The sequence below is a fragment of the Pan paniscus genome, chromosome 2, assembly GCF_029289425.2.
Source record: "Pan paniscus chromosome 2, NHGRI_mPanPan1-v2.0_pri, whole genome shotgun sequence".
Lineage (NCBI taxonomy): Eukaryota > Metazoa > Chordata > Mammalia > Primates > Hominidae > Pan > Pan paniscus.
In genome coordinates this window covers 39,539,604-39,593,700 of record NC_085926.1, presented here as the reverse complement: position 1 = coordinate 39,593,700, position 54,097 = coordinate 39,539,604, and the positions used below count along the sequence as shown (strand labels likewise).

Genomic DNA, 54,097 nt, shown 5'->3' with positions numbered 1-54,097 from the left:
GGTCATGTGGTAATTCTATTTTCAGTTTTTTTGAGGACTTCTGTCATGACTGCTCTTACTCTACAAAATCAGCTTCGTTATTTTGGGCATGCTACTTAACTTTCTGAGCCTCTGTCCTCCCTGTGCATTATTTACTTTACAGGGTTTAGATAACAATTAACCAAATAGCATATGTAAAATGTGATTATAAAGACACACTGGAAAGTCTGGGCACGGTGACTCATGCCTGTAATCCCAGCACTTTGGGAGGCCGAGGTGGGTGGATCACCCGAAGCCAGGAGTTCGAGACCAGCCAAACTGACCAACATGGTGAAACCCCGTCTTTACTAAAAGTACAAAAAATTAGCCGGGCATGGTGGCGGGCACCTGTAATCTCAGCTACTCTGGAGGCTGAGACAGGAGAATCGCTTAAACCTGGGAGGTGGAGGTTGAAGTGAGCCGAGATCGTGCCACTGCACTCCAGCCTGGGCAACAAGAGCAAGACTCTGTCGAAAGAAAGGAAGAAAGAAAGAAAGAGAGAAGGAGAGAGAGAGAGGAGAGAGAGGAGGAGAGAGAGAGAGAAAGAGGGAGGAAGGAAGGAAGAAGGGAAGGAGGGAAGGAGAGAAGGAGGGAGGAAAGAGAAAGACACACTGGAAGCTTTCAATAACTAAACATTTCCTCCCCTCTTCATTACCCATTCTTTCCCCCTTTTCTACACCTGTTCTCCTATTAACTGGGCATGTGTTCTTCCTCACCTGCCAAGTTGGGAAAATGACATTTTCTCCTAGAAGCAATGAGAACCTGCTTGGTGCAGGAAGGAAGACAGCAAGGCAGAAAGGAAGGCCCAGGGCTTTTCTCAGTTGCCACCATATAAAAAAGAGGCTGTCAGCAAGGAAAGACCAGCAGAGAGTCTCTTCACAAGATGCCTTGCTTTTCCGTGTGTTATACCATTCCTTACCTCCCCTCTTCTATCTCAGGTAGTTGGAGAACTTCCATTCTGGCCTTCCCAGGGGCTACTGACCAGAGGCTCTGGGAAATAACTCGCTCAGGGTATGAGGTCACTAGAGGGTGGCCTCTTTCTTTCCATCACTCCCACTGGGGCATTATTTAATGGGCATATGTTTCTAGAAAACATGCAGAGGGAAATATCAGGCCAGACCCCCAGGGTCGTTCCTTACAATATGTCATTGCTGGGCTGTGTTGCCACCTTCTGCACATCTGGACTCTGGTGAGGCTACAAGCACTAAAGGTAGAATTCCACATCTGGCCTCCTAAGCATTGTTTTAGCAAGAGCTGGAAACAGCCACCTTCCCTCCCAGCCAGGGTAAGTGTGGGAAATACAACGCATGTCTGAAGGGCAAAGACAAATGAACCAGAGCCCTGGAATTTTATCTATCTTCCTTTCTCGAACATAAAAAAGACAGTCTATAAATCTCTGCAAGGCCTAATCCCAGGTCCATTCCAACTGCCCCTAACTTGCACAATTCTGATTTACACACATTGGCCAAGCATGGACAGGTACTCTGCAGAGATACTGCGGCATTCTTGAGTTGATTTCCTCCCAAACGAAGGCATAAAGAGCTAACGCAGTGCACTTGCATTTGAAGAGAGCTTGAAAGAGGCAGAGCGAGTGCTTTGCTCTGTCAACAGAGCCTGGAGGATTTTGCTGGTAAAGACAAGGAAAAATCAATATGGCTATTTAAAAATGTAATGGTGGCTGCTAAGCAGTATCAGAAAGGGCATTCCAAGGAGGAACTTCAAGGCTTTAGAGGATGCTGTGTCCCAGCTGCTAGAGGAGGAGACAAGAAACAAGGAGGAGAAAGCAGATTTTCAGAAAAGGTGAGATGCTTTAACATTTGCCTTTTCTCTACTTCTAAATCACCTTTTACAGAAGCATTCTTCCCACTCTCATTCTACTCGCCATCAGCAATAGCTCCCAGATCTTGAGTATCTACTGTGTCAGATTTATTCAGCACTTACCCTGTCTCGGGAAATATGCTAAATACTCTACACAAAAACATAGATGCAAATAATATCACCATTTTACATTTCAGGAAACTCACACTCAGAGAGGTTAAGTAACTTATCCATCTTTGCACAACTGGTGAGGGGCAAGATTCAATTTAAACCCAGGTTTACCATGATTTCAAAGCACATACTTTTTACATCTTATCATATTGCTCCAGTGAGAATCACCCATGAGTAGGTTTAACCTGCTTCCAGGGGTTGGAGTTGATTAGTAATTTTGGGGCTTCTCATAAGGGTATCACATGGATATTCAACCTCTAAGCTACATATGAGTCAACTCACTGGTCATTTTGGCAAGGATAATGTGTGTATGGAGCCCAGGCTGCACAGTGGTGACATTTTTAAGGAGAAAGTCCACAGTTTTCATCCTTGGTGCCTCATCTGAGTTGCCTGTAGTCTTTGGTGCTGCAGATACTAGTCAGTTTTCCATTTAGGGGAGGGGCTGGTACACACTGAGAATTTCATGTTCAACTCAGAATTTGAAAGGAGATACATGAGTGCTTTCCAATGGACATTTTTTTGTAGTTTTTCCATATTTTTAAAGAAGTTCTAAGAATGAGGTTGTAAGTAGGGGTGAAGAAAAGATAGGAAACTGCAGCAGCAAAACTAATGTGCTTCCAGAGAGAAGAGGGAGAGAAGGAGAAGTAACAGGCAGGTCCGGGAGATGGTCAGGATCTGCTTTTATGGCTGTGGGATGGGGAAAGCAGAACAGTACTGAAAGCATTAATTTGAAGGTTGAAAGAAATGATGTGTGTGTCACAAGGAAATTTTTGTTGTGAAGCCTCTTGCATGAGTTAAACTAAAGAATTCCAGTGCTATGTTATTTTGATGACAATTTTAATCTGGATGAATCTCTGTAGTGATGAATTAACCATATGTGTGGAAGAGTAGAATCCACTAAACTCCACTTTAATGTAACAACTTCATTTAATTTATGTCATTATTATTATTTTATTTTATTTTATTTTATTTTTTTGAGATGGAGTCTCGCTGTATCGCCAGGCTGGAGTGCAATGGCCCCATCTTGGCTCACTGCAACCTCCGGCTCCTAGGTTCAAGCGATTCTCCTGTTGCAGCCTCCCGAGTAGCTGGGACTATAGGCACATGCCACCACGGCCAGCTAATTTTTGTATTTTTAGTAGAAACAGGGTTTCACCATGTTGGCCAGGATGGTCTCGATCTCTTGACCTCGTGATCTGCCCATCTCGGCGTCCCAAAGTGCTGGTATTACAGGCATGAACCACTGCCCTTGGCCTAATTAGTAACCATAACCCAGAATATGAAACAATGTTGTTGGGTGCCCCTTTCTATAAGATAGCTATTGTGAGATTTGGTTTCCAGGGGAAAGGATTTCACATAATACAGCTAGACTCACAAATTTTTTAAGGTATTTTTAATAAGTTTCCACTACCCTCCCGAATATAATTCCTGGTAGACTGACTAAATTGGTATTCTTCCTCACTGTTCATTTGCTAGGGTAAGGCTTCTTTTAAGAAAGGCTGGTCAGACTGGGTGGGGTGGCTTGTACCTGTAATCCCAGCACTGTGGGGGGCCGAGGCGAGTGGATCACGAGGTCAAGTGTCGAGACCAGCCTGGCCAAAATGGTGAAACCTTGTCTCTACTAAAAATACAGCTGGGCGCGGTGGCTGGTGCCTGTAATCCCAGCTACTTGGGAGACTGAGGCAGGAGAATCATTTGAACCCAGGAAGCGGAGGTTGCTGTGAGCCAAGATCACACCATTGCACTCCAGCCTGGGCAACAGCGTGAGACTCCATCTGAAAAATAAATAAATAAATAGATAAATAAATAAATAAATAAGAAAAGCAGGTCAGGGAGCACTCTGCAGGGCCTTCCCAGAGATAAGAAAGAGAGACAGGGAAGCATTTCCCTGGAAACCCAAGAAGGAATTTCCAGAGTGGGGCTGATCTTTGCCCAGAGGACCCTTCTTGGGTTCCCCTCTGGGCCCTAAGTGATCCTCTAAGCCACAGGCTTCCCATCAGGCATCAGGGAGGTAACTAAGCTTGTTGGCTCCCCAGCATTTGGTGAGAACCTGCACATGCTCTGTCTATCATCATCTCTCAAACTGCCAAGCACAGTGTGATGCCCAATTTGTGATTGTAGATTGGATGATTCCTTTTATGTGAATGAGAAACAGTGGGACTCTGTAAAGGAAAAATTTTTCTATTTGCAAAATTTAAGCTCCTTTTTCTTTAAAAATTTTTATTGATATATATTTGTACAGATTTATGGGGGTACATGTGATATTTTAATGCATATAATGTTTTATATAATGATCACATCGGAGTATTTGAGAGATCTATTACCTCGAGTATTTATTATTTCTATGTGTTGGGAATATTTCGAGTCTTTTCTTCTAGCTATTTTGAAATATATGATACACTGTTGTTAACTATAGTCACCCTACTCTGCTATCAAACGTTGGAACTTATTTCTTATCTAACTATATGTTTGTACGCATTAACCAACCTCTGTTCAACTGCCCCCACCCATACCCGTCCTTTCCTCTAGTATTCATCGTTCTACTCTCTATATCCATGAGGTCAACTTTTTTAGCTCCCACATATGAGTGAGAACATGTGACATTTGTCTTTCTGTGCCTGTTTTATTGCACATAACACAATATCCTCCAGTTCCATCCATGTTGTTGCAAATGACATGATTTCCTTCTTTTATATAGCTGAATAGTATTCCATTGTGTAATATACCACTGTTTTTATTTATTCACTTGTTGATGGACACTTAGGTTGATTCCTTATCTTTGCTATTGTAAATAGTGCTGCAATAAATATGGGGGTGCAGGTATCCCTTTGATATACTGATTTCTTTTGGATAAATGCCCAGTAGTGGGATTGCTGAATCATATAGAAGTTCTATTATTAGTTTTTGGAGAAATCTTTGTACTGTCTTCCATAGTGGCTATGCTGATTTACATATCACATTGTGCTTTTGCTTTGCATTTTCCTGGTGATCAGTGATGTTGAGATTTTTGCATATACCTGTTGGCCATTTGTATGTCTTTTGAGAAATGTCTATTCATGTCCTTTGCCCATTTTTTTATGGGAATATTTGTCATTGTACTATTGAGTTGTTTGAATTCCTTGTATATTCTGGATATTAATTCCTAATCAAAAGATTATCATTGTCAACTATCATTATCAATTATTATCAGTAATTGATCTATAATATATAATTGATATGATATATCAATTTTTATCAATTATCAATGATAATGATAGTTAATGAAATTATCATTATCTTTTTTTTTACTTAAACTCTGTTTTATCTGATATAAGTATAGCTTCTCCTGCTCACTTTTGGTTTCTGTTTCCTTAGAATATCCTTTTCCACTCATTTACAATCTATATGTCTTTATAGGTGAGGTGAGCTCTTACAGGCAGGAATAGTTTGATCATGTTTTTTAATCCATTCAGCTAGTCTATATCTTTTAAGTGGAAAGTTTAGACCATTTACATTCAAAGTTATTATTGATATGTGAGGGTTTTTTCCTGTCACTTTATTAACTAATTTCTAAATATTTAATATATTCTTTCTTTCTCTTTTATTGTTTGTCATTGGAGTTTGGTGGTTTTCTGTAGTGGTAACATTTGAATTCTTTCTCTTACTTATTTGTTTGTTTTCTCTACCAGTGTGTTTTATACTGTCATGTATTTTCATGATGGTAGATACCATTCATTCACTTCCAGGTGTAGGACTCCCTTAAACATTTCTTATAGAACTTGTCTAGTGGTGATGAATTCCTTCAGCTTTTGCTTGTCTGCCAAAGATGTTATTTTTCCTTTATTTATGAAAGAACTTTGCTGGGTATGGTATTCTTAGCTGCCAGGGTGTTTTTTTTCCTTTTAGCACTTTAAATATATCATTCTATTCATCTATTCTCTCCTGGCCTGTAAGGTTTCTGCTGAGAAATCTGCTATAAATCTGATAGGAGTTCACTTATATGTGAGTAAATGCTTTTCTCTTGTTTTTAGAATTCCCTCTTTGTGTTTGACTTTTGACAGTTTAGCTATAATACGCCATGGAGAGGAACTTCTTGAATTTTATCTGTTTGGAAATCTCTGAGCTTCCTGTATCTAGATGTATAAATCTCTTGCTAGAGTTGGAAAGTTTTCAGCAATTATGCATTAAATAGGTTTTCTATCTCTTTTGTTTTCTCTTTGCCTTCTGGAACACCAAAAATTTAAACACATTTGGTCACTCTATTGTGTTCTATATATTACATAGGCTTTGTTCGTTCTTTTATATTCTTATTTTTGTCTGACTGAATTATTTCCGAACACCTGTCTTTAAGTTCTAAAAGTCTTTCTCCTGCTTGATTTAGTCTATTATTGAAGCTTTCAAATGTATTTTGTTTTGTAGTAAGTGAATTCTTCAGCTCCAGAATTTCTGTTTGGTTCTTTTTTATGGTATCTACCTCTTTGGTAAATTTCTCTTTCATATCTTGAATTGTTTTCTGATTTTTTGGTATTATCTTTCTGTGTTATCATGTATTTCACTGAGCTTCTTGAATGTCAATATTCTGGATTTTTTATCCAGGAGTTCATAAATGTCTTTTTCATTGGACTCTATTGCTAGATTCCAATGAGCCTATTCTCCAGCAATAGAGAACGTTCCTTTAGAGGTGTTACATTTTCTTGCTTTTTTATGTTTCTTAAGTTTTTACACTGCTATCTATACCTGGTATAACAATCACTTCTTCCAGTTTTTTGGATTTGCTTTTGTAGGCAAGGACTTTTTCCTGAAGACCTATCTGTGATGTTGGTTGAGTAGGATACTTTGCCTTTGATTCTGATTGTGTGCAGTAGTGTAATCTTCATATACTTTCTTTGACTGTAAGTAGCATCAGTAGTGTTTGTGATTTCCTTTGTGTCTAAGAATGTGGTTGTTAGTGGAGGCTGTGTGAAATTTTGCTAGGGACTGGTACATTAGTGCTCCTAGGCTGAGGACTTCAGTCTTCAGGGTGATTGGCTGTGCTCCCTCCACAGCATCTGGAGCTTGGTGAGGGAAAGAATGAAATGCCAAGTGTGGATGGGCCCAGAAAGAGAAGCAACCACCCTCAGAACATTCCTTCTTGGAGGATAAGCAAGAGAGGGTATAATAGGAGGTGTGAATGGGGATGCCAGATAGGAAGAAGGTTGGGGCTGGATGCTCTGAGGTGGAAGGAGCCATTTAAAGTGTAGTTCATGAGCTGGCATGATCAGCACCACCTGGTAAAAATACAATATCCAGGGCTTCACCCTAGACCAATTTGAAGCAGAAGATATATTTGACAAAGGTCTCCAAGTAGTTTGAGTGAACACTAAAGTTTGAGCAGCACTGCCCTAGAGCTTGTGAAGGCATACTGACTTCACAAGGCTGGTGGGGTAGAGACCCAGCTACTTTCATTTTCTGTGTTTCCCAGGTGGAAGGGTGCTCTCCCTAGCAGAAAGATATTTTTTTCTGGAAGCCTCTCCAGGTCTCAGGGTGTGGCTTAAGGTCCAAGTGGGAGATTGATGAAGCAGCCAAGAGATTGTAAGAGGAAGAAGAGAAGGAGGAAAAGGATTGCATTTGTTGGGTAAAGATTCTACTGTGTCCAGTATATATTTTACAGAGTTATATTATTAATCTCACAGTAACCCTCTGAGTAGGTCACTATGTTTTCACTATTTTGTAGACAAAGAAAAGAGATTCAGAGAGGTAAAGTGCCTTGCCTGGGGTCACATAACTGACTAGTTCTCTCTGAAGATGCTCCCAAATGTAGCCTTTCGTGTTCTTGCCATCAAGTGTCGGGTTTGATGTTCAAGTCTCAGGCTCAAGTGCCCTGCCTCATGGTCTTAGGACACTCAGGCAGGGACTACACAGTCAGCTCTCACTCCAGGGCTGGAAGCAAAAGGTGTTTGAAGGAAGTAAAATGGTGACTAACAAGTATAGGGGAGCCTGGGTCTGTGTCCCCTGATGAGTGAGTTCTAGGCATGTGTGGGACACTCAGTGGACATGTGCTAAATGAATGAACAAAGAATAGATGACCAGCCATTCTCTTCCACTTAGCCCCTTGGAGACACTTGTGGGTCTGTTCCAACTTCCCCTGTATTCCTGGAGCTGATGCTGACAAGCAGGGGATGTCTCAGAGGCTAACGGTCCACTCCTTCCAACACTGTGGCAGCTCCCAGCTCTCTGAGAAATTGGCTGCCAGCTCAGAAACCATTGCTTGAGGATTAAAAAAAAAAAAAAAAAAGATTCTGAAAGTGGAAACATTTAAGAAAAGCTTTAGATACAGAGTCCAAAGAGTCAATCCGATGCAATCATATCCCCCTCTCATTTTTTGTCATTAGGAAGCAACAAATAAATTCAATGTCAATTATAGGTTTTATTTTTGACTAAGTTTGTGCTATGATTATTCTGTCTAACCAGTTTATATGCATTCCATACAGTTTCCATACTTCCATATTGCTATAGGGGGAAGTTTGTGTATTGTTTTTGCTTTGTTTTATTTTATTTTCACTTTATTTCCCAGTCCTCTGGTTAGAGAGATGGATGTTCTCTCAGGGAAGGACTTGAAATGGGAAGATTCCTTTTATTTACTTTTTTCTTTTATCTTTTTTTCTCACTGATTTGCTCAGAAGGCAACTCAGGTTGCATGGACCATGCCTTTCTGACCAGAGGTACTGGGAAAGGGGCCCCCTAGGAGCTGGAGAATATGAAGGAGATGTGGGGAAGGAGAGAGCATTTCTATGGGACATATATCTAGCAATGGAATTACTGGGTCATAGAGTTTGAGTTCTTGTGGTTTTAATTTGCATTTTTCCTGATGCTGAGCATATTTCATATGTCTTATATCCCCTTTTGTGAACTGCCCATTTTTCTATTGAATTGTCTATCTTTTTACAATGATATCTCAAAATTCATTATGTTGTTAATACATGCATTGCAAATATTTTCTTCCACTCTGGGGTATCTTTCACTTCCTTAATGGAATTTTCATAATGAAACAGTTCTTAATTTTAACAAATCTCAATTTATCAATCATTTCCTTAAGTATTCATGCTTTCTGTGTCCCATTCAAGAAACCTTTACCTATACTAAAGTCATGAAGATATTCTTCTATGCTATCTCCTAGAAACATTAAGGTTGGCCATTTAAGTTTAAATCAATAATCTAACTGGAATTGGGTTTTGTGAATAGTGTGAAGTAGGGGCTCAAGTATCATTTATTGAAAGGACCCTCCTCTCTCCATTCCACTGTGGTGTTACTTTTGTGACAATCAGGTGATGCTTATATATAGGTCTGTTTCAGACCTCTACATTCTGTTCCATGGATCTATTTGCTGAAACTTATATTGACTAATATAATTGTATAATAATCTCAATATCTCTCAACCTCATCTTCAACATTGGCTTGGCTATACTGGTCCTTTTGCATTTCCCTATAATACTTTAAATCAGACTATCAAATGTCCCCAAGACACAGCCTTATGTAATTTGACTTGAGTTGCATTGAATCTGTAGGTCAGTTTGGGGAGAAGTGACACCTTTGCAATATTGAGTGCTCTATTTAATAAACAGTATATATTTTCCCTATTTGTATGGGTACTCTTTGAAGTCTTCCTGTTGTGATTTTTAGTTTTCAACATAGAGGTCTTGCATATCTTTCATTATATATATTCCTAAATCTTTGATACATTTTATATAATTGTAAATTGCATTCATAAAATAAAATTTAAATTTTATTTTCCATATTGTTTTTTCCTAATATAAAGAAATATCATTGACATTTATATATTGACCATTTAGCTCAAGTACTTTTTAAATTTACTTATTAATTCTAAAAGTTCACTTATTCTAAGTCTGTCTATAGATGCTTTGGGCCAGCCAATAATGACAAATAATAACAATTTTTTTCTAATACTTCCACTTTTCTTCTTACATTGTTACAATGCCTAAAATCTTTAGTGCAATGTTGATTACAGGCAATGAGATCAAGCATCTTCGTCACACTGCAGGTCTCAAGGGCAGAATGTTCACTATTTCACTATTTAGGATGATTTGTACAAGTTTTGTGTAATATACTCTACTAGATTAAGTCTGTTTATATTCCTACTTTTCTAGGGTTTCATTATAAGTGAGTGTTTACTTTTATTAAGTTATTTTTCTACAATTATTAAAATAATGTATTGTTATTCCTTTTTCTGTTGATGTAGTTAAATTATGTTAATCGATTTTTGAATTTCAAACCAGTGCTGAATTTCTAGGAAACACTCAACTTCAGATTAACCTTTTTTATATATTGTTGAACATGATTTATCAGTATTTTTAATAGGATTTTTGCACCTATAGTATTAAGAGATACTGGCCTGTAATTTTCCTTTTTTGATGTTAGGTCTTAATATCAATATTAAGTTGAACAAATCAAGATTTGGAAAGTGAAGTATTCCTCCTTTTCTGTTCTCAGGAAGAATCTGTGAAAGATTTGTATTATTTCTTAAAAGTTTAAAAGAATTCAGCAGTGAAGCCATCTGTGCTTTCTTTTGGTTGGTATTTGCATGGTACAGCTTTCTTCCTGCCCCCATCCCCTCCCCCATATATTTACCTTCAACTTTTCTGTTTTTTTATACAAAGTAAAAATATATAGTTGTTTTTTTTTTCTTTTTGCCCAGTCTGAGAATCTAATTTTTATATTGAAATTACCTAGTCCCTTTGCATTAAATATAAACTGAGTTTAGATATACTTTTTGGGTTATTTTTATTTGAACTATTTGTTTCAGATTCTTTTTAATCATCTTTCTTGACTTCTTTTGGAGTGATGAAATATTTTCATTCCAATTTTAAACTCTATTAGCTTGTGCATTATAAATTTGGGCAGCCAATAATGGATATACTAGAGATTTTACCATGAATTCTTGACTTATTTCATTCTAAAATAAATACTTATACCATTTCCCTGATGATACTAAGAAATTTTAGCAGTTTACCTCCATTCTCATCTTTTGTATTATTGTTGTCATGCATTTTGAACTCCACATATATTTTTATTCTCAAAATAAATTGTTTTTGCACAGTCATTATTCCGTCATGTTAATGTACTTGTTTCCCCTTTCTGATGATTTTTATCTCTTCTTGTATTTTCATATTTCCTTCCCAGATCATCTTCTTTCTGTCATAAAACCTCCCTTTAGTATTTCTTTTACTATAGGCTTATGTGTGACAAATTTTCTACTTTTGTCAAAAAATGTTTTTATTTCATTTTTATTTTTGAGGAATATTATCACTAGGTATATAATTCTAGGCTGGCAGTTATTCTTTTCCAGAAGTTTAAAGATAACATCATGTCTTGTTGTGGCCTGTATTATTTCTATTGAAAAGTTAGATATCAGCCCGATTGTTGTTCTTTTGAATACAAGTGTCTTTCCTTTCTGGTTACTTTTATAGTTTTCTGCTCATATTTGATTTTTCAGCAGGCCTACTATGTGGGATGGACTCTGTTTTACCTCCTGAAATTCATATGCTGAAGTCCTAGGCCCCAATATGATCATATTTGGAGACAAAGCCCTTGGGAAATAATTAGGTTTAAATGAGTTCATGAGAATGGGGTCTTCATGATGGGATTAGTGCTCTTAGAAGAAAAGACTAGATAGCTTGCTCTTCCCATCCCCACTCCCACCGCCATCCCCACCTCCCATTCCACCAATCCCTGCACTTTCCTCACTTCCCTCCCCATCATGTGAGGACACAGCAGGAAGACAGTCATCTGCAAGCCAAGAAGCAGGCCCTAACCAGGAACCAAATAAACCCAGCACCTGGATCTTGAAATTTCCAGACTCCAGAACTATGAGATAAGTGTCTGTTGTTTAAGCCACCAGTCTACGGTATTTTGTTATAGTAGCCAAAACAGACTAATACACTATGGTACGCCTAGGTCTGGTTTTCTTTGTATTCATTCTGTTTGTGGTTACAGAACACTTGGATCAATGAATCATTAAAGCCTTTAATCAGTTTTGTCATATTTTTAGCCATATCTTTTCAAATATTTCTTCTATCATATTCTTTTTTTAAACAATTATTTCAATAGGGGTACAAGTGGTTTTTTGTTACATGGATGAATTTTATAGTGGAGAATTCTGAGATTTTAGTGCACTCATCATCCAAGTAGTGTACATTTACCTAACGTGTAGTTTTTTATCCCTACCCCTCCTCTCACCCTCCCATTTCTGGGTCTCTAAAGTCTATCATATCATTCTGTAAGCCTTTGAGTATTCATAGCTTAGATCCTACTTATAAATGAAAACATAGGGCATTTGGTTTTCCACTTGTGTGTTACTTTACTTAGAATAATGGCCTCCAGCAGTCCATTCCAAAATGGCCGAATAGGAACAGCTCTGGTCTGCAGCTCCTAGCATGATCAATGCAGAAGACAGGTGATTTCTGCATTTCCAACTGAGCCTCCCCTGGTGATACCCAAGCAAACAGGGTCTGGAGTGGACCTCCTGCAAACTCTAACAGACCTGCAGCTGAGGGACCTGACTGTTAGAAGGAAAACTAACAAAGAAAGTAATAGCATCAACATCAACAAAAAGGACATCTACACCAAAACCACATCTGTAGATCACCAACATCAAAGACCAAAGGTAGATAAAACCACAAAGATGGGGAGAAAACAGAAAAAGCTGAAAATTCTAAAAACCAGAGCGCCTCTTCTCCTCTAAAGGATCTCAGCTCCTTGCCAGCAACAAAACAAAGCTGGACGGAGAACGACTTTGATGAGTTGACAGAAGTAGGCTTTGGAAGGTTGTTAATAACAAACCTCTCTGAGCTAAAGGAGCATGTTCTAACCCACTGCAAGGAAGCTAAAAACCTTGAAAAAAGGTTAAATGAATGGCTAACTAGAATAAACAGTGTAGAGAAGAACTTAAATGATCAGATGGAGCTAAAAACCATGGCATGAGAACTTCATGACACATGCACAAGCTTCAATACCTGGTTCAACCAAGTGGAAGAAAGGGTATCAGTGATTGAAGATCAAATTAATGAAATAAAGCAAGAAGACAAGCTTAGAGAAAAAGGAGTAAAAAGAAATGAACAAAGCCTCCAATAAATATGGGACTATGTGAAAAGACCAAATCTATGTTTGATTGGTGTACCTGAAAGTGACAGGGAAAATGGAACCAAGTTGGAAAACACTCTTCAGGATATTATCCAGGAGAACTTCCCCAACAGGCCAACATTCAAATTCAGGAAATACAGAGAACACCATAAAGATACACCTCGAGAAGAGCAACCCCAAGACACATAATTGTCAGATTCACCAAGGTTGAAATGAAGGAAAAAAATGTCAAAGGCAGCCAGAGAGAAAAGTCAGGTTACCCACAAAGCGAAGCCCATCAGACTAACAGCAGATCTCTCTGCAGAAACCCTACAAGCCACAAGAGAGTGGGGACTAATATTGAACATTTTTAAAGAAAAGAATTTTCAACCCAGAATTTCATATCCAGCCAAACTAAGCTTCATAAGTGAAGGAGAAATAAAATCCTTTACAGACAAGCAAATGCTGAGAGAGTTTGTCACCACCAGGCCTGCCTTACCAGAGCATCTGAAGGAAGCACTAAACATGGAAAGGAACAACTGGTACCAGCCACTGCAAAAACATGCCAAATTGTAAAGACCATCGATGCTCTGAAAAACTGCATCAATTAACGGGCAAAATAACCAGCTAACATCACAATGACAGGATCAAATTCACACATAACAACATTAACCTTAAATGTAAATGGGCTAAATGCCCCAGTTAAAAGACACAGACTGGCAAATTAGATAAAGAGTCAAGACCCATCAGTGTGCTATATTCAGGAGACCCATCTCATGTGCAGAGACACACATAGGCTCAAAATAAAGGGATGGAGGAAGATCTACCAAGCAAATGGAAAACAAAAAAAAGCAGGGGTTGCAATCCTAGTCTCTGATAAAACAGACTTTAAACCAACAAAGATCAAAAGAGACAAAGAAGGCCATTACATAATGGTAAAGAGATCAATTCAACAAGAAGAGCTAACTATCCTAAATATATATGCACCCAATACAGGGGCACCCAGATTCATAAAACAAGACCTTAGAGACCTACAAACAGACTTAGACTCCCACACAATAATAATGGGAGACTTTAACACCCCACTGTCAATATTAGATAGACGAGACAGAAGATTAACAAGGATATCCAGGACTTGAACTCAGCTCTGCATCAAGCGGACCTAATAGACATCTACAGAACTCTCCACCCCAAATCAACAGAATATACATTCTTCTGAGCACCACATCACACTTATTCTGAAATTGACCACATAATTGGAAGTAAAGCACTCCTCATCAAATGTAAAAGAACAAAAACCACAACAAACTGTCTCTCAGACCACAGTGCAATCAAATTAGAACTCAGGATTAAGAAACTCACTCAAAATCGCACAACTACATGGAAACTGAACAACCTGCTCCTGAATGACTTGTCAGTAAATAAAGAAATGAAGGCAGAAATAAAGATGTTCTTTGAAACCAACGAGATCAAAGATACAACGTACCAGAATCTCTGGGACACATTTAAAGCAATGTATAGAGGGAAATTTATAGCATTAAATGCCCACAAGAGAAAGCAGGAAAAATCTAAAATCAACACCCTAACATCACAATGAAAAGAACTAGAGAAGCAAGAGCAAACAAATTCAAAAGCTAGCAGAAGGCAAGAAATAACTAAGAGCAGAGCAGAACTGAAAGACATAGAGACACAAAAAATCCTTCAAAAACTCAGTGAATCTAGGAGCTGGTTTTTTTTTGAAAAGATCAGCCAAATTGATAGACTGCTAGCAAGACTAATAAAGAAGAAAGAGAGAAGAATCAAATAGATGCAATAAAAAATGATAAAGAGGATATCACCACTGATCCCACAGAAATACAAACTACCATCAGAGAATACTATAAACACCTCTATGCAAATAAACTCAAAAATCTGGAAGACATGGATAAATTCCTAGACACATACACCCTCCCAAGACTAAACCAGGAAGAAGTTGAATTACTGAATAGATCAATAACAGGCTCTGAAATTAAGGCAATAATTAATACCCTACCAACCAAAAAAAAGTCCAGGACCAGACGGATTCACAGCCGAATTCTACCAGAGGTACAAAGAGGAGCTGGTACCATTCCTTCTGAAACTATTCCAATCAATAGAAAAAGAGGGAATCCTCCCTAACTCATTTTATGAGGCCAGCATCATCCTGATACAAAACCCTGGCAGAGACACAACAAAAAAAGATAATTTTAGACTAATATCCCTGATGAACATCGACGCAAAAATCCTCAATAAAATACTGGCAAACCGAATCCAGCAGCACATCCAAAAGCTTATCCACCATGATCAAGTGGGCTTCATCCCTGGGATGCAAGGCTAGTTCAACATACACAAATCAATAAACATAATTCATCACATAAACAGAACCAAAGACAAAACCCACATGATTATCTCAATAGATAGAGAAAAGGCCTTTGACAAAATTCAGCAGCCCTTCATGCTAAAAACTCTCAATAAACTAGGTATTGATGGAACGTATCTCAAAATAATAAGAGCTATTTATGACAAACCCACAGCAAGTATCATACTGAATGGGCAAAAACTGGAAGCATTCCCTTTGAAAACCGGAACAAGACAAGGATGCCCTCTCTCACCACTCCTATTCAACATAGTATTGGAAGTTCTGGCCAGGGCAATCAGGCAAGAGAAAGAAATAAAGGGTATTCAACTAGGAAAACAGGAAATCAAATTGTCCCTGTTGGCAGATGACATGATTGTATATTTAGGAAACCCCACCATCTCAGCTCAAAATCTCCTTGAGCTGATAAGCAACTTCAGCAAAGTCTCAGGTTACAAAATCAATGCACAAAAATCACAAGCATTCCTATAAACCAATAATAAACAGAGAGCCAAATCATGAGTGAACTCCCATTCACAATTGCTTCAAAGAGAAGAAAATACCTAGGAATCCAACTTACAAGGGATGTGAAGGACCTCTTCAAGGAGAACTACAAACCACTGCTCCATGAAATAAAAGAGGACACAAACAAATGGAAGAACATTCCATGCTCATGGATAGGAAGAATCAATATCATGAAAATGGCCATACTGACCAAGGTAATTTATAGATTCAATGTCAGCCCCATCAAGCTACCAATGACTTTCTTCACAGAATTGGAAAAATCTACTTTAAAGTTCATATGGAACCAAAAAAGAGCCCACATAGCCAAGACGATCCTAAGCAAAAAGAACAAAGCTGGAGGCATCATGCTACCTGACTTCAAACTATGCTACAAGTCTACAGTAACCAAAACAGCATGGTACTGGTACCAAAACAGATATACAGACCAATGGGACAGAACAGAGGCCTCAGAAATAACACCACAAATCTACAACCATCTGATCTTTGACAAACCTGACAAAATCAAGAAATGGGGAAAGGATTCCCTATTTAATAAATGGTGCTGGGAAAACTGGCTAGCCATATTTAGAAAGCTGAAACTGGATCCCTTCCTTACACCTTATACAAAATTAATTCAAGATGGATTAAAGACTTAAATGTAAGACCTAAAACCATAAAAACCCTAGAAGAAAACCTAGGCAATACCATTCAGGACATAGACATGGGCAAAGACTTCATGGCTAAAACACCAAAAGCAATAGCAACAAAAGCCAAAATAGACAAATGGGATCTAATTAAACTAAAGAGCTTCTGCACAGCAAAAAAACTACCATCAGAGTGAACAGGCAACCTAGAGAATGGGAGAAAATTTTTGCCATCTACCCATCTGACAAAGGGCTAATATCCAGAATCTACAAGGAACTTAAACAAATTTACAAGAAAAAAACAACCCCATCAAAAAGTGGGCAAGGGATATGAACAGACACTTCTCAAAAGAAGATATTTATGCAGCCAACAGACAGAGGAAAAAATGCTCATCATCACTGGTCATCACAGAAATGAAAATCAAAACCCCAATGAGATACCCTCTCACAACAATTAGAATGGTGATCACTAAAAAGTCAGGAAACAACAGATGCTGGAGAGGATGTGGAGAAATAAGGACGCTTTTTCACTGTTGGTGGGAGTGTAAATTAGTTCAACCATTGTGGAAGACAGTGTGGCGATTCCTCAAGGATCTAGAACTAGAAATACCATTTGACCCAGGGATCCCATTACTGGTTATATACCCAAAGGATTATAAATCATGTTACTATAAAGACACATGCACACGTGTGTTTATTGTGGCACTGTTCACAATAGCAAAGACTTGGAACCAACCAAAATGTTCATTAATGATAGACTGGATTAAGAAAATGTGGCACATATATGCCATGGAATACTAGGCAGCCATAAAAAAGGATGAGTTCATGTCCTTTGCAGGGACATGGATGAAGCTGGAAACCATCATTCTCAGCAAACTATCACAAGGATGGAAAACCAAACACTGCATGTTCTCAGTCACAGCTGGGAATTGAACAATGAGAACACTTGGACACAGGGTGGGGAACATCACACACTAGGGCCTGTTGGGGAGTGGGGGGCTGGGGGAGGGATAGCATTAGGAGAAATACCTCATGTAAATGACGAGTTGATGAGTGCAGCAAACCAACATGGCACACGTACACCTGTGTAACAAACCTGCACATTGTGCACGTGTACCCTAAAACTTAAAGTATAATTTCAAAAAAAAAAGAATAATGGCCTCCAGCTCCATCCAAGTTTCTGCAAAAGATATTATTTTGTTCCTTTTATGGCTGAGTAGCATTCCCCGTGGTATATATTCCAAATGTGTATATATACCACATTTTCTTTATCCACTCAGTCAATGGGCATTTAGGTTGGCTCTATATCTTTGCAATTGTAAATTGTGCTGCTATAAACATGCATGTGTAAGTGTCTTTTTCATATAATGACTTATTTTCCTTTGGGTAGTAAGATTGCTAGATCAAATGGTAGATCTACTTTCAGATCTTTAAGGAATCTCCGTACTGTTTTTCATAAAGATTGTACTAATTTACATTCCCACCAACGGTGTATAAGCGTTCCCTTTTCCCCACATCCACACCAACATCTGTTGTTTTTCTGACTTTTTAATAATGGCTATTCTTTATTTGTTTATTTTTATTTATTTATTTATTTATTTATTTATTTATTGAGACAGAGTCTAGCTCTGTCACCCAAGCTGGAGTGCAGTGGCGCAATCTCGGCTCACTGCAAGCTCCGCCTCCCGGGTTCACGCCATTCTCCTGCCTCAGCCTCCCCAGTAGCTGGGACTACAGGCGCCTGCCACCATGCTCGGCTAATTTTTTGCATTTTTAGTAGAGACGGGGTTTCACCATGTTAGCCAGGATGATCTTGATCTCCTGACCTCAAGATCCGCCTGCCTCGGCCTCCCAAAGTGCTGGGATCACAGGTGTGAGCCACGTGCCTGGCCTTTAATCGCCATTCTTGCAGAAGTAAGGTGGTATCTGATTGTGGTTTTAATTTTCATTTCTCTGATGATCAGTGATGTTGAACTTCTTTTCTTGTTTGTTAGCCATGTGTATATCTTCTTTTGAGAAATGTCAATTCATGTACTTTGCCCACTTTTTGATGGAATTATTTGGTTTTTTCTTGCTGATTTGTTTGAGTTCCTTATAGATTCTGAATACTTGTCCTTTGTTGGATATGTAGTTTGCAAATATTTTCTCCTATTCTGTGGTTTGTCTTTTTATGTTGATTATTATTTCTTTTTCTGTGCAGAAGCTTTTTAGTTTAATTGGGTTCCATTTATTTATTTTTGTTTTTGTTGCATTTGCTTTCGGGGTCGTAGTCATGAATTCTTTGCCTAGGCTAATGTCTAGAAGCATTTTCCCAACATTGTCTTCTAGGATTTTTATGGTTTCAGGTTTCCTGTTTAATTCTTTGGTCCATCTTGAATTGATTTTTGTATAAAGTGAGAGATAGGAGTCCAGTTTCATTCTTCTATGTGTGGCTTGCCAGTTTTCCCAGCACCATTTATTACACATTCTTCCATTATACTCTCCTCTTTCTTTCTGAAATTCCAAGTACTTATATATTAAAACTTTTCACTGTGTTCCATATGTACCTTACTCTCTTCTCAGTGTTTTGCATCTTTTTTCTCTTTGCTTCAGTCTAAATCTTTTCTACTGTTTTGTTTTCCAGTCACTCTTTATTCTTCTGCATCTAGTCTGATTAAAGTAATAATGATTTATGTTTTTCTCATAATTCTGTGGTTTAGCTAGGTAGATTTTTTTCTCCTGGGGCAGCTTTTCTGGGGCCTAGTGGTCTCCAATGGACTTACATATCTAGGGTCTTAGTTAGGCCCAAGTGGGATGGCTGGCATGGCTGAGGTCTTGCTATCTCTGTGTTCTCTCATCACTAAGAAGGCTGACTTAGAGTTTTTCTATAACAGGCTCAGGGTTCACAGAAGCAAGAGAGAGCAAGACTAATCTGCAAGTGCTTTCAATTGCTGTTTATATCACATTTGCTGATGTCCTATTGGCCAGAACATGTGACCCATCCAACACCAAATTCAAGGGGTAAAGAAATAGACTCCACTTTTTGATGGAAGGTGGTGCAAAGAATGTATGTCTGCCTTTGGCGATCTATCAACAAAATGAAGTGTTAATTGAAGAAAAGCCTCTAGGGATAAGAGGCTGTTTTCTCTAAAGGAAGACTCCTGGAAGCTGCCGTAAGACACTTTGCATCTCATTGGCCAGAACTTAATCACATGAGCATACCTAGTTGCAACATAGACAGAGAAAAATAGAAAACAAATGCCCAGCTAAAAGATCTAATACCTTTATAAGCAGAGAAGTGTGAATTTTGAAGGACAGCCAATGGTCTTTTCCACATCTATGTCCTTGCCTTGTCTTCCTTATCCCTTATCTCTGGCCAATATGGAGGCAATGCAAAAAAAAAAAAAAATGAAATAAAGTTCAACTTACCCTACATTCCCTGTTAAATCAAAAGATTAATGGATGTTGGGGCAAAACATAGTCTAAAATGAGTTGGGTATTTATAAACAAATTTAATTTGTCTATCATATCTTATTAGTATTCTAAATTATAAGTGAATTGAATTTATGGGGCTGCACTCTATAATGCTTCCTTATATTCTGAGTGATGTGACATGGGAGATATTTTGTGTGACAGTTATTACTCTTGGTCAAATTTTTTTTAGGATTTGATGAAGAATCTGAAATAGACACAGGAGCTTGATGCTGCCACAAATATCAAAGCAGGTAACCTTACCCTGTGTACTACAGACCAAGACAGAGACCATTTCTTTAAATTGGCTGCAGATTTCCAGCTTGCACTTGCTTCATTAGTAGAAGCAGCCGAAACTCACGCAAGCCTAACTCTCATCTATTCTGGTTTCTTAACAGCCTGTGACTCAAGCAAGAGATGCATTTCTATTTCCAATTAAGGCCTGATTAGCTCTTAGACAAGAAACCTGAGTGAAAAGCTGGTAATAGAGAAGCAAGAGGATTAAACCTGGTAGAGGAGAACTGAAAGCATCTACCAAACTCAGCCCTTTTTTTAATCTGAATTTGCCCTGTGTCTGTGGCTCTGTCTCATAATAGCAATAGAAAGAAACAGCAGATATAAATTATCCAGATTTCCAGGGAGACTCTGCATACCTCCTCCTGCCATGACCTAGAGGTGGTACATCCTCAGAGACAATATAGAGGAAAGGTCTTAGATTTAGAATTAGACCCTTTAGATTTTGGAATTAGACCCTTTGGAATCTGAGCTCTTTCACCTGCTGGGTGAGGTACCTTTAGCCCATTATCTACCCTCACTGAGCCCTGTTTCTTTACCTATAGAAAGATAACAATGATGGCTTGTTGACAACACTGGCCCCACTCTAGCATGGCATCAGTTGTGTGAACTGTGTTTCTGTGGGCTCTCTGGCCTCCTTCACTCATCTTCACTGACTACCTGGACACTTCCAGGATTTGAGTTTGCCAGCCCTGTCTTGGTTCAAGCATGAAGCCATGTACAATTCTGTGGGGAAACTGAGATCCTGGTGAGTAAGGAAGATGGCTGCAGCCATCTTTCTCTCAAGTTCCATCTTAAGTATCTCCATTATCTGTGTGCTCTGTATGTCCACCAGTGCAGAAACTGTTGGCAAGAAGAGGATCAGTAATAAAAGTATTCCTGAAGGATTATTCTAAGGGTGGTTACCAGACTAGCAGCAACAGCTCCACCTTATGTTTGTTAAAAATGCAGATTCTCGGGCCTATTTGAAACACTGGTAGAGCCAGCAATCTGTGTTTCAGCCAGCCCCTTGTGTTGTTCTAATACATGCTGACATTTGAGAACCATTGGTGTAAGTAAAGACTGGAGAGAACACAGATCCAAACTGATGGTCTCTTGACTGGGAAAGAGGGATGATGACTCTGTTATGCATGCCAAGGACCATGGGCAGCTTCTTACAAAGCTCACAGGTTTCTCGGGAGGAGGCCCATTAAGAACTATGAGGCAGGGCTTCCTCCTGTAAGTCCAGTTCCTTTGGCCTGGCATTCAAGGCTTTCCACAGCTAACATCTTCTCCCTTTATAAACTTATCTGCGAGACTGCTGTGCACCAGCTCCTTTTCTTCTCTGTTGTGTGGACACTCCCCGATTTGCTCATGTCTCCACTGACCTCTTATTGTGTGCTGCCACTTTGCACAGAAATGTCACACCTGTGACAATCCTTCCAAAGTATCAAGATCTGGATCAGCTTTTCTAAAATGTGTTCCTCTTCAGGTCAACAGGTGTTACTGAAAATCAGTTCTTTGGTCAAGTCAGTGTAGGAAATTGTGGCTTACATGGGTTACCTGCTACAGGATTCATGAACATTTTTAATTAATCACTAGCCATTGTAAATTCCCAAGGGAATGAATATAAAATACAGAACTTTCCAAATAGATTTAAACATAAAACTTCTTTTCATGAAGTATTCTCAGTGATCTTTTCTGTAGGTCACACTTTCAAAAAGGCAGCCCTAGGCACACATTATATTTTCATGTACTCCCTTGCGCAGTTATTTAGGTTTTATTCATGAATCCAGTCCTCCAATCTCTGTTGATTATACAGCTGTTCTCACTGAGCTAACACTTTCTGTATTTTAGGTGCTCAGTAAGAGTTTGCTGCTGTTCCTGCTGCTTTCCATTTGAAGAACATTTCAGAAGTAATCATTTAATCTTCACAACATCTCTCTTTAATTACCGTCTGATAATCTTTAAGGTGCTTTAAGATCCAAATGGGACAGTAGAGCCTCTCAAATGTTAAAAAGTGATGTTTGCAAGATGAGCTGGACCCGAATCTAGGTGCCCCAATTCCCAGCCCAGGTCTGTCGGAGTCTTATCTGGCTTTAGGAGGAGAAACAAGGTGGCTGGGCGCAGTGGCTCATGCCTGTAATCCCAGCACTTTGGGAGGCCAAGGCAGGTGAATCACGAGGTCAGGAGTTCGAGAGCAGCCTGGCCAACATGATGAAACCTCATCTCTACTAAAAATACAAAAAATTAGCTGGGCATAGTGGTGGGCACCTGCAATCCCAGCTACTCAGGGGTGCTGAGACAGGGGAATCACTTGAACCCAGGAGGCGGAGGTTGCAGTGAGCCGAGATCGCACCACTGCACTCCAGCCCTGGCGACAGAGTGAGACTCCATCTCAAAAAAAAAAAAAGGAGAAACAAGTCTTGGCATTTTTCCATATGCCCAAGTAACCACTGTTAATAGAGCAGAAGCACAAGGAGATAGACGACAGCAGGAGCAGCACCAGCACCAGTAGGAATGGCCTAATTAGAAACTGATTTGGTGGCTTTTTCTCTCATTGTTGTTTCTGTTGTTCACTATCCAACATTGAAAACAGTTGAATTTCAGTAAGCACAACACAGTAATTCTGGCTTGTCCAGAAGCCTAGAAGAAGAGTTTCTTTAAAAAAATACAATCAGAAAAGCTGTTTGGCCCATCAGTGAAAAAGTAAAGAGACAGAACAGTGATGGGATGACTGCATAAAGCCATTCCTGATACCCAACTGGTCCACAGACTTGGTTGACCTTCCAAACCACAAAACATTTGTCACCAAGTCACGAACCACTCGATAAGCAACATGACATCTCAGCATCTGAAAAGAGGGGTACTATGGGCACTAGGGGCTTGAGGTCTAGTCAGGATACTGACACTGCCATTAGGTTCATCTGCCTTGATTTCACTAAGACAAAATGGTGATGATGTTTAAAGCATTATTTGGATTACTGAAATGAACCTATTATTAACACAATGATATACTAGATACCTTGCAAATCACCACCATTTACTTCACAACACCTAGATCATAAAGAAAACTTACTTTTTGAATTGTTGTGCTTGCAGGAAGTTGAAAAAATCTTCAAAGAACTCTCTTTCTTAAAAAAAAAAGTGGGGGTGATGGGGGGTGGCAAGATGGTGAACTAGAAGCAGCTCATATGCACCATTTCATGGAAAGGAAAGAAAAGGGCTAATGAACACTGACCTTGCAGGCCGATCATCTGAGAAACCACATTGAGATCCATCAAGGCAGCAGGGGACACAGAGAGCAGAGAGGAGTAAAACTGGGCACCAGCCCATCTGGGCTCAGCATGAAGCCAGGAGACTCTCTCCAATGTGGGAAAGGGTGAGTAAGTGAAAGCCACCAGGGGGATTTACGGTCTCCACCTGTGCAAAACTGGGAATGGGAGAATCCCCCTGGCTAGAGCTTCTGGCCCAGCAGCCCCATCTCTGTGTGAACTCAGCCACAGGGTGCACCTTCCTGGTATCCCAGGAAACACCCAGATGGCAGGGCATGTGACATTCCACCCACACCTGCCACTGGTAGCCAGGCAGGCAACACCTGCTAGAACTTTTGGCCCAGTGGCCCTGCTTCTGCATGAACCCAGCTGATGGGCACAGCCTCCTGTTGTCCCAGGAAGCACCCAGATGGCGTGGCAGGCAACCCAACCAACTCCCACTGCTTATAGCCAGGCAGGCAATGCCTACTAGAGCTTCTGGCCCAGTGTTCCTGCTTCTGTGGGAATTCAGCTGGAGGGTGCAGCTTTGTGTTGTCTTGAGAAATACCCAGATGGCAAGGGACATGACTCCACCTACCCCCATCACTGATAGCCAGACAGGCAACACCTGCTAGAGCTTCTGGCCCAGTGGCCCCACTTCTGTGTGAACTCAGCTAGAGGGTGCAGCTTCCTGTTGTCCCAGAAAACACCCAGATGGCAGATCATGCAACCCTGCACACCCCTGCCACTGGTAGTCTGGTGAGCAACACTTTCTAGAGCTTCCAGACTAGTGATCCTGCTTCTGAGGGAACTCAGCCAGTGAGCACAGTCTGCTATTATCCCAGGAAGCATCTGGATGGCAGGGTGGGCATCCCCACCCACTCCTGCTGCTGGTACCAGGAAACCCATTCCTACTAGAACTTCTGCCTCAGCAGTCCTATTTCTGCCTGAATTTACCAAGGGGCACAGCCTCCTATTACCCTGGAAGTACCCAGATGGTAGGGCAGGAAACTACCCCACCCCCACCACCTGTAGTCAGATAGGCCACAACCACTTGAGCTTCCAACCCAGCATTCTGCTGGAGCTCTGTGAAGAGACACAACCTGTCTTTCCCTAGGAAGCAAACAGACAGCAGATTGGGGCTGACCTAGGAAGGATACAGCTTTCTTGCCAACTGTAGCCTGTGTCTGAGGAAGCTCCATGGGCCAGAACACCCGACTAAAGAAATATGAGCATGAAGACAGTAATTGAAGGAGAGTCTTCCAAGACCCATGAGTGGACTAGAATCAAAGCCAGTCACCCAAACCCACATTATACCATAATCAAATCCCCTGAAGCATCAAAGAAAAAAAAACAAACAACAACAAACCAAAGGACAGCAACTTCAAAAATTGAAGAAACATCAGCCTGCACAAATGAGAGAAAACCAACACAAGAACTCTGGCAACTCAAAAAGCCAGAGTGCCTTATTTCCTCCAAACGACCAGACTAGTTCCCAAACAAGGCGTCTTAACCAGGCTGAAATGGCTGAAATGAAAGAAATAGAATTCAATTCAGAGTATGGATAAGAATGAAGATGATTGAGATTCAGGAGAACATCAAAATGCAATCCAAGGATGCTAAGAATCACAATAAAACAATACAGGAGCTGATAGATTAAATAGCCATTATAAGAAAGGACCAAACTGATCTAACAGAGCAGAAAAACACCTTACAAGAATTGCACGATGCAAGTGCAAGTATTAATAGCAGAATAGACCAAGCTGAAGAAAGAATATCAGAGCTCAATGACTGGCTCTCTGAAAAAACTCAGTCAGAAAAAATAAAGAAAAAAGAATAAAAACGAATGAATAAAATCTCTGAGAAATATGGGGTTATGTAAAGAGACTAAATCTGCAACTCATTGGTGTCTCTGAAACAGATGAGGAGAAAGCAAGTAACTTGGAAATTATATTTCAGGATATCATCCACGAAAACTTTCCTAACCTCAACATTCAAATCCAGGAAATACAGAGAATCTCTGCAAGATATTACATAAGAAGACCATCCCCAAGAAACATAATCATCAGATTCTCCAAGGTCAAAATCAAAGAAAAAATGTTAAAGACAGCTAAAGAGATGGGCCAGGTCACCTACAAAGGGAACACCATCAGGTTAACAGTGGAGCTTTCAGCAGAAATTCTACAAACCAGAAGCTACTGGGGCCTATTTTCAGCATTCTTTATGAAAAAGATTTCCAGCAAAGAATTTCATATTCAGCCAAACTAAGCTTCATAAGTGAAGGAGAAATAAGATCCTTTTCAGACAAGCAAATGCTAACAGAATTTGTTACCATCAGAACTGCCTTACAAGAGGTCCTGAAAGGAGCACTAAATATGGAAAGGAAAGAACATTACCAGCCACTACAAAAACATACCTAAGTATACAGACCAGTGACACTATAAAGCAACCACACAAACAAGTCTGCATAATAACCAGCTAACAACAGGATGACAGAATCAAATATGCATATATTAGTACTACCCTTGAATGTAAATGACCTAAATGCCCCAATTAAAGGCACAGAGTGGCAAACTGGATAAAAAAGCAAGACCCAATGGTATGCTGTCTTAAAGAGACCCACCTCACATGCAGAGACATCCACAGTCTCAAAATAAAGGGACAGAGAAAAATCTATCAAGCAAACAAACAAACAAACAAAAAACAGACAAAAGCAGAGGTTGCAATTCTAGTTTCTGATGAAACAGACTTTAAACCAACAAAGATCAAAAAAGACAAAGAAGGAAATTACGTAATGGTACATGTATAATGTACACAGGGTTCAATTCAACAAGAAGATCTAACTATCCTAAATAAATATGCACCCAACACGGGAGCACCCAGATTCATAAAGCAAGTTGTTAGAGACTACAAAAACCGACCCCTACACAATGATAGTGGGAGACTTTAACATCCCACTGGGAATATTAGACAAATCATTGAGGCAGAAAATTAACAAAGATATTCAGGACTTGAACTCAGCACTGGATCTGATAGATATCTACAGAACTCTCCACCCCCAAACAATAGAATATACATTCTTCTCATTGCCACATGGCACATACTCCGGAATTGACCTCAAAATCGACAGAAAACAATACTCAGCAAATTAAAAAAAAAATCATACCAATCACACTCTCAGACCAAAGCACAATATAAATAGAAATCAATACTAAGAAAATCACTCAAAACCATAAAGTTCTATGGAAATAAAACAACTTGCTTCTGAATGACTTTGGGTGTACAATGAAATTAAGGCAGAAATTGAGAAATTCTTTGAAACTAATGAGAACAAAGATACAAGATATCAGAATCCCTGGGACACAGTTAAGGCAGTGTTAAGAGGAAAGTTTATAGCACTAAATGTCCACATCAAAAAGTTAGAAAGATCTCAAATTAATAACATAACATCACAACTAAAAGAACTACAAAAGCAAGAGCAAACCAACTACCGGAAGACAATAAATAACAAAAATTAGAGCTAAAGTGAAGGAAATTGAGACATGAAAAAACCACACAGAAGACCAACAAATCCAGCAGTGTGTTTTTTGAAAAAAATAATAAGATATATGGACCACTGGCTAGGATAATACAGAAAAAAAGAGAGAAGAGCCAAATAAACACAATTAGAAATGATAAAGGGGATGTTACCACTCACCTCACATAAATACAAAAAAAAAATCAAAGACTATGATGAATACCTCTACATACATAAACTAGAAAGTTTAGAAGAAACAGAAAAATTTCTGGACAAATACACCCTCCCAAGACTGAACCAGGAAGAAAATGAATTCCTGAACAGAATAAAAACAACTTCTGAAATCAAATCAGTAATATAAAGCCTACCAACTAAAAAAAAATCCCAGGACCAGATGGATTCACAGTCACATTCTACCAGATGTATAAGGAAGAGCTAGTACCATTCCTACTGACCCTATTCCAAAAAATTGAGGATAAAGGGCTCCTTCTCAACTCATTCTATGAGTTGGTATCATTATCTTGATACCAAAACCTAAAAGAGACACAACAAAAAAGAAAACTTCAGGCCAATATCCTTTATTAATATAGATGTAAAGATACTCAACAAAATACTACCAAACAGAATCCAGTAGCACATCAAAAATCTAATCCACCACGATCACATAGGCTTTATCCCTGGGATGCAAGGTTGGTTCAACATATACAAATCAATAAGTGTGATTAATGACATAAACAGCACTAACCCACATAATTATCTCAACAGATGCAGAAAAAGGCTTTCAATAAAATTCAACATCCCTTCATGCTAAAATACGCTCAATAAACTAGGCATCAAAGGAATATCAAACTGGCTAGCCATGTGCAGAAGTTTGAAACTGGACCCCTACCTTATACCACATAACAAAAGTCAACTCAAGATGGATTAAAGATTTAAATGTAAAACCCCAAAATATAAAAATCCTGGAAGAAAATCTAGGAACTGCCATTCTGAACAAAGATTTCATGACTAAGACACCAAAAGTAATTGCAATAAATACAAAAATTGACAAAGGGGATTTAATTAAACTAAAGAGCTTCTGCACAGCAAAAAACAAAACTATCAGCAGAGTAAATAGACAACCTACAAAATGGGAGAAAATATTTGCAAATTATGCATCAACCAAAGGTCTAATATCCAGACTCTTTATGGAGCTTAAACAAATTTACAAGCAAAACACAAACAACCTCATTAAAAAGTGGGCAAAGATCTGAGCAGACAATTTTCAAAAGAAGACATACATGTGGCCGAGAAGCATATGAAAAACTACTCAACATCACTGATCATTAGACAAATGCAAATCAAAACCACAATGAGATATTATCTCACACAATTCAGAATGACTATTAAAAAATCAAAAAATAACAGATGCTGGTAAGGTTGCAGAGAAAAAGGGAACACTTACATAGTGCTGGTGGGAATGTAAATTAGTTCAGCCATTGTGGAAAGCACTGTGGTGATTCCCCAAAGAACTTAAAACAGAATTACCATTCAACCCAGCAATCCAATTATTGGGTATATACCCAAAGGAATATAAATCATTCTACTATAAAGACATATGCATGTGTATCTTTATTGCAGCATTATTCACAATAGCAAAGACATGAGATCAACCTAAAAGTCCATTAATGGTAGACTGGATAAAGAAAATGTGGTATATATACACCATGGAATACTATGCAGTCATAAAAAGGAATGAGATCACGTCCTTTGCAGCAACGTGGTTGGAGCTGGAGGCCATTATCCTAAGCAAACTAATGCAGAAACAGAAAACCAAATACCACATGTTCTCACTTATGAGTAGGAGGTATAACAAGAAAACATAGATACATAGAGGTGAACAATAGACATTGGGACCTTCTTGAGGGTGGAGGGTGGGAGGAGGGAGATGATCAGAAAAAAATACCTATCGGGTGCTATGCTTATTACCTGAGTGACAAAATTATCTGTACACCAAACCCCCATGACATACAGTTTACCTATATAACAAACCTGCAATGTACCCCTGAACCCAAAATAAAAGTTTAAAAAAGAGAGAAAAAGGCACGGTGGCTCACATCTGTAATCCCAGCACTTTGGGAGGCCGAGGTGGGCGGATCACGAGGTCAGGAGATCCAGACGGTGAAACCCTGTCTCTACTAAAAATACAAAAAAATTAGCCAGGCGTGGTGGCGGGCGCCTGTAGTCCCAGCTACTCGGGAGGCTGAGGCAGGAGAATGGCTTGAACCCGGGAGGCGGAGCTTGCAGTGAGCCGAGATCGTGCCACTGCACTCCAGCCTGGACGACAGATGGAGCCTCCGTCTCAAAAAAAAAAGAAGAAAAGAAAAGAAAAGAAAAACAACCCATAGACCAGAACCAGAGCTGGAAGCAATGAATAGCAAATAAGTAGAAGAAACAAGGTTTCCCCAAGGATAAATGCTAATAGCAGCACTATGATTTGTAATTGTGATGTTAAACCTCAGGCCACAGCAAGGAAGGGGTACTGAACAAAACCATCTGCATCATACCGGGTCAGCAGTGCCCCTCTGTCTTCCAGGAAAGGCAGCTGTATACCATTTTAACAGGTTTCAATTGCTTAGAAATAGTCTTCCTGTGCCCAACTCCTCTTTCTTTCCAGGAATTGTGTGTCTGTTCCCACAGCATTATTTTTTAGATAAATTTTATATTGTGGTATCAGATAACTCCAACATAATTTTAAAGATTCTTTTAGGAAAAATTGACATCTGTAGAATGTTGAGTGTTCCCCATGTGTGGACAGGATGTGTTGGGAAGCACTGTCTTCAGGTACAACAGTTTCTCAACCCTTATGTAGATCACCACTGTGCACTGTCAAAGATGGCTTTGTTGAGGGTGAGCAGGGTGACCTGTAGGAGAGTAGTTTCAATATGTTATTGAAACTAAAGAGCACTCCATTTAAAAGCCACTTATTGTGGCCATCCCATAGGCCAGGTAATGCATCATATGCTGTTGTGGAGAGTACAAATATGAGAACCCATTAGGATGGCCACTACCAGAAAACAGAATATAACAAGTGATAGTTAGGATGTAGGGAAACTGGAAACCTTATGTACTGTTGTCGAGGATGTAAAATGGTACAGCTGCTGTGGAAAACGGCATGATGTTTCCTCAAAAAAGTAAAAAATATAATTACTATATGATCCAGCAATTCCACTTCTGGGTATACACCCAAAAGAATTGAAAGTGGGGTCCCTAAGAGATATTTGTATATCCATATTCCTAGTAACATTATTTATAATAGCCAAAAGGTGGAAGCAACCCAAGTGTCCATTGACATGTAAATAGATAAACAAAATGTGGTGTGTGTGTATCTGTATCTATATAAAAAATATTATTCAACCCTAAAAAGGAATCAGATTTTGACATGTGCTATAATATAAATGAACCTTATATGTGAACGTTATGCTAAGTGAAATAAGCCATTCACAAAAAGAGAAATACTGTATAAGTCCACTTAAATTTGGTACCTAGAATAGTCAAACTCATAAAGACAGAAAGTAGCAGGGTGGTTGCCAGAGGCTGGGGGAGGGAAAGGAATGGAAAGCTATTGATGAGTGGATATAGAGTTTCAGTTTTGCAGGGTGAAAAACCTCTGAAGATTGGTTGCAAAACAATGTAAATGTACTTAGCACTACTGAGCTGTATACTTAAAAATTAAGGTGATAAATTTTATATGACATGTATTTCATCACAATGAAAAATAGAAATAATAAGATTTAATAATAAACGATGAGTGATAAAATATTTGTATGCTCAGGAACACAGTAGGGGAAGGCAAGAAACACAGGACAAAGGCCAGCAGGTCAGAGAAATCTATGAAGAACAGCTTTGTGACATAGACCTCCACTAATGGATGACTAATTTCCTGGGCTCATGGTGGCAGGGTGGCTTAGGGACAACAGGCTAACAGAATCATTTTCAGAAGAGGCTTCCTCAAAGCACACTCCAAAGACCATAACAAACATTATTTTGTTATTTGATATGTTCATTGGCTTTCTGAAACATATAAATAACTCCCTATTAGTGAATTTTATCCCTTTCTCCATCCCTGTTTGCTCTCACAAGTCTCAAGCACCCTGACTTATTGCCTGATGCGACGCTGCAGCCCAGGCTTGGCTCTGGCAGCCATCCACAGCACTCAGGGGGCACAATGCACATTTTCCCTGCTCCAGAGCTCTCTCCTATTTCAGGAAGTCACATTATTAATTACAATGGGCCAAAGCACATTTTGGAAGGTAAATCTGTTAGCCTGCAGGAAATGCAGAGTTGACAATTAATTGAAAGCATCGGTGCTGGCATTAAGCATCCAAAGAAATCCATAAAAAATGTATCTAAATGTTATCTAAATATTGGACAAAGAGGTTGAAATACTTTCAGTAGAATTCCTGCAAAATCATGACCTGTGATGCCAAGCTCTGCATCCCAGAACCAACATTAGTTCATAAATGTGAAATGGCGAATCTTCTTAGTAAAGCTTTTCGTTTGGGAAAATACAGTCATTTATGATGCAAATATATTACTTATGTTAACATCTAATGGGTTGATTATTGTTAAAGTGAATTAATACATAATATTTTTAATATATTGCTGTTAATTTCTAATGTAGTAAAGTATCAATAGATATAGCCCATATAAACAAGCTCTTTTTGGGATCTTCAATAACTTATAAGAGTATAACAGGGTCCTAAGGCCCAAAATAATTTTTTTTTCAACCTCCTGGGCTCAGGCGATCTTCCCGCCTCAGCCTCCCAAGTAGCTGGGAATACAGGTGCACACTACCACACCTGGCTAATTTTTTATTTTTTGTAGAGACAAGGTCCTGCCTTGCTAAGGCCAAAAATTTGAGGAAACACTTGTGTAGAAGTTCCCCAAACAAGAAGAACGATGCAAACAATGACTATAGCAGCTCAGTGTGCTGGTGGTGATTCCCCAGTTTGCACTGATTCCACAGAAGACAAACAACCCAAGCTAGGTATGAGAATTACCACCTGACAAATGAGGACCATTAGGAAGATGCTAGCCCCTGTACGCATTGCAATTTGTGTCATCAATATGGTCAATCAGCCTCTGCTAGTTTACTCCCACCTGTCCTACCAGGTTGCCTCTGGGAATTAAAACAGCAGGCTGCTAGTTCTCTCTGCCCACGTCTTCTGCCTCTGGAGAGTCCCCTGGAGTCCTGATCAAATTTTTCTCTTAGATGAGTATCTGTGTGACCTTGGCTGTTGCACTCACTATCCAATGGAGTCCTCCTGGCCAGGCCAGCATGCTTGGCAGGGTGTGTTAGCCACTCACTGGAGAGTCACTATTATTGTTGTCATTATTAATACTTAGATAATAATGGCCCCTCAAGTTTAATTTTCCTACCTTCAAAATAAGGATAATATTCCCTAAATTCTCTATTTCCAAGGTACAAATTAGCTAATGTGTCTGCCAAAGATGTGCAACTACCAGGCATCTCTACTCTATGCTCATAGCCCACCCATTGAAGGTTGTCAGCACAGAGCACAGAAAAGAAGGCACAGGTGTCTCTTGAGAGTCAGGCTGCTTGGTTTGACTGCTGATGCCATGACTTACCAGTGAGTTAATCTGAGTGACATTATAAAACTTCCCTTTGCACCTCCATCTGACAAATGGGAATGGTATAAGTTCCTAAAGTTCAGATTTGTGGTGGGAATCAAATAAGATAAGGCATAGAGTACTTTGTGCCCAGGCCTTGAATACAGTAAGCATTCAGAAGCTCTTTTTGTAATATGAGTGTAGAAACCTTTTTTTAAAATTATCATGAAGCTTAACTAGAATGGGATACTGGTTTCTGTTTCTGAAACTCTTAGCTCAATGAAGGGAGAATAACCTGGTTTGGGCTAAACATACCTCTTCTGCGACATCCTACGCAAGTCTTGTTCCCCTCCCATATCCTCTGTCTCACCTCCATGTCTATGCATGTTGTACTTCCCACCTGAAATGCTATCCCTCATCCCTATCCAACCCACACAAATAAAACCCAGTTTCAGTCATGCCTTACCATGAATGGAAAATGAAGAACTCAATTCTAAAACCAACGTCCAGGCCATACTGGCTAAACACTGAAGCGTATTTGTAACTCCCAACAATTGTACTTGAACTCAATCCTCTTTCATGTTGTTAGTGTCTTGAATGGAGCTTATTAAGCCTCTCTCCCCAATAGAATGACAAATTCTTTAAAGGCAAGCATTGCCTAGGGTGTCTTCTATGTCCCAGCTGCTGGCATTCTGGAAGGTCCTTGTTTTCTCAGCTCTGTCTTTGCCAGCTCTCCCAGCTGAGCCTACAGAAGCACTCCAGCCCCGACCCCTGGAGGCCCAAGACCAGCCCAACTAGTGAGCCCATCCTGCCTAGACCAAAACTATTTCTAAAATTTGCAGTTCCTCCATTGGGAAGGCCTGTTGTAAAGTCCTGCTGGCCTTTAACAAGGACATGGCCAAGCGAATCCTGTGCACCTAAAAACATAGCTCAGTGGAGAGGCCTTGAATCAGATGGAAGTTAGTCTGTGTCCCAGATCTGCCAGTAACTAACACTGTGACTGGCAAGCTACTTAATGTCTCCAGGCCTGCTTCTTCACATCTAAGAAGAGACAATAGTGCCTACCTTATATATTGTATATTTCAGATTAATGACTATGTAATACTTAAGCCTGGCACATTTTCAGTGCCCAATTAATGGGTGCTCTCTTTCTTTCCATCATTTCCTCTCTCTCTTCCTCAGAATTGAATACCATATTCCAGGAAATATTTTTCATGTTGTATATACATTAATCAATGAGAAAGATATGAACTCTGTCCACATTGCTCACAGTCTAATGAGACAGACAACAAATAATTGCACAACCAAGTAATTAAAAATAAATAGTGGCAAATATTTTAAAGGCAAAGCACAAGGTGCTATGAAAGTGTGTAACAGGGAACTTAATACCCCTGAGGAAATTAACTTTCAATGAGACCTGATGTTGGCCAGGTTGTATGGGGTCAGGATAAAGAGGGCCTCCCAGGAGAGGGGACAGCATGTGCCAAAGCTCCCAGTGGTGAGAAGAAGCTTGGAGTACACAACGAACTGAAAAAATAAAATAAATAGAATAAACTGCTATTGGAGCTCTGGGAAAGAGGGTGGAGAGCAGCTAGTCCAAGGGCAGGGCCTGCTCATGCAGGTCAGAATTGAGCAATTGGAGAATCATGGAAGAGCCTCAGTAGGGGAATGGGTTTTTTTAAAGATAAATCATGCTCCTGTGCACGAGGACTGTATTATGTGGGAACCATGCATTGAGAAGAGAGACAGGAAGCTGTTGCAATGTTATAAGTGACAGTGAAGAGGGAGAGAAGTGGTTGGATTCCAGCAGTCTTTAGGAAGTGGAAATGATGCACCTCAATGACTGACTGAATGATGTGGAAGGTGAGGACAGGAAGGGCCTAGGACAGCTTCAGCTTTTGAATGAGAATAGATATGGCTGTCCTTTCCTGACTTTGGCTCTGGACTTGGTGATACAGGAGGACAGGTCCCAGATGACCTTGGCCAACTTGGCCTCCTGTCTCCTGTTTGTAGTTCTCAGAATAACTGCAGAGTACAACATCCTGAGATGGGGAGAAAGTGTTAGAACAATCCAGATTGTGACCTTATTTCTCCCAGAGAGGGGTAAAACACTGCAACACTTCTTCTTAATGAGCCCAGCTGTGCCCAGATATAAAATCCAGAATGGGGTGGTTTCAGGGTTCCTCAGCTGCCCTGCGTCTGGGGCATGAACAGACAAGACTCCCTCTTCCCTGGGCAGCTTTCCTGAGCCTTGGAGGACCAACTTGCTATGAATCCTGGGCTTTGTTTAACTTTGCTGTCAATCTGTGAGTAATAAAGTTGTTTTGTCTGATTTGTGAGTGTTTGTCTCACTGGACTCAAGTGGTAGAAAACTTTTGCAAGTGGAGAGATACATGCTTAGTTTTGACCTTGTAGAACCTAAGACTTTGCCAGGTGGCCCCTACCGGCATTTCTCCTTCTCAACTTTGCTCCGCACAACTCCAGGTTTCCAGCTACCTAGGAAGCAGAGCCCCTTATAAAATATTTGGGAGCATGAACTCCTTTCTTATGGGCAATTGGGCCAACTCACAAACAAGTGGTGGCCACTTCTGTCTCACTCAGCTGACTCTTAGCCCTACACTTCTGCCCAAGCAAAGGGGATTGTGAGATTTGCCCATTGAAGACCCTTGCCTAGGAAAGAGGAGCACCCAGAATGACCTCTTCTAGGAAGGCCACATGTCACTAATCCACTTTTCAGAATGATGAGTTTGCAGAGGGCTTTGCTTTCGCGTGATGTATACCACTCAGTTTTATGAGGCTGTCTTCACTTGGGTTTCCCTAAAAACAGCCTGAAATAAGGCCTTGAGTGCAGATAATTCAGATAGGTGGTTCCGGGAAGCAGAAATGATAAAACTTGGTGAGGGAGAGAGGGAAAGGGGAAAACCCAGTATCAGATTGTGTTACTGAGGCCACAGCTACATGGGGGTCAAATTCTATCAAGACCTGCTAAGAGGCTCCCCAGATGTATCATCTGAATGTCATAGGTAAGAGCATTTGTGCACTTCTGGGGTACCTGTGGGTTGTTGTTCTAGTTGCCTGGAGCAGAAAGACTAAACCTTGAAGTGGGAAGCTGTCAGTGGAAGATGAACTTGAGCTTGCACAGAACTGCCCTTCATAGCAGCAGCTGAAATCGGAGGCTGCAAGGGACCAAGGGGATGTAGCACACAACACAAAAGGTAACTAGATCACCCAGCTGCTAAATGAAAGAGCCACAATTCCAAGTCAAGGCAGTTGGACTCCAAAACCTTCCTCCTTCTCGCCTCAGCCTTGAGTGCAGGATTCTCCCTAAATCCTTTGTTTCTGAACCACTAGTGACCTCAGCTGCCCCCTAAATCCACCCCATCCACCCAGTTCTTTATAGATTCTCTATCATAGGAAACACCTCACAGGGAAGAGCATATGTTCTTTGGTTTGCTCCTGGGGACAGAGAAATTCTTGTCCCTGTTCAACATTCAATCATTCAGCACATGTCCGCTAAGGGCCTACTGTGTGGTAGTGTGGCAGGCCCTAAGTGTAATAGTGAACCACACACACTTTCACAGCACACACTCTCACACACATACAGACACAAACTTGCACACAAGCACACAAAGTCTGTTTATTTTCCTTCCTCTATTGATTTGTGCAAGCCCAAATCAACCTGGGTTTACTCTTAGAGAAAGAACTCTATTTTCCCATCATCTTTCAAAAGAGAGCAACCAAGCCATATTAAATTTGAGCCTATTCATAACATTTAAAAGTAGTCCAAGATGCAGTTTACTTTGAGGGCAGGTCCATGGTTCATTTCTGTCCAACATTCCCCCACAGCATCCAGCAAACACCTTTATAAAAGAAATAGTTTGCTGAGCAATATAATAGTGTAAGTGAGATTAAAGGGAAGCCGTTTAACCTACTCTACAGAATAACTCCCCTTCAGCATTCTTAAACTAAGTATTTTATAGAAAAAATTATGCTAATTATGTCAGCCTTATCTATTTCTTAATGCATTTTCAAACATTTTACCCAATTCTTTTAGGATATAGGATTATCCAGGCTTTTTCTAATTTGGTTTCTATTGCAGAATTGGTGTAATTTCCATGTTTGCACATACCATTCATCTTCAGAAAAGGATATTCAGTCTTTATCCTCCATTACCTCCATATCAGCTGATACTCTGTTGTGTGAAACCTTCCTGGGATCCCATCACCGCCAAGAAAACAAAGCAATTCCACATAAAGAGCAGATGGCGAGGGAGTTGGCCAAGACATGGAAAAAACTCATCAGATAAATGTTTTCTTCTTTGCTACTCTTTTCCTCATCCACAACTGTCTCCTTAATGAGTAAAAGTGAAATACGAGTACTATTAGATAAGTTTCCAACAAAAACTGTTGCCAGGTCTCTGAGAGCATGGCTTTCCATGTATGGCTCTCCTCATGAGAACAGTATTCATTCTCTCATTGCAAGGGGGGAATAACATTGTCCTAACAATGTTGCACTACGGAGAATTAGTAATTTCCTGGAAGTCAATGCTACTCTTTTTATTAATGTTTGTTAAAGTAGTAGCAATAGCTTATGTTCATTGAGCACTTACAATGACAATCGGAATTCTAAACACCTTTCATATACCAGCCATTGAATCCCCCCAAAATGTGTAAAGAATTTAACTATGATTATTCTCATTTTCAAGAGGAGGAAACTGAGACTAAAGGAAGTTTGGAAACTTGCCCAAAATAAATGAAAGAGCCCTCTCTGCCACACTCCAACCATTAAGCATCATGCAACTCTACTTCTCTGGCAGATCTCTTAGTCTATCTCTTCTTCCAGTACCGGGATGCTAACTTACCAATCAATCAAAAGTTTCTGTGCTCAGGTTGATTCAACTAACTCACTAGATTCTTATAAATAAGTTATGGTCATGTTAACTAGGCCCTAGTATGCATTACTATTTGACTTAAAGATATCTACCTTCTCAGACAGGTCATTTTAGCTTCATCTAAAATAGTTTTGAGAAGACTGACCAGTTTGCTCAATGTCACTGTCTTAGTCCATCGTGTTGCCATAAAGGAATACCTGATTGCTCACACCTATAATCCCAGCACTTTTGGAGGCAAAGGCATGAGGATCACTTGAGGCCAGGAGTTTGAAACCAGCCTGGTCAACATAGCGAGACCATGTCTCTACAAAAGAAAAATTTAAAAAATCAGCTAGTCATGGTGGCACATGCTTGTGGGGAGGCTGAGGCAGGAGGATCACTTGAGCCTGGGAGGTTGAGACTGCAGTGACAGAATGAGACCCTGTGTCAAAAAAAAAAAAAAAAAAAAAAAGGAATACTTGTGGCTGGCTGGGTATTTATCAAAAAAAAGAGGTTCATTTGGCCCACAGATCTGCAGGCTGTCTAAGAAGCATGGTTCCATGGTTCCAGCATTTGTTCCTGGGGAAGGCTTCAGGCTACTTCTACTTATGGCAAAGGGCAAAGAGGAGCCAGCGTGTGCAGTGATCACATGGTGAGAAATGAGGCAAAAGAGAGAGAGACATGCCAGACTCTTTTTAAAAAACAGTTTTCACCAGGCATGGTGGTTCACGCCTATAATCCCAGCACTTTGGGAGGCTGAGGCAGGAGGATTGCTTGAACCTAGGAGTTTGAGACCAGCCTGGGCAACATGGCAAAACCCTGTGTCTACAAAAAATATATACAAAAATTAGGCGGGTGTAGTAACACATGTCTGTGGTCCCAGCTACTGGAGAGGCTGAGGAGGGAGGATTGCTTGAGCCCAGGAGGTCAAGGCTGCAGTGAGCCAAGATAGCGCCACTGCACTTCAGCCTGGAAGACAGAGTGTCTTAAAACAAAACAAACAAACAAACAAATAGCTCTTGCAGGTGTTTTAAGCCCTTCCTGAGGCATCTACCCCCATGATCCAAACATCTTCCATTAGGCTCCTCCTGCAAAACTTGGGATCCAATTTCAACATGAGGCTTGGAGAGGTCAAATATCCAAACCATAGCAGTCACATAGCTAGAAAGCTGCAGTGAATACTTTACAGAGTTAGGCCTTCACTGTCCATCCCTGGTGGACTTGGAAGCTGGAAGAAAGGGCCACCTACACACTTTCCCCAGCCCTTTGACACCAGCAGCCACAGCCATGTCAGAAAAGGACACACTAGGAGCAGATTGGCTGGTACAGAGCTCCTGGCTTTTCTCCTTACCAGGCCCCAAATAGGATGCTGGGGTTCTGAATCTGACCAGCCCTCTGACTGTACTCTGGGGGTTTTTCTGACATCATCCTTCAGGTGATGAGCAGCAGTCCACTTACTTCGTGGAGGAACAGGGGTGGTCAGGAGACGTGAAAGTGGGATAGAGGGGAGAACTGACCCCAGATGCAACACAGAACTGCCTTTTGCTAGTCTGTCTGCCTCCCCACCCTCCCAGGGTCTGGGCAAGGTCATATCTGTGTCCTCCTCATGAAAGAAAAGCCATCAAGCACCCGTGAACACAAGCAATGTTTTCAGAGTCATCAGGGAAAACACATTGTGTGCTGGCATTTCCCCATCAGCCTTCACATTTTTTCCTACTCTCATTTTTCTTTGTTCTGAGTCTCTTTTGTTTTTCTTCTTTTTTTAATTTTCTATTTTCTTTTTATTCTTCTTTGTTGGCCCATATTTCTCTAGCTGCTTTCAAATCTCTTTTGTGTACAAGACGAGATGTTGAATAAATGAGAATGAGGAAGGTTCTCCTTCACTCCCAGCACACTCTAAACTTGGGCTTCTTTGTCTCCTCAGAGAAACATCTCAGAGAGTCAGAAAGGGCTTGACCCTAGAATTAACTGCCATTGGAGGAAGGAGGAAATAGCTAGTGGTGAAACCAGCTATTTGCATCCTTTCAAGAACTCAGCCAAAGGGTATTTAGGAAATTTGTTTCCAGTAGCCCAGCTAGGAGGAATTGCCCAGAACAGGGGAGCCCCAGATCCCCATGAACCCAGAAACTTATGGCCATGGGTGCTGGAGGCATATTTCTGGTTGACTATCTTTGGATTTCTGGTCAAGTTGTCTCCGCTGGTGAAGACCTGAAAGTTGAATATGAATTTGGTTCTTCTCTTAGCACAAGTATCTGCAGGAAACACGTGGCAGTCTGTTAGGTCTGTTAGGCCAAAGAGAGCCTGCTTGGTTTCTTCTGCCTCTGCCAGCAGCAAAATGTACTGTCGATACAAAACAGTCTTTGGGGAGAGAATGCCTTGGGTACCCTAAATAAATTCTAAAATGGGCAGGGCTGTCAGCCAAGACATATCTGCATAGTGTCGATAATAGTGTGTGCACTTTTGTTTCCTAATGCAGCAGCATTCTTTGTAAGCAGGGAGCCTGCCCACTAGGCAAGAAGCCACAATCCACCCCACATTTTATGGAGAGGGAGTTTGAAGTGTGGACTCACCCAGGGAACTAACCAAAGTCACATCATTGGTCTATGATAGAGGTCACTTTCTTCTGTAAGATTAGTGTCCTATTTACCCTGTGAGGACACCTGCCTTCAGGCAATATAAGTGCTGCATTCTGTTTGTGACATGACTCACTCTGAAAATATACTGATTTAAAGAAACCCTATGATAAATCCCTAAAAAAAAATATTCTGGACCAGGCACGGTGGCTCACATCTGTAATCCCAGCACTTTGGGAGGCCAAGGTTGGTGGATCAATTGAGGTCAGGAGTTCGAGGCCAGCCTGGCCAACATGGCAAAACCCTGTCTCTACTAAAAATACAAAAAAAAACCATTAGCCAGGCATGGTGGCGCATGCCTGTAGTTCTAGCTACTCAGGAGGCTGAGGCAGGAGAATTGCTTGAACCTGGGAGCAGAGGTTGTAGTGAGCTAAGATAGTGCCACTGCCTTCCACCCTGGGTGACAGAGTGAAACTCCATATCAAAAAAAAGAAAAGAAAGAAAGAAATATTCTGTAAAGTACATCTCTCCATCCACACATTGATGCATATCTACCCATGGAAGTAACTTTCCTTCCCCTATACCCATCCTATTCTTACTTTTGCACTATTTATCACTTATGGGATCATAGAATTCCAAACAGAGGCTCTAACAGGCTTAGTAGGTTGTCATTAGGTACCTTAGATGCCTGTTTGGTTCATAGGGAATGCACTCTAAGCTTGATAGGTTTACATGGAACTTTAGCAAACAAAAAGTGGCAATATTAAAACTAGGGATAAAATTGAACCCATGTCTCATCTTCTTTTCTTTTTTCATGACTAGACAGCCAGATATAACCTGGCTACTATGGTTAGGCTCCTGAGGAAGTTGAAATTTTCCTTAAGATTCACAAATTAACAAAATATTGAGCCAGGCCCATGCAGCATCTTCCAGGAGTTCTAATAACAATTAAAAAGCTCCTGCCCTGGGCGGGCCAGTTGTTAATTCTCTATTCACATCATTTGAGGTGGAAAGAGCAACCCCATTCATGGTTCCTACTGAAGGGCTAGCCTGAGATTGGTCACAGTTGACTAAAGATGGACATCTGAGGAGGGGTGGGATGGGACTGAAAGCAAATCCATGGGCTAGGCTGAGCCAGTTTCTCTGTCAAGAATGTGAATTACAAAACCAAGTCCCTGTGCTTAGACCCTGTGTCGTATAGAGTTGGGACCCTGCTACCACTATAGTGAGCCACAGTCAAAGTTATCCAAGTAGCTATTGAGTGTTTACTATGCAGAGGAATCAGAAGATGCAGAAATAGGAGAAGTCTTATGGCCCAAGAGTTAGAGACCTCATGTTCTGACTTCACAGGCCCTGTCCATGAGCCTGACTGTACTTTATTTTCAGCCCTTGGATGCGTGTGCAATTGCCTGTTGGGGCCTCATGAACAAACTGCCTTTTCTTAATCCTGCACAAAAGGGATCCTGCTTCTTGATGCTCTATGTATCCCAAACAAGACAGCTCTTTATCCCCACTGTGAAGGTGCAATGACAGTGGGATGTGTTGTCGGCCAGTGCTGGTGCTTCCGCTGACAGCATGAGCCTGCCTGAGCCACTGCTGTTCCCTGAACCAATGCTATGTCTTCAGGATGCAGGCCCACACTGGCCTGTTTGTGGGAAGCACAGCTGCTACAGCAAGTGCTCAAAAAGGAAAAAAAGAACTGTTAGAAATGAGGCGACTTAATGTATCTCATTGAATCTAGAACATACCTTTTAAAATGTTTTCATAGTTTTTGTTTGTTTGTTTGTTGTTTGTTTTTGAGACAGAGTCTCGCTCTATCACCCAGGCTGGAGTGTGGTGGCACAATCTTGGCTCATTACAACCTCCATTTCCTGGGTTCAAGTAATTCTCATGCCTCAGCCTCCTGAGTAGCTGGGAATATAGGTGTGAGCCACCACGCCAAGCTACATAGTTTAACTTTTGTAAAATCAGAAGGACAATCACTGTCAGTGAGGTAGAACCACTGTAGTAGTCATGAGCAAACTCGGTCATGGCGTCATGGCTGTTCATAATGCTGTCACTTCAACTGAGTTATATGCATTGTTAGAGCAATGAGAATTTGTTATTGAAAACATCTTCAAAAAGATTTCATTATGATTTAGCAATCAAACAAAAAGTCATTGTGTGTGCAGAAAGCGTGGAAATGGAGCAGCAGAGCATATACTTTATGTTAATGAAGCAAATATTTGTTGTTGAAGGAATGATTGCAATCTCACATATCTTTCAAAGCAATAACCAAGTATTTTAGAAACCCACAGGTAGAAGAAATTGTGGTACATTTTGTTACTGAGAGAAACGCATGAGAATGGCTTATCATCCACCAACACAATGCAACTAAAGAACAGGAGAAACTGCCAAATCCTTCAGAACAGATGAAAGACATTTTGAAGAATCAAGAAGCTGGTATGCCCAATCCATGCCAACTCTGCCAAGGTACATGCCTTGGCACTCCTTTTCTCTTCCTTTCTTTTTCATTCCCTTTCTTCTTCCACAACTCCCTTCCTTTTACCTCCCTGCAGCAGCAGCATGTACATACTGGAAAGACAAGAGCGTTTACGTAAGATGAGAAAATACCTAGGGATAAGTTCAGTATGTTTGCATGTGTCTCAGTGCACACATTCATGTGTACATGTGTGTGCAGAGCCAGTGTTTCTTCTCTCATTCCAAAATTTGGGATTTTACAAAGGCATGCAGCATAGGGTCTTCAAAAGTGGCAATACAAAACCATGAGTTCCTCTCAATGTATCAAAAAAAAATATGTACATGTGTCCTTGATAAAACTTCCCAACTTAAAATATCTCCATTTTCATCTATCATCAAGAATCCATTTTCATCCTCCATTTTCTTCTATCATCAAGAATGTATTTTTATGTATGTTAAGACTTAAAATCCCAATATTGCATTCCATTCTTGCAAGTAAAGTACACGTTAGGCCAGCATCATATATTAATATTAAATAAACCCCTGAATTGAAATGCCAACTTTGTCATAAATACATTCTGGGATTTACATACAGACTCTTCACTCTGCCTCTCAGTTTCATGTTTACTATTCTGACAATATGCATTTCAAATTTCAATAAGTTTTATATAATAAATTTTAATGGCTGATAAAGCAAATATGCAATCATCATTTTACTTTTCAAAACCATTTTAGCTATTCTTCCATATGAATTGTAAATAAATTTGAAGCAGATAACCAAAAATGTTGGGATTGTGATTGGAATTGTGTTAAGTGTGTATGTATATGTATGCATATGAAAGAGTAATATTTTTATGATATGTTTTCCCAACCAGGTATATAGCATATCTCAGTTTAGAGTTTATCTTAGTTCTAATAATATTTTGTGGCTTTCTCCATGTGCTTTTTATAGCTATTTAAGCTATTTTATACTTTTTAAATTTAAATTGGATTTTTAAAATTTCTATTCTAACTATCGTTTATATAGAGAAAGCCACTAGCATTTGTATAGTCACAGTTAATCCAGTCACATCTTTTTATTTTTAATTAATTTATCATATTGTCAAATAGAGTCTCTTGAGTTTTCTGGATGTGTAGTTTATCACCAGCAAATATCTTTTTTGTCTTCTTTTCCATAACTTGTGCAGTTTCAATTTCCTGTGTATTGAATTCGCTAAAATCTTCAAAGCAATTTTGAATCCCAGAGCACCCTTTCTAGTTTCTGATTTTAATAGAATTGGCTTTAAATTTTTATAATTTATTATGATTGCTTTTGGGTTTTCATGACTATATAATACTCTGATGGTTTGCTTTTACTTATAAATATTTTTACTGAGGTTAACATGCAGGAAAATGCTCAGATCATAAATGTACAATCCTATGAATTTTGCCACATGTATATGCCCATGTAACTAATAGCCCCAAGGTTTTGGTTACTTACTGCTACATAAATATTGCCCCAAAGCTGACTAACTTAAAATATGAACAATTCGTTTTTCCTCAAGGTTCTATAAGCTGACTGGTATACTATGAGTTGAGCTCTTTGATGTCAGTTGGTGGCTGGAATGGCTGGACAGCCCTAAAATGCTGGCAACCGAGACTGGATACCAGCTGAGACTACTGATGTAGGGCCTCGGTTTTCTTGATGTGGGCCTCTCCAGGCAGCTGCATGGGAGCTGGATGCCAAAGAGGAGTGCTTTAAGGGACAAAGATGGGAATGGCAGTCTGAGAAGGCACAGGTCTGAAAGTTTATACATCATCACTTCTTCATTTGGTTGGTCAAAAAAGGTCACAGCACTAGGCCACATTCAATGGGAGGAGAAAGCTTGTGTGGTGGGAGAGTGGAAAAGTCACACTGGAAAAGCACATACAGGATGGGAGGGATTATTACAACCATCTCTGGAAACATTTACCACCCTGATCTACATATAGAACATACCTGTAGCCCTAGAAAGTTCCCATGTGCTTCTGTCTAGTCACTCACCACCTCACATGGGCAGGTAATGTTCTAGCACAAGTTAGCTTTATCTGTTTTTTTGTTTGTTTGGTTTTTCTGTTTTTTGTTTGTTTGTTTGTTTGTTTTGTTTTTGAGGCAGAGTCTTGTTCTGTCACCCAGGCTGGAGTGCAGTGGCACGATCTTGGCTCACTGCAACCTCTGCCTCCTGTGTTCAAGAGATTCTCCTGTCTCAGCCTCCAGAGTAGCTGGGATTACAGGCGCCTGCCTCCATGCCCAGCTAATTTTTGTATCTTTAGTAGAAATGGTGTTTCACCATGTTGCCCAGGCTGGTCTCAAACTCCTGGCCTCAAGTGATCCACCTGCCTTGGCCTCCCAAAGTGCTAGGATTACAGGCGTGAGCCGCCGCGCCTGGCCTAATTTTTGTATTTTTAGTAGAGGCAGGGTTTCACTGTGTTAGCCAGGCTGGTCTCGAACTCCTGACCTCGTGAGCCATTCTTTTATTCCTTTACTTTCTTAATAAACTTGCTTTCACTTTGAACTGTGGACTGACCCTGAATTCTGTCTTGCATGAGACCCAAGAACCCTCTCTTGGGGTCTGGATTGGGACCACTTTCCTGTAACAAAAAGAAAAGTTATCCACCAAGGAACAAGGATAAGAATTAAGCCATGTCTCATCAGAAACCATGACACCCAGAAGACAATGAGATGACCTCTCTAAAGTGCTGAGAGAAAAAAGTTTCCAATGCAGAATTCTTCTGTACTCTCCAAATATATCTTTCAAAAGTGAAAAAGAAAGAAAGACTTTCTCAGACAATCAAAAATGAAAGACATTTATTGTCAGGGGACTTACTCTGTAAGAAATGTTTAAGGAAGTTCTTCAGACAAAGGAAATTTGGTGTAGTCAGAAACTAGAAGCCACACAAAGAAATGAAGAGCATTGGAAATAGAATAAATGAAAAGAAAATACAATATTTATTTTTAATTTATTTCTCTTGTTTAAAAAAATCTGTCTAAAGCAGAAATTATAACAATGTAGTATATCTTTATAGCCTGTGTAAAAGTAAAATATGTGGCACAAGGAATGAGTGGGAGGATTGGAAATATGCAAAGTGGTATATATTATATGAAGCTAGATTCATATTTTTAATGCTTATTCTAAACCCTAGATTAATCACTAAAAACACTTAAAAAGAGGTATAATAATAAGTCCATGAAGGAGATAAAGTGGCATCATAATGTCAGGCTTCTGAGCCCAAACTAAGCCATCATATCCCCTGTGATCTGCACGTATACATCCAGATGGCCTGAAGCAACTGAAGATACACAAAAAAAGTGAAAATAGCCTTAACCGATGACATTCCACCATTGTGATTTGTTCCTGCCCCACCCTAACTGATACATATATTCTCCCCGACCCTTAAGAAGATACTTTGTAATATTCTCCCTGCCCTTTAGAATGTACTTTGTACACCTATCCCAAACCTATAAGAACTAATGATAATCCCATCACCCTTTGCTGACTCCTTTTTCGGACTCAGCCCGCCTGCACCAGGTGAAATAAACAGCCTTGTTGCTCACACAAAGCCTGTTTGGTGGTCTCTTCACACAGATGCGTGTGACACATAAAATACTCAAACTCAGAAAAAAAGCAAAAATTTTGAAAATAAAAAATAAAACTGTAGTTTTGATTTGCATTTCTCTGATGGCCAGTGATGATGAGCATTTTTTCATGTGTTTTTTGGCTGCATAAATGTCTTCTTTTGAGAAGTGTCTGTTCATGTCCTTCGCCCACTTTTTGATGGGGTTGTTTTTTTCTTGTAAATTTGTTTGAGTTCATTGTAGATTCTGGATATTAGCCCTTTGTCAGATGAGTAGGTTGTGAAAATTTTCTCCCATTTTGTAGGTTGCCTGTTCACTCTGATGGTAGTTTCTTTTGCTGTGCAGAAGCTCTTTAGTTGAATTAGATCCCGTTTGTCAATTTTGTCTTTTGTTGCCATTGCTTTTGGTGTTTTAGACATGAAGTCCTTGCCCATGCCTATGTCCTGAATGGTAATGCCTAGGTTTTCTTCTAGGGTTTTTATGGTTTTAGGTCTAACGTTTAAGTCTTTAATCCATCTTGAATTGATTTTTGTATAAGGTGTAAGGAAGGGATCCAGTTTCAGCTTTCTACATATGGCTAGCCAGTTTTCCCAGCACCATTTATTAAATAGGGAATCCTTTCCCCATTGCTTGTTTTTCTCAGGTTTGTCAAAGATCAGATAGTTGTAGATATGCGGCGTTTTTTCTGAGGGCTCTGTTCTGTTCCATTGATCTATATCTCTGTTTTGGTACCAGTACCATGCTGTTTTGGTTACTGTAGCCTTGTAGTATAGTTTGAAGTCAGGTAGTGTGATGCCTCCAGCTTTGTTCTTTTGGCTTAGGATTGACTTGGCGATGCGGGCTCTTTTTTGGTTCCATATGAACTTTAAAGTAGTTTTTTCCAATTCTGTGAAGAAAGTCATTGGTAGCTTGATGGGGATGGCATTGAATCTGTAAATTACCTTGGGCAGTATGGCCATTTTCACGATATTGATTCTTCCTACCCATGAGCATGGAATGTTCTTCCATTTGTTTGTATCCTCTTTTATTTCCTTGAGCAGTGGTTTGTAGTTCTCCTTGAAGAGGTCCTTCACATCCCTTGTAAGTTGGATTCCTAGGTATTTTATTCTCTTTGAAGCAATTGTGAACGGGAGTTCACTCATGATTTGGCTCTCTGTTTGTCTGTTGTTGGTGTATAAGAATGCTTGTGATTTTTGTACATTGATTTTGTATCCTGAGACTTTGCTGAAGTTGCTTATCAGCTTAAGGAGATTTTGGGCTGAGACAATGGGGTTTTCTAGATATACAATCATGTCGTCTGCAAACAGGGACAATTTGACTTCCTCTTTTCCTAATTGAATACCCTTTATTTCCTTCTCCTGCCTAATTGCCCTGGACAGAACTTCCAACACTCTGTTGAATAGGAGTGGTGAGAGAGGGCATCCCAATCAAAACCACAATGAGATACCATCTCACACCAGTTAGAATGGCAATCATTAAAAAGTCAGGAAACAACAGGTGCTGGAGAGGATGTGGAGAAATAGGAACACTTTTACACTGTTGGTGGGACTGTAAACTAGTTCAACCATTGTGGAAGTCAGTGTGGCGATTCCTCAGGGATCTAGAACTAGAAATACCATTTGACCCAGCCATCCCATTACTGGGTATATACCCAAAGGACTATAAATCATGCTGCTATAAAGACACATGCACACGTATGTTTATTGCGGCATTATTCACAATAGCAAAGACTTGGAACCAACCCAAATGTCCAACAATGATAGACTGGATCAAGAAAATGTGGCACATATACACCATGGAATACTATGCAGCCATAAAAAATGATGAGTTCATGTCCTTTGTAGGGACGCAGATGAAATTGGAAATCATCATTCTCAGTAAACTATCGCAAGAACAAAAAACCAAACACCGCATATTCTCACTCATAGGTGGGAATTGAACAATGAGAACACATGGACACAGGAAGGGGAACATCACACTCTGGGGACTGTTGTGGGGTGGGGGGGGGAGGGATAGCATCGGGAGATATACCTAATGCTAGATGACGAGTTAGTGGGTGCAGCGCACCAGCATGGCACAGGTATACATATGTTACTAACCTGCACAATGTGCACATGTACCCTAAAACTTAAAGTTAATAAAAAACAAAACAAAACAAAACAAAAAAACAAAACAAAAAATAAAAAACAAAACGGTAAAGAAAAATAATCTCAGGACCCTCAAACTTGTTATGCCAAAGGGCAAAGTTACACCAGAGGAAACTGGAAACAGAGTCATGCAACATTTCCATCTTTTCCCCAAATTAATAGCTATTGCTTCACAACCTTGTGTCAGAGCATTTACATTACCCAGGCCCCACAGCAAGGCAAGAGGCCTCAGGCATCTCTGGATGACTGCCCTCATCAATTGTTCTTTGGTGGCCTCTAAACCTTTCAAGATGTATATTCTCCCATAAAACAACGATATGTGTATTGGACTTCACACTAATAATCCTTATTTTCTCAGGTACAGAACAAAGACAATGTGAGAGCAATCATTCTTCTGCCTATCCTGCATGCCTTTTCTCCCTTAAGGAAATGTATAAATACTGAGCCTCCTGAAAACCCCTTCAGGGAGAATATAAGCCACAGAAGATTCCTGTGACTCCTGTTTATCTTGGGCACGCCCTCAAGCTCGAGCTCAATAAACATCAATTGATAGAGACTCTTGCCTTAGTCACTCATTTTGGTTAACAGAACAAATAGAAAACAGCCAGCGAGATGGTACATTTCAATTCAAATATATTAGTAATCAGTTTAAATGTAAATGGTGTAAATATGCCAGTTAAACATCAGATTATCGGATTGGAATAAAAAGCTAGACTCTACTATAAATACATGCTGTCTGTTAGGCCTCTGAGCCCAAGCTAAGCCATCATATCCCCTGTGACCTGCATGTACACATCCAGATGGCCGGTTCCTGCCTTAACAGATGACATTCCACCACAAAAGAAGTGAAAATGGCCTGTTCCTGCCTTAACTGATGACATTGTCTTGTGAAATTCCTTCTCCTGGCTCGCTCAAAAGCTCCCCTACTGAGCACCTTGTGATTCCCACTCTGCCAGCCAGAGAACAACCCCCCTTTGACTGTAATTTTCCTTTGCCTACCCCAATCCTATAAAACAGCCCCACCCCTATCTCCCTTCACTGACTCTCTTTTCAGACTCAGCCCACCTGCACCCAGGTGAAATAAATAGCCATGTTGCTCACACAAAGGCTGTTTGGTGGTCTCTTCACAGGGACGTGCATGAAATTTGGTGCCATGACTCAGATTGGGGGACCTCCCTTGGGAGATCAATCTCCTGTCCTCCTGCTCTTTGCTCCGTGAGAAAGATCCACCTACGACCTCAGGTCCTCAGACCAACCAGCCCAAGAAACATCTCACCAATTTCAAATCCAGTAAGCGGCTTCTTTTTACTCTCTTCTCCAACCTCTCTCACTGTCCCTCAACCACTTTCTCCTTTCCAATCTTCAATCTCTCCCTTCTTTTAATTTCAATTCCTTTCATTTTCTGGTAGAGACAAAGGAGACACATTTTATCCGTGGACCCAAAACTCCGGCGCCAGTCACGGACTAGGGAAGGCAGCCTTCCCTTGGTGTTTAATCATTGCAGGGACACCTCTCTGATTATTCACCCAGGTTTCAGAGGTGTCAGACCACGCAGGGAGGCCTGCCTTGGTCCTTCACCCTTAGCGGCAAGTCCCGCTTTTCTGGGGTAGGGGCAAGTACCCCAACCCCTTCTCTCCGTATCTCTACCCCTTCTCCACCTTTCTGGGGGGCAAGAAACCCCCAACCCCTTCTCCTTCACTCTTAGCTGGAAGTCCCGCTTTTCTAGAGGAGGGGCAAGTACCCCAACCTCGTATCTCTGCACCCCAATCCCTTATTTCTGTGCCCCAACCTCTTATATCTCTGTGCCCCAATCCCTTATTTCCACGCACCAACCTCTTATCTCTGCACCCCAATCCCTTATTTCCGTGCCCTGACCTCATATCTCTGTGCCCCGATCCCTTATTTCCGCACCTCAACCTCTGATATCTCCGTGCCCTGATCCCTTATTTCCATGCCCTAACCTCGTATCTCTGTGCCCCGACACCTTTCCCACTTTTCTGGAGGGTAAGAACCCCCAAAGCACTTCCCTCCTTGTTTCTACTCTCCCTTTTCTTTAAACTTGCCTCCTTCACTATGGGCAACCTTCCACCCTCCATTCCTCCTTCTTCTCCCTTAGCATCTGTTCTTAAGAACTTAAAACCTCTTCAACTCTCACCTGACCTAAAATCTAAGCATCTTATTTTCTTCTGCAATGCTGCTTGACCCCAATACAAACTCAACAGTAGTTCCAAATAGCCAGAAAACAGCACTTTCAATTTTTTCATCCTGCAAGATCTAAATAATTCTTGTCATAAAATGGGCAAACGGTCTGAGGTGCCTGATATCCAGGCATTCTTCTACACATCGGTCCCTCCCTAGTCTCTGTGCCCAGTGCAACGCGTCCCAAATCTTCCTTCTTTCCCTCCCATCTGTCCCCTCAGTCCCAACCCCAGGTGTCACTGAGTCTTTCTAATCTTCCTTTTCTACAGACCCATCTGACCTCTCCTCTCCTCCCCAGGCTGCTCCTAGCCAGGCTGAGCTAGGTCCCAATTCTTCCTCAGCCTCCGCTCCTCCATCCTATAATCCTTTTATCACCTCCCCTCCTCACACCTGGTCCGGCTTACAGTTTTGTTCCGTGACTAGCCCTCCCCCACCTGCCCAGCAATTTATTCTTAAAAAGGTGGCTGGAACTAAAGGCATAGTCAAGGTTAATGCTCCTTTTTCTTTATCCCAAATCAGATAGCATTTAGGCTCTTTTTCATCAAATATAAAAATCCAGCCCAGTTCATGGCTCATTTGGCAGCAACCCTGAGACACTTTACAGCCCTAGACCCTAAAAGGTCAAAAGGCCGTCTTATTCTCAAAATACATTTTATTACCCAATCTGCTCCTGACATTAAATAAAACTCCAAAAATTAAATTCTGGCCCTCAAACCCCACAACAGGATTTAATTAACCTCGCCTTCAAGGTGTACAATAATAGAAAAAAGTTGCAATTCCTTGCCCCCACTGTGAGACAAACCCCAGCCACATCTCCAGCACACAAGAACTTCCAAATGCCTGAACCGGAGCAGCCAGGCGTTCCTCCAGAACCTCCTCCCCCAGGAGCTTGCTACGAGTGCCAGAAATCTGACCACCAGGCCAAGGAATGCCTGCAGCCCAGGATTCCTCCTAAGCCGTGTCCCATCTGTGCGGGACCCCACTGGAAATCGGACTGTCCAACTCACCTGGCAGCCACTCCCAGAGCCCCTGGAACTCTGGCCTAAGGCTCTCTGACTTCTTCCCAGTTCTTCTTGGCTTAGCAGCTGAAGATTGACGCTGCCCGATCGCCTCGGAAGCCCCCTAGACCATCACGGACGCCCAGCTTCGGGTAACTCTCACAGTGGAAGGTAAGTCCGTCCCCTTCTTAATCAATACGGAGGCCACCCACTCCACATTACCTTATTTTCAAGGGCCTGTTTCCCTTGCCTCCATGACTGTTGTGGGTATTGACAGCCAGGCTTCTAAACCCCTGAAAACTCCCCCACTCTGGTGCCAACTTGGACAACACTCTTTTATGCACTCTTTTTTAGTTATCCCCACCTGCCCAGTTCCCTTATTAGGCTGAGATATTTTAACCAAATTATCTGCTTCCCTGACTATTCCTGGACTACAGCCGCATCTCATTGCTGCACTTCTCCCCAACCCAAAGCCTCCTTGGCATCTTCCTCTCGTATCCCCCCACCTTAACCCACAAGTATGGGACATCTCTACTCCTTCCCTGGCAACCGATCACATGCCCATTACCATCCCATTAAAACCTAATCACCGTTACCCCGCTCAACGCCAATATCCAATCCCACAGCACGCTTTAAAAGGATTAAAACCTGTTATCACTTGCCTGCTACAGCATGGGCTTCTAAAACCTATAAGCTCTCCTTACAATTCCCCCACTTTACCTGTCCAAAAACCAGACAAGTCTTACAGATTAGTTCAGGATCTGCGCCTTATCAACCAAATTGTTTTGCCATCCATCCTGTGGTGCCTAACCCGTACACTCTTTTGTCCTCAATACCTTCCTCCACAACTCACTATTCCGTTCTCGATCTTAAAGATGCTTTTTTCACTATTCCCCTGCACCCCTCGTCCCAGCCTCTCTTTGCTTTCACTTAGACTGACCCTGACACCCATTAGGCTCAGCAAATTACCTGGGCTGTACTGCCGCAAGGCTTCACAGACAGCACCCATTACTTCAGTCAAGCTGAAATTTCTTCCTTATCTGTTACCTATCTCAGCATAATTCTCATAAAAACACACATGCTCTCCCTGCTGATCGTGTCTGATTAATCTCCCAAACCTCAATCCCTAACAAAACAACTCCTTTCCTTCCTAGGCATGGTTAGTGCGGTCAGAATTCTTACACAAGAGCCAGGACCACACCCTGTAGCCTTTCTGTCCAAACAACTTGACCTTACTGTTTTAGCCTAGCCATCATGTCTCCGTGCAGCAGCTGCTGCCACCCTAATACTTTTAGAGGCCCTCAAAATCACAACCTATGCTCAACTTACTCTCTACATTTCTCATAACTTCCAAAATCTATTTTCTTCCTCATACCTGACGCAGATACTTTCTGCTCCCCGGCTCCTTCAGCTGTACTCACTCTTTGTTAAGTCCCACAATTACCATTGTTCCTGGCCCGGACTTCAATCCGGCCTCCCACATTATTCTGGATACCACACCTGAGCCTCATTACTGTATCTCTCTGATCCACCTGACATTCACCCCACTTCCCCATACTTCCTTCTTTCCTGTTCCTCACCCTGATCACGCTTGATTTATTAATGGCAGTTCCACCAGGCCTAATTGCCACACACCAGCAAAGGCAGGCTATGCTATAGTACAAGTCACTAGCCCGCCTCTTAAAATCTCTCATTTCCTTTCCATCGTGGAAATCTATCCTCAAGGAAATAACTTCTCAGTGTTCCATCTGCTATTCTACTACTCCTCAAGATTATTCAGGCCCCCCTCCCTTCCCTACACATCAAGCTTGAGGATTTGCCCCCACCCAGGACTGGCAAATTAGCTTTACTCAACATGCGAGTCAGATAACTAAAATACCTCTTAGTCTAGGTAGACACTTTCACTGGATAGGTAGAGTCCTTTCCTACAGGGTCTGAGAAGGCCACTGCAGTCCTTTCTTCCCTTCCTTCAGACATAATTCCTCAGTTTAGCCTTCTCACCTCTATACAGTCTGATAACAGACTAGCCTTTATTAGTCAAATCAGCCAAGCAGTTTTTCAGGCTCTTAGTTTTCAGTGAAACCTTTATATCCCTTACAGTCCTCAGTCTTCAGGAAAAGTAGAACAGACTAATGGTCTTTTAAAAACACACCTCACCAAACTCAGCCACCAACTTAAAAAGGACTAGACAATACTTTTACCACTTTCCCTTCTCAGAAGTCAGACCTGTCCTCAGAATGCTACAGGGTACAGCCCATTTGAGCTCCTGTATAGATGCTCCTTTTTGTTAGGCCCCAGTCTCATTCCAGACACCAGACTAACTTAGACTGTGCCCCAAAAAAACTTGTCATCCCTACTATCTTCTGTCTAGTCATACTCCTATTCACCGTTCTCAACTACTCATACATGCCCTGCTCTTGTTTACACTGCCGGTTTATACTGTTTCTCCAAGCCATCACAGCTGATATCTCCTGGTGCTATCCCCAAACTGCCACTCTTAACTCTTGAAGTAAATAAATAATCTT

General features: G+C 40.7%; 1 long non-coding RNA gene across 2 annotated transcripts; it reads left to right on the top strand.

The window, feature by feature from the left end:
* Positions 1-1,534: 1,534 nt before the first annotated feature.
* Positions 1,535-29,508, top strand: LOC117979629 (uncharacterized). 2 transcript variants are annotated; one of them, XR_004670511.3, is made up of 3 exons: positions 1,535-1,818; positions 23,595-23,728; positions 24,718-29,508. It is a non-coding gene; the product is annotated as an uncharacterized LOC117979629 (long non-coding RNA). The 2 variants fall into 2 exon arrangements; XR_010111529.1 differs by having other exon boundaries at positions 23,595-29,508.
* The last annotated feature ends 24,589 nt before the right edge of the window (positions 29,509-54,097 follow it).